The sequence below is a fragment of the Vombatus ursinus genome, unplaced genomic scaffold (genome assembly GCF_900497805.2).
Source record: "Vombatus ursinus unplaced genomic scaffold, bare-nosed wombat genome assembly UNPS02014784.1, whole genome shotgun sequence".
In the NCBI taxonomy this organism is placed as follows: domain Eukaryota; kingdom Metazoa; phylum Chordata; class Mammalia; order Diprotodontia; family Vombatidae; genus Vombatus; species Vombatus ursinus.
This window is the reverse complement of record NW_020954562.1, coordinates 17,398,857-17,466,273: the sequence shown is the minus strand read 5'-3', so window position 1 is coordinate 17,466,273 and position 67,417 is coordinate 17,398,857. Positions and strand designations below refer to the sequence as shown.

Here is a 67,417-nt window from a genome sequence, read left to right as displayed (position 1 = left end):
AAGAAAGAAAGAAAGAAAGGAAGGAAGGAAGGAAGGAAAGAAGGAAAAAGAAAAGAAAAAAAGAAAATGACCTATTTGTACAAAAATATTTATTGCAGTTTTTTGTGGTGGCTAAGAATTGGAAATCGAAGGGATGCCCATCAATTGGGGAATGGCTAAACAAGCTGTGGTATCTGATTGTAATGGAGTATTATTGTGCTATAAGAAATGACAAGCAAGATGATTTCAGGAAAGCCTGGAAAGACTTACATGAACTGATGCAAAGTGAAATGGAGAGAACCAGGAGACTGTTATATGTAGTAGCAACAATATTGTTCAATGAAGAATTGTAAATGACTTAGCTATTCTCAGCAATACAATTATCCAAGACAATTTCAAAAGACTAATGATAAAGCATACTATCCACCTCCAGAGAAAGAACTGATATTGTTTGAATACAGACTGAAGCATGCTATTTTTCACTTTCATTTTTTCTTTTGAGTCTTCTAGTACAAAATGACAAATATGGAAATGTTTTACATGATTGCACATGTATAACATCTGATTACTTATCTCAGGGAGGGGGAAGGAGATAGAATTTGGAACTCAAAACTGAAAAAAGTTGTTTTAACATGTAATTGAGGGGAAATAAAATATATGAGAGAGAGAAAAATTTAGGTTACACAGAAACATTCTGTTTGGTCCATGAAAATTCAAATAAATATGGTTCTATAAATTTGCTGCCACAAAACTTGAGAGAATTAAATAATGGGTGAAAAGGTTATTTTGGAGAAAGTTTTTTTTAAATACATTTAGACATTGCAAAGTGTAGTTATTGCCTAGATTTGTACAATACTAAACACAAAATTCAGTCTCAGGAGTAAAGCGTGCATTTTACCATTGTGAGATCAAAATTAATATATTTTGGTTGGGGGGCAGGGAAGGGTTTATTAGGCATCTTTACATATTTGAAGGGCTGTTACTTTGAAGAAGGATTAGATTATTCTGCTTGACCCTAGGATACAAAACTAAAAGTACTGGGTAGACACTGAAATTTTAAGTTTGACCAACAATTTGGGCTATCTAAAAGTGGAATGGGCTGCACTGAGTAGTGATGGGTTCTCCCTCAATAAAGTCCTTTAAGCAAAGACTAGACAATCATATTTTTGGGAACATTGTAGAAAGGGTTTTGGCTATGTATGGTTTTCACTAGAAGACCTCTGACGGCCTTTTCAACTATGAAATTTTTTGATCAGTAGATTTCAATTCAGTCAATCTGAGAATTCAAAGACAAGAATTCAACAACCTCTGACCGCAAGGAGCTTATATTCTTTTAGAAGAGATGACATGTTCACATAAGGAAATTGATCAGGACACCCCTGATGGATTGATTTCCCCCAAAACCAAGTGATGGAATTATAGAAGATAAGGGATATGTAACAGAGACAATGAGGTATCAAGGTAAAAAAAATGAAGTGTAAAGAAGTATCTACACTTTGTTACCTCTTTACCAGGTGTGAAGGGGCTCTTCAGTTAAGTATGATGGAATTAGAGGGCAATGAGCTCTGAGTGGCTCATTGGCTGAGTGAAGGACTAGTCATTTCCCTGGTGTCCCTTTACAAAGTAAGACAATCTTTGGGGATAGCTGAGGCAAGAGACAATGGAGAAATGTGAGCTCCAGCAACTGAGAAGAAAGGCAGCTGTGGAAGAACAACCAGCCCTAGAGTGGGAATCATTCCTTCCTTCAAAGAAGTAGTAGAGGATTTCTCTCCCCTCCCCCAACCCCCATAAGTCATGGCATCTTGTAACGGAACAACTAGCCCAGTGGGAGATGCTGCTCCCAATAGTCACTGTCAATGGAAGGAGATGAAAAACAGACTCAGGGAGAAAAGCTGTTACATGATCAGTAGATATTGCATCTAAGGGAAACAGTATGAGGACTCCACCAGGAAGGAATGGACATCAGAGTCCTGAAATGCCAAAGGTATGAGTTGCTTGGGTCACATGTGTTCCGTATATGTCTGTCTACTATGTGTATGCTGCCTCTTCTCTTCCCATTGATGCTATTTGTAGTTATGTGAGAATGCCAAGGTATAGGCGTGGAGGGGTGGTAGTGGAAGGTGGAGTATGGGGGTGAAGGGGTGGTAGTGGGAGGTGGAGTGTTATTAATATTGTTCTTTGGATGCCATCCAGTAAGTGCCTTTGTTTTGACCAATTTGTATAGCCTATTATTAAAGGCAAGCACAACAAAGGGGGTTCAGATGTTTATCTCAGTTGAACCTTGAACATAGGGGTAATCAGCCCCTTGAGGATAAAACCTGGAAGCTGGGGGGGGCGTGTAACCCTAGAAGGCATACTATATGTAACACTGCTTGCCCTTGTCCTCACTGCTTGAAGTCCAGATATTATATTGTACACCACCCCCAAGAGATTAGGGGGTGTCTAGGCTCTCTGCAAAATGGCTCCAGCCCTCACTGAAGATATTCCCCAAGTCCCCTGCACCCTAATTCCATTTAACCACCTAACAGCCAGATTAGCTTCTACAAAGAAATACAGAGGTAAAATCACAAACACATAAACTTACTGTCCTAAAGTGAAGCTTAATTCCCTCTTCTCCCTTGCGTCACCTCAGTCTCTGAGTAGGGGAAACAGGATTAGATTCATTAGATTCATTAGATTCAGCTCCTATAGAGCACAATCAATTTCAAGTCCAAAAACTGGTTCCTCAGGGCTTCTCCACCAGGCTAGCTGGCTTTAGTATCCCACCTGCAATCCTGGTTGTAAGGCTGCCCTGGCTCAAACTCCCAGGTCCACTAGAGATTACCACTGACACCTAAAACTGAGAAGGACAAATGAAAGAGAACAGAAATAAACATTCCCAGGCCCATATTTCAGAGCTGGGGTAAAAAAGAGGGGAGGAAGGTATCATATAGCCAGGTTCAGTTCAAGGTACTCATGCTATAAGTGAACTGTGATCTTCACCCTCTGGATGCAATAGGAAAGAGATTATAGGAAAGAGAAACTGTTCCAGTCTGCTAGTTTTGAAGATGCAGCCTCTTTGGCTGCACAACTAATCATAGGAAGTTTCTCCCACTCACACGGTAGGGGTGCTAGGGAATTAGGGTGTGTCCATGTTAGGCAATCTGGGCATGAGTCGAGATATATACCCAATGGGGGAGGGGGGAGTTGAGAGGAAAAAAAAGAAATTTACATGATAACTTTATTATATATTTTAAAGGAATATCAAGTTTGCAGTTTCATGTGCAATCATCTTTTCTTTATTATACTACATTATGGAAATGCTTGTTTTATTCCACAAATTAAAAATAAAATAAATTAATTTTTTAAAGTTGTATACAAAATAAATAAAGAATTGTTTAATTAGAAGAAGAAATTAGCAACTGAATAGAGTGACTAGGAAAAACTTCATGTAGATGATAGGTTTTGAGCTGAACTTTGAAAGACATTAGGCATTCGCAGAGGAAGAGGTAAAGAGAAGAATGTATCCTAGCAATAGGGATTGACTTGTCCAAAGGCTAGAAAATAGGGTGTTGTTTGTGAGGAATAATAGTCAAAAGTTCTGTTTCCAGGCTGTATGAAAAAAAGCAATGTATATTAAGTCTGGAAAGATGAGTGGGAGCTAATTGTGAAGTGCTTTAAATGCCAAGCAGAGGGGATTGTATTTGATCCTTGAGGTAATAGGAAACCTCTGAATTGTATAGAATAGCAGAGTGAAATGGTCTTACTGTTGAGGTCAGATTTGGGAGAGTGGTTCATGTGTGAAAGAATTCACTTAGATCTCTGTAGCCATTCATTGGGAGCTTTATTTAATGTGTAAGCAACATGGGTCTTCTTAGCAAGAAAGCTAAATAGGACCCTGATATTTGGGGGAGTTATATTTCAGAATGATGATGTAGTTTTAGAGGTTTTTATGGAGGTTAAAGATTAAAGACAGGACAGGTTGAGGGAGACAAAAGGAATTATGGTTTAAAGAAAGGGTAGAGGGACACAGGCTAAACATTAAAGACGGGGGAGCCCAGAATAAAGGAGCTTAGAAGATAAGGATAAGTTTTGCGGTATTTCAAGATAAAGGGAAGAGACTTCAGGATGCCCTCAAGTTACAGGATTTCCAAAGTACTAGAAAAGCAACCCTTAATATTCTTTTTAACCCTTAGGGCACCATTTGTATCCACATCAATACCTGTGCTTTAGTAATTATATGAAGGAAAGATTGGAGAGGGAACAGGTGGACCAGTTAGGAGGCTATTTTAATAGTCTAAGTGAGAGGGCCTAAATTGGGGTAGTTGGATTTGAGAGGTGTTTTCTGAAGTTAAAATCAACAAAATTTGGTAACTGTTTGAATATATGATGTGAGGGAGAGTGTGGATGACTCCATGGTTGCACTCATGAGTAACTGGAAAGATGGTTTTTACCTCCATTGTGTGATTTTTTTGAAAAAAAGATAGGTTTGTGAGTGGTCAGGAGTCACAAATAAATAATGGAATTTTATTATGTGCCCTTATATAGTGGTCTCCAATCTTTTCAAGTAAGAGGAACTCATAAATATCGTAGGCTCCCATGTGATAATAGTACTGTTTTTGTCTTTTGATGTAGAAAATATATGACAAAAAGCTACTGTGAGTTTGGTAGTGTTTTAAAATAAATTTATAGTTCATTATTCATAGCAGTATCAATATACATTTGAAAGATAGTGAATACACATATATGTGAGACATGCTATTTAATCATTCTACAGAAGATATGTTTGCTTGTCTATGAATTCATGTCTGAACATGAGGACCACTTATGATAACCCTATCCCTCCAAGTTTCCATAAGGACAGAGAGGCTGGAAACTGCTGTTCTAATGGATTTGTGTGTATATTAGAAAAATTAATAAATAAATAAATAAACTACAGAAGGAACTGCACATTTTGGAAAGATAGCATATTGATTAAGCATTAGCTGTTTGCCAGTATTTCCTTTCCCTTCTTCATCTCCCTCTGTCCACCTGGGGTTCCATGCCCTTACCAGTAGGGTGCTCTGCCCAAAAGAATGTAAATTTTGATGGCTGAAACCTCAAAAGATATCTTGGATATCTGGCTAGATTTCTTTCCCAATTTGCTCTGGCTCTCATTGATTGGCCAACAACAGGTCCCAGCCCAAGCACCACTTAGTGGTCACTATTTAGGCCCTGATGGCTCAGAATGAATGCAAATAGTAATTGTTTCTATTTTGCACAGAAACCTTGGGGGTCTTACCTCCCAGACTGATTTTTTTTTTAATTAGGTAAAAGGGGTCATTACTTGGCTCATTTCTTAATTAACCGTATTCACTGAATGTGGGTATTGCCTCAGTCAAAGTGAGAACTCAAAAAGACCTTAGCTTAAAAAGGCCAAGGCCTCCCACTGCGTTGGGGCCACCTCCAATCATCCTGATCTATATCTTGCCACTGGACCCAGGTGGCTCAGGAGGAGAGAGTGAGCCTGGTAACTTTGCACAGCCCCCCCTCACTTAAGTCCAATTCACTTGCAAGTCATGGCATCATCTTCCCGAAGTCCTCTAGGAGAACAAAGGACAAAGCAACACCTTCTAAACCTAAAGGTTATCACCACTGTCAGAGTTGCCATACACTGCCATAGTCCCTTGATGATGTGAGAGATGATCTCTCAGAAGTGAAGCCTCCTCAAAGGGTTAATAGTTCTTGTTAATAGTTCTCACAAAGGACAGCAATTAGGAGATCACTGGTCATTTGAAGAGAGATAAGGTCAGAAGCCAGATAGTGATTTAACTGTATTGTTGAAACACACTCCTTTCTGATCTTGTCAAAACCCCCCCACTCAGACCCTGTTCTTAAGCAAGTAGCAGAAAGAATAGAATAGCCCTACCCCCAACCCTTGCAAGACTTCCCACCTTTTCTTGTCTCCGGGCAAACTTGTCTTTGTTGCCTTTGTTCTCTGTTGCTGTGGAAGATTTCCGGGAATAGATTGTGCCCCCTGAAGCCTAGCCAGTGGGATAAATGGAAGGAGATTAGGGAGAAGGAACTCGAGTTAGGGTATAAATAAGTCTTGCCATTAGGGTGAAGAGGGGCGGTACCCTTTCTCATGAGAAAGCAATAAATTCCTTTCTGCTTTCAAGGTATCTAAGTCTTTGTTTTGAATTTGAGTAGTGGTCTCTGTCCCACACAATGATATTATATAACATTATTGGCTTTTTTACTGATCTAGGCTGATAACTGAGCAGCACTTGAAACAATAAAAGGATTTCTGTTTCTAGTTCAATACTCATAACTATCCCTTTTCATAAGTATTATTCTCCCAAAGAAGGCAGAGGAAAGGGTGAGAGGGTTTTTTTTTTTTTTAATACTTTTATTATGGTCAATTCTGGAACTTTGTATGTAGGCAGAATCAGATGTATTACACAGATCCAAAAATGATTTGAAATAGTACATGAAGTTTTCAAATCTACAAAAAGATTTAAGTAATGATAAAATATTTATACTATAATAAGCATTGTATACCATTTGATTTTTTCTTAACATTAAAAAATCCCTGTGTAGATATTTATTGAGTCATAGACTGGTTATAATCTCTATTGGTAGATGGAGTTTTCATATCATCAATGCCTTATGCTGATGAAATTGCAGATATTTCATACATTTGCTTGTATGCAATGCTATATTTTAGCTGACTTTGCTCTGATCTCGTAGTACAGTGGAAATCGTGCTGGCTTTGTAGCCTGTATCCAGATCTTGTCTCTACCTCTTAGTTGTGCGATCCCAAGCAGATCAGGACCTCAGTGTCCTAATGTTCAAGATAAGGATGATGGCCTGGCTGTTTTCTGAGGTCTGGTAGCTCTAAATTAGTAGTCATCTTCATTAATCATCACAAAACCAAAGTTAACTTAAATATTTCCCCAGTGTATTCACTTTGGTTTAGAGCTGGAAAGGACCTTAGAGATAAATCATGTAGTCCAATGCCCTCATTTTACAGATGAGGAAACTAATCACAAGGCTTTGAATATACATTGAAGTGCTTAAATACTTATATATGTACATGAGAACTGTTTGCACATTCCTGAGCATTCACACAATGTGGTATGACTACCGCCTCAAAGTTGACCTTAATCCTCTGAATCATCGCTGCTGAAGTAAGAGCTGTCACAGTATTCAGCCATGTAAAGGAATTTGTGAATAATCGGGTTCATCTTGGGTATCCAGTGTCTTGGTACCAGGTATGTTGAGAGGTTGAACAGATCTACAAATACTTTGTACCTGTCACTGGAAGCACATATACAGAGATTTTTGATATCAATATTAGAGGGTGTTACATCTCAAAACCTCTATGCTTATATGGAAGACCAATCAGTAAAGTAAGATTCTCCACCCAGGATGTCTAGTTTTAACCCAAGAATCTCCAATCTATGCACATAACATCCCATGATTGGCCAGATGCCTTCAGTTTATAGGCCTGCTAGAATGTTTGCTTGATCCTTTCCTGTTTTTTCTTAGTTCAGTGGTTAAGATAATGAGATAATGAGGTCTATTCAGGACATAAGGTTTCTCCAGGTCCCTTCCTCTAAGAGGTGGTAAAACAATTGATGAAATCATCCTTGAACAACATTGGTTAGAAATAGGGACTGAACCTATGATCTCATTGGTGTAGGGCAGGTTTCAAACTTACAGGTGCAAGCAGCCCACAAAAGATGAACCAGATTAAAACATAATTGGAAAATGTTTAACAAAATAAATAAAAATACAATATAGAATAGCTATATTAATTTGTAGTTTTCTAAATCAATATGCAGCTTGCAGGGTAGAGTTTAACACCACTGGTATAGGGAATTCCCTTTACCAAAACAGATCCATACCTTATTTGTGTTGGAGAATTGCCTAGTGCATTGTAAGGGTAAGTGACTTGCCCAGGGTCTCTTAACCAGTATCTCTCAAAGGCAAAATTCAAACCCTGGTCCTTCTGCCTCTTAGGCAAGTTCTCTATCCACTACCCCACAATGTCTCTTACTTGTTCCCTGGAAAATATTTCATAAAGCAGGACTGCAAAACATATGGCCCGTGAACTGCTTGCCACCAACCAAAAGGATTTCAGGTGGCTTGAAAAATGTAGGGTTGCCACTGCACACTCTCTCCTGTTTGTCACGTGACCCATGGCTACCAACCATCATCAGTCTATCCCTAGTCTAATCTATCTGTGGCCCAAAGAAGTTTACAAGTTGTGCAGGTCTATCATAAAGTATAATAATTTTGATGGTAGAGGTAAAATGCTATAAATACTGAAAAACAGCATGACTTTATCAGTACCTGGTATTTGAATAACAATTTCAACTTTGCAAAGAGTCTTCCCCACCCCACCCCCAACTTACCTGAGAACCCGTGTTTTTATAGGAGATGGCTTAAGTTCTACTCTGATTTATCCAGTCTACCCTTGAGGGGCCAGTTAGGCGGTCAAGCAAATAGAATGCTGAACTAAGTCAGGAAGACTAGTGTTTGAATACCACCTCATGCTTAACTAGGTGCAAATCACTTACCCTCCCTTAGACTCTGTTTTCTCATCTATAAAATGGAAATAATAGTACTCATAACCTTTAAATCATGGGATTCTGAGGATCAAATCAAAAATGTTTGCAAGGTCCTTTGCTAATTTTGAAGTGTTTTTTAAATGTCAACTCATGATTACTATATGTTTTGATTATCTAGTTCCCTTTGTCTTTGCAGTCTTTTAGAAATTTCACCACTTTTTTTTTTCCTTTTGGTCTGTTTCTTCTCTCACAACATGACTAATATGAAAATATCAGATTGCTTGACGTTTTGGGGGGAGGGGAGTGAGGGATGGAGAAAATTTGGAACTCAGTTTTTTTTAAATGTATGTTTAAAATTGTCTTTACATGTAGTTGGAAAAAATAAAATACTATAAAAAAGAAACTTTACCACTTGCAGCAGGGGCAAGGAAAACACATGAATCTTGATACAGTCCATTTAAGTACTTACTAGGAACTCTGATGAAAGACTGAGAAGGGATGTTTCAAAATGGCTAAGATGTCTTTAGGGGATTTTGTTTATTGTTCCATGAAAAAGTATTTATTAATCACCTCCTATGTGCTAGTTACTGTGCTAAGACTTGGAAATACATAGAGGCAGCTAGGAGGTGCAGTGGATAGAGCTCCAGCCTTGGAGTCAGGAGGACCTGCGTTCAAATACGACCTCAGACACATGATACTTACTAGCTGTGTGACCCTAGGCAAGTCACTTAACCCGATTGCCTCACCAAAAAAGGAAAAAAAAAAGACTTGGGGATACAAAGAAAGGCAAAAGACAAGAGTTCTAATAGGAGAAACATCATACAAACAACTACATACAAACATATAGATGGGATAAATTGGAGCTAATCAGTAGAGAGAAGGCATTAAGATTAAGGAGGATTGGGAAAGGCTTCTTGCCAAAGAGGGTAAAACTTTAAGTGAGACTTGAAGTAAGGTCAGGAAGCTAGGAGATGGAGGTGAGGAATCATTCTAGTATACTAGTCGTGCAAGATGGCTAGTGAAAATGGCTGGAATCAGAAGATGGATTGTCATGTGTCAGGAATAGCAAGGAGGCCAGTGTCACTGAATCACAGAGTTTGTTGGGAGTGGGGGGGTGGGTAAGGTGTAAGAAGTCTAAAAAGGTAGAAAGGTGACAGGTTATGGAGGGCTTTCAAAGCCAGAGAGGGGAATTTGTTTCTATCTTATCCATGAAGCAATAGGGAGCCGTTAGAGTTGACTGAATGGGCTTGGGGGAGAGTGACATGGTAAGCCATGTTTTAGGAAGACGAATTTGACTCCGAATCTCCATTGAACAGAATAATTAACATTTATGTTGCTCTTTAAGGTTTAATGAAGTACTTTCCTTACATTCAACCTGTGAGAGAGAGTACAGGTATCAGCATCTCCATTTTACAGATGAGGAAACTGAGGTTTTACATGAAACAGGATTTAAACCTAGGTCTTCTGACTCCAATTTCAACACTCTTTTCTCTACCACACATCACCTCTCAATGCCAACCTGTTCTCTAGTGCTTTGGAACAAACGAGAGGTGATTAACATGCTTTGTGTCAGTCTGGCATAGTAGATAGAGTGCTGACCTCAACCTAGAAGACTTTGGTCTGAATTTTTATTCTGATGAGTAATAGCTGCATTAATTCTGACCAAGTCATTTCATTTTAGGGTGCCAAGCAACCTCACAAAAATGTAAATTACAGTGCTAGTGCCCATCTGTAGTGGCAAAGCAATCTCTCTATAATAACAAGATCCCAGGTCTAACCTAAAAAGATGCATTTCTCCTTAAGACAATATTTTCCTTTTATAACTTTGCAGGCTATGTAATATGTATAAAAACAAGACAAAAGTCATTTCATTTTGTTGATTTTTCAGAACAAAAATACTATTTTTCAAAAGCATGAGAAAACATGTACTCTGCTCAGCCTGATGATTTTGGCCATCCCTTTCTAATTATATTAAGGGTCCCAGTAATGTAAGTGTTCAGCCAAGACGAGTAAAATACCTGGGAACAAACTCTTTCATATTCCCAGGGATAAAGAATGCTTTCTCCCCTACTACTACTTCTAGCCACAGTCCAGTGCCTGGCATATCACAAACATTTAATAAATGCTTATCAAATTGAATTGAATTGAATTAAAACCACCGTCACCCTCAGGATATCGAGGGAAGACCATTTATCAATTAGCAATCAATCCAAAAAAAAAAGTCCAAAACTAGAGGGAAAAGATATTTCATTTTCTTCCTGCATTTCTCCCTTTTCACTTCCAACTCAGTAACAGCCTCACAGCTTTCTATTTTTACCATTTTACCAATTTACCTCATCCAAGGCCCCAAATCATAAATATCCATTGCCTGGTTTTCTTGTCGTTATTTTGTTTTATTTCTGGCAAAAGTCTCTCTAGTGGCTTGTAATACTATGTTAACCAGGGGCCTGCATATAAAAGATCTTATGACCCATTTGCCCGTTATGATCCACTTGCCAGTGGAGAAGAACCAGGCTAAGTGCATTAGCATCAATCAATACTCAACATGAAGTGGCTTTTCTCACATACTTACCTCACTGTTGAGCGCAAATACTGGTAACCTGAGGATCCACCAGTACCAGCCTTACTTCCAAGCATTCTGTGCACCATACACACGTGATTATCTAGACAAACACACAATCTGAGGTCAGGGAGGACTTCCTCTACAGATAGTGGCAGTAGTTTGGCACATGTTTAATTGCCAGTCTACCCAATTCCGAAAGAGCCACAATGAAAAACACTATCCACCTCCAGAGAGAGAACTGATGAACTTGGGGTAAAAAGTGAAGTATAATTTTCTCACTTTCTTTACTTTTCTCAATTTTTTTGTGACATAGCTAATGTGGAAATATGTTTTGCATGATTTTACATGGATAATTGATATAATATTGCTTGCCTTCTCAGTGGGTGGAGGAAGGACTGTGGAAAGAGGGAGAGAATTTGAAATTCAATTTTTTTAATGTTTAAAATGAATAAATAAACATTTTTGATTTTTTTAAAAATTGCCAGTCTAGCAAAAGGTAACAAGTCATCACACAGCCTCATGTTTGTTAGGTGTCTATTTTAGGATAACCTGAAGGCACATCTTCCATTACACATACTTGCAAACCCACAGCTCCCTTGTTTTGTTTTGTTTTTTTTAGGTAATTGGGGTTAAGTGACTTGCCCAGGGTCACACAGCTAGTAAGTGTCAAAGTGTTTGGTCTGAGGCTGGATTTGAACTCAGGTACTCCTGATTTCAGGGCCAGTGCTCTATCCACTGCCCCACCCAGCTGCCCCAGCTCCCTTGTTTTGGCAAAATGCTTTTTTTCTCCCTCAGACATCTGGTGAGGTGTGAGTCAGTATGCCAATGCAACCAACAGGAGCAGGGTATTGTAAGATCCTGGAAGAAATGGCAACACAGGGGCAGCTAGGTGGCACAGTAGATAGAGAACCGGCATTGAATTCAGGAGGACCCGAGTTTAAATCCAGTCTCAGACCAAACACTTGACACTCACTAGCTGTGTGACCCTGGGCAAGTCACTTAACCCCAACTGCCTAAAAAGAAAAAGGAAAAGAAAAAGAAATGGCAACACAGCTACTTTAAGAAAAAAATAAACTTACATCTCCATTTGGTCATGAGGCTATCAATATCCATAAGAGAAGTTAGTAGTTGAAAGGGAACCTGGAATCTGGGCTCTTCCCTGCAGAAAAAGACAAGAAAAGACACACCATGCTCATAACTGAAGTGGACTCTATTTTCAAAGGATTTTAGAGTCTGCTATAAAGAATAGAGAGGTGACCTCAGACAGGTCCCACCATTGACGTGTATAAGCTATATGATCATGAGAAAGACATTTAACCTCTGTGTTCGAGGCAGCTCTTTAAATTTCAGAGAAGGTGCTGATCTGTATTGTTAGAGGGAGGTCCCTTCAGTAAAATCACTGGTCAGTCTCTTAACAGACATTACTCTATTATTGTAGTCTAAACCTGGCTGGAAAAAAAAAATTCCAAAACTGGAGGGAAAAGGTATTTGATTTTCTTCTACATTTTTCCCTTTTCACTTCCAACTCAATAACAGCCTCACCACATTCTACTTTTGCCCTATAATAACTTGTCTCATCCTACTCTGATGCTAACTTGGGCAGTTGCAGGGGAATGACAATATCTAGCATTTGGTGCCTTCTCTGGGAACAGAGTTGGGAGAATGAGACTATGAATAATTGTAACAATTCATATTTTTACGGTGCTTTGTAGTCTATATTGCATTTTCCACACAACAGGCCTGTGAGGTAGGTAAGTATTATCTCCAAGTAATAAGGGCAAGGAATTGCCTTTGTCCATAAGGCAATTAGGTGGCGAAGTGGATAGAGCAGTTAGCCTAGAGTCAGGAGTTCATATCTGGTCTCAGACTCTGGGTAAGTCACTCAACCTCAGTTTCCTCATCTGCAAAATAGGGATAATAATAACACCTACTTCCTAGGTTTGTTGTGGGGATCAAATAAGAGAATAATTGTAAAGTGTTTAGCACAGTGTCTGACACATAGTTGGTGTGATATAAATGTTAGTATTATTAATGAAGCTGTCTAGCGCAGCTTTGGTGCTTCTAACGCAGAGACAGAGGAATGAGTTTTTACTGAGGATTCCTCATTACATATGTGGAAGCATGTTAAAAACTTCATTTAATTGAATGAAAACTTTGTTCAACTGAAAAAATTAAGAAAAGATATTTATTCCAGCCCTTTCCATACTTTTCCCCTCAAGGTGGATAGAATGAATATTAAGGCCTTTCTTAAGGAAATGGATTAAAGCTGATAATCAAATTAAGTATTTTACTAGATAAAAATCATTGTCTCTCCACCCCCCCAAAGTGATTAGAGACAAGACCCGCCAGAGTCATTTTCTCCTTTTATGAAAGAAGGAAAGAAAGAAAGAAAGAAAGAAAGAAAGAAAGAAAGAAAGAAAGAAAGGAAGGAAGGAAGGAAGGAAGGAAGGAAGGAAGGAAGGAAGGAAGGAAGGAAGGAAGGAAGGAAGGAAGGAAGGAAAGAAGGAAGAAATTTGATTTACTAGTGTTTTTTACCCTCTCAGCTATAAAGTGTATCTTTTAATATGTGAGAGAACAAATACTAATGAAGCCTAGCTGAAAGTTACTCAATTTGTTAAACATTATTTAATAACAGTAAGCAATTTATAATTGATACCAGACCTACCACCTGCATTTTTTCAACTTTAGCTTTATGATCTAAGCTTTTTCCTTTTCTAAAGTCATCTTACCTATAAAAATATATCATCAATGCTCCCTGTAGAGCTTTGTATGACAGCCGTCTTTCACCTGCAAAATACATAGGAAGGTTTATATTGATGGCCTACCTTCCAAGATACTTATGTCAACCTTATGGCTGACTGTCCATCTTGTGCCTGTATTTAGCCTTAAACAGAGTTTATCATTATTCCCAAGCAACATCCTCCACCCTCCTAAAAAAAGACCAACGTGACTAGCATATGTCAGAGATATAACTTGAACTCAAGTCTACCTGAGTCTAAGCTTACACTTTACTCAACTTTTACTTGATGTCTCTCATAAATAAAAATAGTTGACATTTATAAAGTGCTTTACAAACAGCACTACTATCCCATTTTACAAAGGAGGACACTGAGTCTCAGAAACTTGACTAACTTCTCTATGATCTTAGTATGTGTTTGATTCAAACTCTTGCCTTTTTACTCTTAGCATTATACTTTGCTGCTTTCTGTAAGTAATTTACCCTTGTCTGTAGAGTTGAACCATCATTACTATGTTTCATAAGAGGACTGATCTCAGTAGTCTCCAGGAATGTTTACACTTGTCACAATACAGATTCTTTGTGATTTCCTTGGTTCAAAGAATTCCCTCTACCAATGGGTATTATCAAAAACTCTTCTGTAATTTGTGGTCTTAGAGAGTTGTCTGGGGCACTGAGAAGTTAGGTGACACAGAATTTGTCCAAGGTAGGACTCAGCTCAGCTCTCCACCAACTAAACCACAATGCCTCCCTGGGTACCTTTTTATAACCCGTATAATTTGACATATTTTTCAATTCCAAACTCAGGATCATCAGAGATTCCCTTTGCTTTATCTACTCATTTACTTAAAGCACATCGATAATGTCCCATTGGGCATAGGAGGCTCACCTTTCCTGAGAAGATGTTCATGCCGTTTCTCATCAAATAATGACATCAGTACCTCTTTTTGTTTTTGGAATTCAGCCAGCTGTTCATCTTTTTCCTCTGATTCTTCTTTAGCCTTAGAAGACAAGAAATAGTAGATGGTATAAGCAAGCAATCCAAAATGATTCTGACTTCTCCAGCATCCCTTTTTTTTGTTTATCCACTTTGTGCAAGGCAGCTAGGTGGCACAGTGGATAGAGCACTGGCCCTGAAGTCAGAAGGACCTGAGTTCAAATCTGGCCTCAGACCAAACACTTGACACTAGCCATGTGACCCTCGGCAAGTCACTTAATCCCAATTGCCTAAAAAAAAAAAATCCACTTTGTGAAATGGACTCTATCCTCTCTGTCTGTCTCCTTCAGCCAGCAAATGATTGGTGCTTTGGTTGTTGACTTTTTGCTTTCTTTTTGGGAGTTCACCTACTTGTTCTTTCTTTCCTCTATTTCCTCTCCTGCATTCCATACATGAAATGGCAAATAGGAACTTACTGTCTCTGAGAAGGGACCTATCATTGACATATTGATAATATATGAAAGTGATTTTTTTTGTATGAGCAGATAGCTCATTGTTGATAAGGATTCTTTGCTAAACATACCTACATAGTCCAGTGTAAGGATATTTTTAGTTATAAATGTTTATTAGCCCTGGCAAAGTGAAAAGAACACTGCCTATATAGAATTAGAATGTTTCAGATTTATTTTCAATTCTTCCACACACAAGATTTGTGACTATAAGCAAAATATTTCAGCTTTCTGGTTTTCTGAGTTTCTTACATCTCTAAAAAGAAAGGGCTGGTATAATAATGACTTCTAAGGTCCCTTCCAGCTCTAAAATGCTGTGATCTTCAAATGAATAAATGAAGGAAGGAAGGATGACAAAGGAATTCTAAGATAACTACCAAGATCAACAATGATCAAATTCATATTAATGAGTAGCTGGTAAAGAAAGTTCACTAATTGTACTTTGTAAAAACAAACTATACGATGATGCCTCACTGTACAGGTTAAAGAAAAAGATTTCATTCTAATTAACTGACTTCTCAATGGGACTGCATTGAGTGGTGGGAACCTTCATACATATATTGGTGTTAGATGGCTGGCAAAATTTTGTACTCCTACATCTAATTGTTCTGTGCACTTTCTACTTGCATATAATCAAATTTATAGTTAAATGTTAATAATGGGGGAAGCTACGTGGCACAGTGGATAGAGCATATGTCAGTGTGCTGGATATACAAAGTCAAAAACAAAGTAATCACTGCTGTCAAGGCACTTCCATGTTGTTGGGATGGGAGATGTGGTAGGGGTGAGCAAATGATATTTTAACTGTTCTTCAGACATCTAATCCTGCTTAAAAGCTTAGATGTATGAAGCACAGTTTAATAGGGTATTAAAGTATGCATATATTTTAATTGAATAGTTACTGAATATTTAATCATAATGGGACATTATTTTATTCATTACATTATTTATTTGAAGAAATTAGAACTTAACTTGTTTTTTTATTATTAACAAGTAAATTTTGTGTGAAAAATATCAATAATCTAAAGGGTAGAACAATTTTCAGCCCTATCTTCTTTGCTTTGGAAAAAAAAAAATTCTTTCCAACTAGATCCTGCTCCTTTGCATTTTCCATAAAGAAACAGAAGTGGAGTTTAAGGATTGGTGACCAATGGCAAGTCCTTTTAAAATTTTGATTTTTTTACCCCCTCCTTTATCCCTACCAACTGTAGCCACAGACTGAGTCATGGAAACAATGGTGGGGGGTGGGGCAGTGAGAGAGATGTTTAACTGATTTTTCCCTGACCTAGACAAAGCCATCCGAGTCTCCTGGGTAGGACAGATGGGGATTTCCAGAGGTTAGGAAGGAGAAGAGTCGGCAATGAGTCTGACCCCAACAGGAATTGAAATCTGACGAACAGAGATACCATCTAAGCAGACAAAGCAAGACCACAAAGACGGTCTAGAAGAACGTCCTGGAGGAGCCCCGGGAATTTGTTTTGATTGACTGTGCATATTTATTATGAGTGTTATTTTTCTTTTGTTTATTTGTTTGTTCAATGGGGAGGGAGTGCATAGAAAGGAGAGAAAATAAAAGCCTATTAATTCAAAAAAATTGGAAGTTTGGGAAAGTGAGTAGGGGAGAGAGAGAGAGAGAGAGAGAGAGAGAGAGAGAGAGAGAGAGAGAGCTGTGAAGTTTCTAAGTCATGGAAGCAGAGGATGAAATAAACATAGCTACAGAAGTGCTGATTGCAGCAATGGGGTTCCTCAGAGACTGGGAAAACCATCCCTGATGGAATCTAAATGCTGGGGAACTCCATCTTGGAGTACATGCTATTGACACATTAGGATGGGCCCAGCACACCCCATATTAAACACAGATACCTAAAAGAGATTCTTTACACAGGTTCAACTCCAAATGGAGTAAGATCAAATTAAACCAGGGATCATTAACCTGGTATTTGTGAACACACACACTCTCTCTCTCTCTCTCTCTCTCTCTCTCTCTCTCTCTCTCCCTCCCCATACACACACACACACACACACACACACACACACACACACACACACATTCACATCTCAGTAACACTAGTTTCCTTTGTAATTCTGTGTATTTTTATTTTATGTATTTAAAATTATTGTGAAAAGCATCCATTGACTTTACTAGACTGCCAAAAGGGTCCATGACATAAAAATAGTTAAGAACTCCTGAATTAAATTGCCTGTGTGAAGTACTAAAGTTTGAGGTCTTTGAGGAATGAGAGAATATAAAGGAAAAAAAAAACTATGAAAGATTCAAATGGAATGACCAGTTTTTCTTCTTATTCATGTCTTATGCTTTCAAAAAAACACAACAATACCTGAATCATTATGAATTCCTCTTCCAGGCCTTTTATGATATTCTTTTCCAATTTTCCCCAAAAATTAAATCCATCGGTTTCTAATCCTGGTGTTCTTTCTAGCCATGCCTCAAATAAAAGTGAATATCTTTGTAAGTACACAATAAAGATTATAAGTAACAACAATTTATTATCTAAAAACCTATAGTTGGATTTTTTTTTAATCTCTTTCACCTGACACCTACCTTGTCCACATTGAACCAGCCCTCCTTACAAATAATAACAACAGCAAAACCTGGTGAGACCGTAACTTTGTATGATAGTATATGTAATATTCTACATATATTACAGAGACCTGAAAAGTGTTTCATACTTTCTTCTTCTCCTGCCACTCCCATTCCCATTACTAACTTCATGCATTCTGCATTCCAGAAAAAAACAAAAACAAAAACAAAAAACAAGCTATCCTGAGTAATCCATATACTGTCTCTCACTGCTTTTCATTTGTTCCCCTGACTGTAATAAATGCCTGCCCCATCTCTATTTTTATAATCTTTTTCTTGCTTTTAAGTTCTGCTCATGCACACCATGAAATGTTTCCTGATTTCCCTCTGCTGAAACTGTGCACTCCCTCTTTCTATTTTTCTAAAACAGATTTCTCCTTTGTAACCTCTTTATAATACCCTCCACTGCATTATACTGTACTTGTTTGTGTTGAGGCAATAAATTCTGACCCTTCCTCAGTTTGTACAAATTCATTAAGTGTATGCACTTAATCATTTTAAAAATGCATATCCCTAGCACTTAACCTAGCACCTAGCCTTAAGGAGCTGGTTAATAATTACTTTTAATTAAACTCAATTTAAATAAATTTAATTCCAGAAAGAATATTACTTCATAATCCAGAATAAAAAACTTTGTTTTGTACCTTTATGAAATGTGCTGTCCTGAATAAATTAATTTGTGACCATTTACACATATTTAGTATGGTGTCCATCTCCACTATTTTTTCTAGTCATAATAATCAGTTTTTCATCTGGCACTGTTGTGAATCTAGACACACATCTGTGAGATGCTCATCTGGGCCTAAATCTGCACTTAGGATTATGGGATATTTTCTCTGTGCAGAACCAGAAGAATGGTTCCTACATGGATAAAACCTGCTAGGTCAGTGCCATTGCCCTCAAGCTCTGACAACTTGGCCAACCAACCAAAACCATGCCTTTTCTTTTCTTTTTTCTTTCTTTGTGTGTGAGTGTGTGTGTGTGTGTGTGTGTGTGTGGGTTTTTTTGCTAGATAATGGGGTTAAGTGACTTGACCAGGGTCACACAGCTATTAAGTGTCAAGTGTTTGAGGCTGGATTTGAACTCAGGTCCTCCTGACTCCAGGGCCAGTGCTCTATCCACTGCACCACCTAGCTGCCCCAGCTATGCCTTTTCTTATAGAAAAATTATGGATTGGGCCTGAAAGTTTTTAAGAGTCCATGATTCCAATTCTGAGTAAGAAGAGACTGTTCTACATGACCACTTCATCAATTATTACTTATAAGCTTTCCTAATTACACCTTAAAGAAAACATCTTGAGACAACTAGGTAGCACGGTGGAGAAAGCACCCTTGGAGTCAGGAGGACCTGAGTTTAAGTCTGTTCTCAGACTCATAACACTGGCTGTGTGACTCTAGGCAAGTCACTTACCCCCAACTGCCTTGCCAAAAAAAGACATCTTTATGTAGTCTTTCTTTTGAAGCTAAGAAAGCTGGTGATGGAGCTATCTCAGTCTCCCTAATCATTTTGTATCTTAACCAAGCTTATTTGTGGTGGTCTATATTTCTAATAACAAAATCTGTAATACTTTAATAATTAAACAGCTAAAAGGTAGGAGGGATTGTTGATCATCATCAACTATCCTGTTATCCAATGTAACTTTTATAGTTTTCACAGCAATTGAAGTTCATCAGCTGGCATAGGTCAGTTGGGTACATAGTTTCTGGCAATCTGTTGTCTCCTATGCTGTTACTGCTCTGAGGCCTCCCCTTGCATTCTGCTCTATGCTCCATAGCTCTCTAATCCCCAATCTGCCAAATGGGTTGACAGTCTTGGTCTTCTCTTGGAACACTGCTCTTGGATTCTCTTTTCTCCATTATGCATCAAATCGCAGCAAACGACCATGCCTTGGATTTTAAAATGACCCATCTTGCTTCCCCCTTGGCATCTCTACCTCTGCTATTTTTATTCAATTATTCTTATGGCCAACAACTTCTTGGCTTGCCTTGGGACTTTGTCTTAAATGACTCCACCCATCTCTCCAGACAAAGCATAGGTTCTCAAAGTGGGAGATACTGCCCCCTGAGGGGTGCTGGAATGATCAGGGGTGGGAGGGGTGGTAGTAGCTTTGGGTACAATTGTGGGGCATTGAATAAAAATAAGGGGGCCATGGAAGCATAAGGAAGGAAAAGAAAATTTTGAAAAACTGCTCATACATGTTTCATCTGTTGTATAACAGAGTTAAAGTTATAGTGATTACATTGTTTTCCAAATAAACACACAAAATGCAAATTAAAACTGATTAGTGGTCAAGTCCACCAACAGGTCTTAACAAGCAAATGTTGGCAGGTGAACATGTCGCGCATTGTTAGGAAGACCAGTATCCAGGAATATGTTTTGTAATGACTTGTTTACAACATGATACTATACGGTTACATGATGGAATATTGCAACTATCATAATTTCAATGCAGGAAAAAACCCTCAAATTTACAATAAATTATTAAATTTAAGATGCATCATTTTTTAAAAATATTTTATATTTTTTGAAATGATGCAAATTTCAAAAAATATATATATATTAAAAGGTTAAAGAAAGTAGATTTCTGGGGGAGGAGAGGGGACTTAGTAATTTTTTTAAAAGGGAGTGGTAGACCAAATAAGTTTGGGAACCTCTGATCCAAAGTATTGTCCAGGCTTGGGCCTGACTGTTGCCTTGTACTTGTAACTTGTAAGACTTGTAACACCATGAATTTCTGCTTGTTCTCATTTTAGCTTAGACTAGAGGTTCTTAACTGGGGTCTCTGGACTTGGGGTAAGTGTGTATGTATGTGCGTGTGTGTGTGTGTGTGTGTGTGTGTGTGTGTGTGTGTATGTCCAAGTCCAGCAACTGTGTCTATGTCTATACACACACACATACATAAATGTGTGTATATACACACATACCTATATTATGTGTATAAGTATATATAGTATGTGCATATAGGAATATATATATGTATGTGTATATATTTGTATACACATGCATAAATATATATATATAAAACTGTATTTTAATATAATTGGTTTCCTTGATAACTTTGTTATTTTATTTTATGCATTTAAAAACATTTAGAGAAGGGATTCATAAGCTTCACCAGACTGCCAAAAGGGTTCGTGACCCAAAAAGGCTTCTTCATCACTTCAAAGCTATGCCCCAAAGTATTGGTAAAGGTGTTTAATGCCAAAATGCCAGTGAGTAAAGGAGTGAATTCTCTTCAATGGAAACATGAATTCATATGAATCTGTCCCTTTTACAGACTGAATCCTCAAAAATGAGGCAGATCCTGACCAGGATTTAAATAATTTTTTAAAAAAGGTCTTTCCTCCCAAATTTATACCAAGAACAAGATGATTGAGGAAATCCTTAAGGAAACCTGGGAAAAGAGATAAAATTCCCAAGTAGCAAAATCTTACTAATTCAGATTAGTGTGGAGGAGTATTCAATTTAGTGAAAAGCTGAATTGTGGACTTACTTAAAGAAATATACTTTTGCTTATTTCTAAAACATGTTTAGTGGCAACAAAGTACTCCTCCACTGAGCTCCTTAAGGTCTTACTTTACCAAATACATAGGAACAATTTACAAAAGATTAATCAATTCTGTCCACACAGACACTTCTGAAATTATTGGAAAGTCTGTTCTCTTCAATATTTGTTTTAAATTCTCTTCTAATTCTGTTTTCTATTAATTTGGATTATGAAGAAGGATTACCAACAAAAGCTTTACCAGTTGACCTCCTGTTTGAATTTCACAAATAATGATTTTGTAATGGCTCTCAATTAATGACCCTAAACTGTTGGTTTCTGAATTCCAAAGGAAAATAAGTTTGAATATGTACCTCTACCAATTGTAGGAGGGTTTTCTCGTGTTCAGACTTCAGCAACAATTCATTGTCCTCTCCCTTGAAGTTATCCCGATAGTGTCTCCTGTTATAAGGAACTCTCAAACTCTGGAGAACACCAATCTTATTTTCTAATAGGCGGAACTGTAAGCTCTGGAAACCTGATGCTGGAGATAAGTATTCTCTTTGAGAACAAATTGGAAGGGAGAAAAAAAAAAGAGAAATAAATAAACTGACAGACTGACATTACAAATCACTGAAATAGTTTCCCATGAGCTGCTTTCAGATTTCCTCTCATAAGGAATGTTCATCAATGGCTCAACAAGTTATGGTATATGATTGTGATGGAATACAATTGTGCTATAAGAAATGACGAGCAGTATGATCTCAGAAAAACCTGTAAAGACTTATACAAACTGATACAAAGTGAAGTGAGCAGAACAGGAGAACATTGTACAGAGTAACAGTAAAATTGTACAATGATCAGCTGTGCATGACTTAGCTATTCTCAGTAATACAATGATCCAAGATAATTTCAAAGGACTCATGATGAAAAATGCTATCTGCCTCTAGAGAAAGAATTGATGGGGTCTGAATGCAAATCAACTCATACTATTTTTCACTTTATTTTTGCGTTTTTTTTTTCCTTTTTGGGGGGGGTCTGTGTCTTTTTTTACAAACATGAGTAATATGGAAATATGTTTTGCATGATTGTACATGTATAACCTATATCAAATTACTTGCCATTTTAGAGAGCACAGAGGGAAAAAAACGGAAATTTGGATTACAAAATTTTTAAAAATGAATGTTAAAAATTGTTTTTACATGTAACTGGGGAAAAAATAAAGCATTATTCAAAAAAAAAGATTTCCTCTCACAGAGATTTTCAAGCATTGGAGTCATTATCTGTCTGGGGCACTGTCTTTCTTTACTAGAAATAGGGAAATAAAATAGGTCATATGGTAAAGGGGACAAGATGCAGAACATAGAGTCAAAAGGGCCAGGTTCAAGTACTGGCTTTGCCGCTTAATAGTTTGGAGGTCCTCTCTCCCTCCCAGCTCCAAACTGAAAGGAAAATAAAAAAGCTTTGAGAAAATCTAATGAGGCTTAAAGTCCTAAATGGTTCTAAGACTAGATCCTAAAAACCCAGATACTCCAAAAGGAGTATCTATTCTGATTTTAAGCAAGCCAGAAATTATCTAGCCCTTGGTTTCCTTATTTATAAAATCAAGATTGTAACATTACACTAGTTTCTTTATAGAATGGTTTAGGAGACTCAGGGAGATGATATAAGTGAAACACTTTGGAAACCATGAAACACTATAAAAATCCTGCTATTAGTACTCCTTTCAGTCATACAAACACACACACACACACACAATATGTATGTGTAAATGTATCTATATATATATATATACATACATATAATGTGTATGTATGTATATGTGTGTGTATAAAAAGAAGGCACATAATAATCTTTGCAGGGAATTTGAAGATGCGTGAACTCAAGAATGACCTTCTCTGAACACTGCTTTAAAACACCTTATTCTAAAGAGAACTCAGTTAACAAATATACCTTATCTCATGCGTCAATGTGTATACAATCATGGCTCCTTCCTAATATAGGGCCTTACAGGTTAAGTACTTCATGAATGCTTAATTATACTGAATTTAATAAGACCCTGATTGTGGTTTGTTTGTTTTTTTTTTTGATTTTCAATGGATGCAGAAGGAGAAAAAGTAGATTATTGTTTATTGAAATATATATATATTCACATATGTATGTGTATATATACACACATACATACATACACACACACATACATACACATACTTGTATGAACGTTTATGAAAGAATATTACCCTTCTGGAATAGAAGTTTGGAATTCTGTGACCAAAGTTCCCTTGGCTTCCATAGCCCCCCCCGCAAAAAAAAGCTGAACAGTTATTCATTACTTTATATCTATACAAATAATATTATGTGGTATTACCAACTGACAAATTAGTGGCACGTATGGCTTGCTGTGCACCTTAAGCAGATAACCATTATCAAGCAGGAAATGCTTGATAAATGAATGAATGAATCCAAATTGACTTAGACATTGTCTAAAATTCCCCACAAATTAAGTAACCATCAGTTGATTTTGAGCATGTTGAACCACAGTATCCAGTCTTACACCAAACATGATGTCTGTGCACTTTACCCTTTGCCCTTATGAAATGTACTAAAACTTTATTTTTTTGGGGGGGGGGAGAATTGTTACACAATTTGATCTCCTCCCATCACTACTTCCTCCAGGCTTGGCAGCTAGATTACACTGTGGATATAGCTCTGGGCTGGGAGTCAGGAAGAGCTGAGTTCATATTTGGCAACTCATTTAACTTCTGTCTGCCTCAGTCTCCTTATCTGCAAAATGGGGTAATAACCTACCAGGGTTGTTGTGAGGATCAAACAAGAGATTTGTAAAAACACTTAGCCCAGTGCCTAGCACATAGGAGATACTTAATAAATGCTTGTTTCTCTCTTTTTCTTCCTTCCTAATAACTTGTTTATAAACATTATCATAGTCATGGATTTCAGAGAATAAAATGTGTAGAATTTTTCCACTAATTTTTAAATATTTGTCAAATATTCTCAAATTGCGTAGTGACAAAACATTCATCGGTATCACAGGAGTATTTTTTCATATTCATTTATAATATATACTTGATTAGTTGTTTCCCCAGAACAAAAATAATAATAGTTTAAATTAAGATATGAGATAAATGTAAACTCATTTTGAGGTCCAAAATATCAACTTCATAGGTACAAGATGGGAGAGTTAATTTAGGTTGCCTAAGAATAAAGATTTAATATAATATTAAATTATTAAATCAAATCACTAAATCAAATCATTAAATTAAATTATTAAATTAAATTAAAATATTTTAATATAAATAAAAATAAAGGGTTTTAGTATACTAAAGCTTTAGACAAGACAAGAACAAGTGATGTGGTAGTCGAAAATATTAATATTATCTTAGATAACATTTAAAGAGGATAGCACCCTGAATAAGGGAATTAATAGTGCACTGCCCTGGTCAGACTCTGAAGCATTGCATTCTTTTCTTGGTACTTTACTTTGAAAAGGAAATTGGAAAGCTAGAAAGCAACCAGAGGAGAGAAAGCAGGATGTTTAATGGTTATGAGTTCATACCAAATGGGAAATTATTGAAGGAAATGGAAATGTTTAACCTGGAAAAGCAATGAATTAGGGGGGGATGTGATAGCTATGTTTCCAAATTTGAAGGAAAGGCTGTTATGCGGAATTAGATGTTGCTGCTTCATGCCTGAGGGCAACAATGAGTGGACGTTGTGGAAACACACACCTAGGCTTCAAGTAAGAAGAATCTTCATAATAATTAGAGCTCTCCAAAAGTGGCATGGGTTGTTTTGAGAAATAATGGATTGTCCCTCACAAGAGGACAAGGAAAAGCTGGACAAGGAAAGGCAGATATGTTGTTAAGTGATTTTATTCAGCTGTAGCTTAAACTGGATGAAAACTGCATTCCCTTTGAACTCTGAGATGCCATGATACATCCAGCTTATAGAGTACTTCCTTTGGACCCTGTGAGGCCATAGTTCTTTGCTTATTTGATTTTTAACGGATAAGGAGGGAAGAATCTGAACCTGTGATATCACTCGTACAGAGAACCCTCAGTAAAGACACATTCACAACCACTGTACAACTCTCCTCTGCAATTAAAAAATGGCTTATGACCTTGAGAAGTTAAGTGACCTGTCCCGTGACAAGGGTAAAATTTGAATCTCGGTTTTCCTGACCTGAAGGAAGTCTCCCTATTCACTATGCCAAGACGACTATCAATGAAGCCAGGAACATTGTTTCCATTTCACAAATGACAAAATTGAGGATTAAAGAGATTTTATAGACACAGATGGTAAATACCACAGAAAATAGTGATAGAACTGGGCCTCAAAAATCAGATCTTTTCACTCTAAATCCAGTGCTTTCCAAAATACAACTATGCCACCTTCACACAAATGCTCTCTTCTTGCAGATTGGATTAGAAGGCAAATATCCAGAAAGTTTAAAAAAAAATTAAGAAACACATACCTGAAGTCATTGAAGTCCAATGCTGTCATAGTTTCCAAAATTGAAAATTGTTGTACAAGTAGCTTCAATATCACTGAAATTCGATGTATTCTTGTAACAACCTTAAGCATATTCCTTTCATCTCTTACCTGATAGTTAAGGAATAAAATCAGGATTAAACAAATGCAATTTCTGGAAAATAAATACTTAATTAAAATTAGCACATTTGTCATGAACTTACTCTCCATTCATAAGAAGGCTACTTAGAATTCTGGAGTTTTAAGATACAATCCAAGGTTCTTGTGCATGTGTGTAGGGAATGTGTATGAATGACAGACACACTATTAAGTTGTTAAAATAGACGTGCTCATTATGAGTTTAAAATTTAAAATATCAGAAAATTATACTGAGGCAAGTAATCTCTAAAGTAAATCTTAAGGGGCAGCTAAGTGCAATGGATAGAGCACTGGCCCTGGATTGAGGAGGATCTGAGTTCAAATCCGGCCTCAGATACATAACACTCACTAGCTGTGTGACTCTGGGCAAGTCACTTACCCCCAATTGCCTCACCAAAAAAATAAATAAATAAATAAATAAATGAAACTTAATATTGTGCCCCACCCAACTGAACAAAAAACCCACTTATCCATTATTGACACCATATCCTTTAGTGAACGTCAATGAGCAACCTGCCAAGACAGAAAGCCTTACATACCACTGTATTTTAAGTTTATGCTCATTCTTACCCATCCTCACCCTGGGATATATCTGTGAGAGAGAATGACTATGGTGTTGAAGATGATTTGTAACTACTTTTCTTTGCTGTGTGACCTTGGGCAAGTCACTTAGTTTCTTCAACTATAAAATGGGGGTAGTAATAGCACTTACTGGGGGCAGCTAGGTAGCGCAGTGGATAGAGCATCGGCCCTGGATTCAGGAGGACCTGAGTTCAAATCTGGCCTCAGACACATAACACTTACTAGCTGTGTGACCCTCGGTAACCACTTACCCCCATTGCCTAGCAAAAAACAAAAACAAACAAACAAAGCACCTACCTCTCAGGGTTGTTGTGAGGATTAAATGAGATAGTATTTGTTAAAGTGCTTGGCACAGTGCCTGGCACATAGTAGTAATTGTATAAAAGTTAGCTATTATTAATAATATATTACTATGGCATTTTAGTAAATGCCAGGAAAGAAAGAAGGCTAGAAGGATGGAAGGAAGGAAGAAAGGAAAGAAAGAAGGAAAGCAGGAAGGAAGGAAGGAAGGAAAGAAGGAAGGAAGGAAGGAAGGAAGGAAGGAAGGAAGGAAGGAAGGAAACCTCCTCCATAAAAAGTAAGCTCACTGATAGCAGGAACTGTTTCCTTTCTGTCTTTGATTCTTGTCCCCTTAATTCAATGACCTGTGTTGCTTAATAAATGGTTGGTGAATGAGTAGGAAAGCAGAGCTTCCACTGACTTCAAAGAGTATTTCCCTTGGAGTTTAACCTCAAAGAATAGGTAGCAAAGTAAGATCATAAATAGTAACATTGATGCTGAAATGATGATGATGATAAGTGGTTGCATGTTGCTGGTTACAGAACTTGGAGTCCAGTGATTTGCGTTTGAAGCCTGGTTTAGATCCTTCACTAGGTGATCATGATACCCCTCAAGTTTCACCACCATCATCTGAAAAGTGGAAAGCATAATGCTAGCCCTGCCTTCTACAGGGTTAATATTACAAAGAAAGACCTCTACAAACCTTAATGTGGTATAAACAGGTAAGGGACTATAATCATTTTAGCTTAGGGAAATGTAAAATGTGGTTTCTGGGTAAAGAATAAAGAAAAACTCGATTGTTTTTTTTTTCAATCATTTCGATATCTGTTAGAGCCAATATTTCTGATAATTAATGAAATAAGGATCCTGTCATCATTTTAGTTATCCCAGTAGAAAGTTTTTGGAATGGGTTCCCTAGCCTATCTCATTTTTCCTTTTTCACATTTATTTATAGCCCAAAAGAGATTCAGATTCAATGTATACCATGTGGATAAACTGCCATTGACTCACAATAACTACATGACTCTTGGCAAGTCACCTCATTTTCAGTATCTCCAGGTTCTCTAGCCTGTCCCTTAAGATAATAAATTAGAGACAGGCTATAGTTCTGCATTAGTGGAAGGAATTTCCATATAAGAATTTCCTTCCATCAATGACAGGTTAAGATGCCTCTGACCTTCCTCAGCTAAGTCAGAATTTGAGGTGTCTGGGTGACCTTGATGTAAGAAAAATAGGCATGGTAAATCTCTGGATGATAGAATAACAAAGACAAACTAGTATAGTAGCTGGTTGTTTTGGGGTTTTTTTGGGTGGGGGAGAGGAGTGGCATTTAAAATAGAACCCGCTACACTCAGCTTGCTATGCTTTAAAATGAAATATGCTTTTTGAGACCAATAAACTCAAATGTCACATTCATTGAAATCAAGAAAAATAACCATAAAAACAACAATAACAAAAATATGCTTAAAAGTCAAACAGGCCTGTGTTTGACTTAGCTAAATCAAACAGGGTCAAGTTCATTTATATAACCCCCACATTTCAAAGTGCACAGATAGCCAACATGCATGCTCTTGTTGGAGGGGATCCAAGCCTAAGCAAATTCCTAGGAGTAAAGTAATCATGCATATGCTATTCCTGGAAGCTATCCTTCATTCTGGAATTTCTATTTTCAAGGCAATTTGTCACTAAAATTTGTGTGTCCGGATAATTACCTAACGAATGAATATTTGAGAGAGTCCAAGAGTGCAAAGAACTATGTCACTGGCAGCTTGTGTAGGAATACCACTCACCTTGCCTGACTCCCTCCATTCTCGTTGGACAGGTCTGTACTACACTGACAACTTCCTTTTCCTTTTTTTGAAATGACATGTTTGGCTCCTCTACCATTGAATTATCACATAAACTCCATTTTGAATATGTCCTTACACTTTTTATGCCAAACACAAGCTTCTCAAAGAATCTCAGAGCAAACAGGGATCTTGGAGGTTATCTAACCCAACTCATAACTGAGCCGGCATCTCCTTTGCCGTATCCCCAGCAAGTGGTCATCCAGTTTCTACTCAAAGACCTTTAGTGATGGGGGTCCCTACAGCCTCCCAAAGCAGCCATTTCTACCTTGGAATAGAGTGATAGACCTGAGTATTAGAAAAATATTTCCTTAAATGGAAATGCATAAGGAGACACTTGGTGGATATCTCAGTGGTTAGAAAGCAAGCTGGCCTGGAGTCAGGAAGACGCTGGTTCAAGTTCCAACTCTGAGATATACTGATGGTGTAATACTAGGCAAGTTACTTCATCTCTCTGTGTCCTCAGGAAGCTCTCTAAAATTGCAAATCACAGGACATTGGCCAGTCTCCACTGATAAATTATCATAAAGTATTCCCTACACCAAGGGTGATGAACCTGTGGCCTCCAGGCTACATGTGGCCCTCTAGGTCCTCAAGTGCGGCCCTTTGACTGAATTCAAATTTCACAGAACAGAGAGTCACACTTGAGGACTTAGAGAACTTCATGTGGCCTTGAGGCCACAAGTTTCCCACCCCTGCCCTACATCAATGAAATTACAGGTCTAGCCCCACCCCCCAAAAAAAAAGTAAAAGAAAAAAGAAAAAATCTTTGGTAGAGATCAACAGCATCGAGGGAATACGAGTTTTGTTTGAGAGAAACAGAAAGGGGGGCAGCTAGGTGGCACAGTGGACAGAGCACCAGCCCTGAAGTCAGGAGTACCTGAGTTCAAATCCAGACTCAAACCAAAACACTTGACACTTACTAGCTGTGTAACCCTGGGCAAGTCACTTAACCCCAACTGCCTCAAAAAACAAACAAACAAGCAAACAAAAGAGAGAGAGAAGCAGAAAGATCTAGGAAAGGGGATATGAAAAGTTAAGTAATTTTAGAGCAGAGAGAAAAATTTAGGGACGTGACTGGTAGACAGATGCTGCCATAGTTTGAAAAGGGAAGAGAGAAGGGTACAAGGAGAAGGCAGGGAGGCACCAGAGGCAAACCTGCTACTTAAGAATATATCCTAGAGCTATCTCTTAGATAGGGGTTCATTTCCTCCCCTTGCTTTCCCTTTCTCAACTTTCTCCTTCTCTAAGTCCCATATTCTTCCTTTTTGCTTTTCTTCTTTCTCCTTCTTCAGTTCTGCATTATTCCCTGTTCCTAGGACCTAGACCCCAGGATTAGTCCTGTTTGTCCTAGTTCAACTATTAGTACCTGGCTCAAGCATTTGATTCAATGAATGTTTATTCAACACTTATTATTCACAAGTTATTGAGCTTTTATGGGTCAACCTGGAAGCTTAAAGATCATTTCTGGCATTGTTCTATGGGAAAACGTATTCCAAATAAGTCTCAAGCCAAGAACAAAGGTCTAACGGGTTTAGGAGTTGATCCACAGTGCCGCTTCAGGCCACTGAGGCATTTATTTCCCTGAAATTCCATTATGCCCAAGCAAAGCTATTAGGGTCCCTAGAAGGAAACTGAAGCAACTTTTAGGGCTAGACAGTAGAATGGTCACTAGAAAAGCCTAACACAACAATCAGACTTGTTTATTTGTTAAGAAGGACAGATGATCCTTTTAACTAATCCCAAACAGTTTTATGTTAAGTAGTGGAATATAAGCTCCTTGAAGTCAGTCATAGTTTTGTCTTCGGCCTTTGAATGCCCTAGCTTCTCTTGCCAGTGCTTTACATATAGTAAGTACTTAATAAATATTTGTTGGATTAGATTGGTTAAATTTTGCATCCTACTAAATATTTCATAGCCATTCCAAACAAAATAAAATAAAGCACTATACTGAAATAATAGCATAGCATCAATTGGACTTACATGGCCATGTTGAAAAATCTCCCGGACAGAATCTAATTCCCACAGGATTTGCTTAAACCACAGTTCATATGCTGTAATAAGAAAATCATAGTTACTGCCAAGTTATTTGTTTTATTCTTTGACTACATATATACGTATAAAAAAGAGAGAGAGACAGAGAGAGAGAAATAGTATCATTCTATGGCTTTTACATATGCATGAGGTGGGTTTGGGTATAGGGGGGTACAAAGAAAAAAATATCGCACTTAGTGTCCTTATGGGGAAGATGGGAAGAAATCTGCCTTAATGTGGAGTTATCTACCTAACAGATATATAGGGATCAGTGGAGGGCTTTGGAATGTTTAAATGCAAATTATTTAAAAGATACTGTTGGTATTGGAAACAATGCCTCAAAAATCATCAAATTGTGCATACCTTTTGACCCATTGATACTACTACTAGGCCTATATCCCAAAGAGATAAGAAAAAAAAGGAAAGGGTTCTATATGTTTAAAACAACAACAACAACCAAAACCTTTATCAGCTCATTTGGTAGGGCAAAGAACTGGAAACCATCAATTGAGCAAATCAACTGTATGAATATAATTGCATACCATTAAGCCATAAGAAAGGATGAAAAGGATGGTTTCAAAAAACCTGGGAAGACTTATATGAATTGATAGGAGTAAAGTGGGCAGAACCAGGAGAACAATTTTTATAATAGCAACATTTAAGGCAAGCAATTTTCTAAGTCTTTAGAACTCTAATCAATGTAATAGCAACAACTAATTATGATTCCAAAAGACAAATGATGAAGCATGCTACCAACTTCCTGACAGATAGACTCAAGAAGCAGAATGAGATATATGTTTTTAGACATGGCCAATATGAGAATATATGTTGCTTGACTGTACATACTTATTACAACGGTTTTGTTTCTTTTTCTTTCCAGTGGGGGAGGGGTGGGTGAGAGAGAGAAAACAATCCTTGTCAATTTAAAAATAAAATAAAAGTTACAAAAAAGTATTAATGGTTAGTTCTTATCTAGAATTCTGCAGACAGCAAGCAAAAGGAACATAATGCTAGGTATTTCCTTAGAAGTGAAGTCTTATTAATTCTTTGCTTGTCTCTGATAACGTTATTCATACTGATCCAGTATGAGATCTGTCTTCATATGGGAAGTATGTTTAATTTTAAAGTTTCCACCTTAACTCTGATTCTTGCCAAAGCAATACTAATTAAGAAGGAAAACAATAACAACTAAAAAAGTCAAACAACTAAAAAATAGTTTTTACCTGATTCATAATTCTATGAATCAAGAATTTATTAGAAAAATCTAGTTATAATTTTCATTGCAAAATTAAAAGGAATTATTTCTTTGAAATGAGGAAATATTTGAATGCAAATGGAATACACACAAGTAAGTACCTGCAGCCTTTGTATTCAAATATTAACTTTGTATAGAAGCTGGATATTTGGGGGCAGCTAGGTGGTGCAGTAGATAGAGCACCAGTCCTGGAGTCAGGAGGACCTGAGTTCAAATCTGACCTCAGACACTTAGTAGCTGTGTGACCCTGGACAAGTGACTTAATCCTCATTGCCTCCTTAAAAAAAAGAAGAAGCTATGTATTTGTTGTGAGGTGAACAAGCTTCCGTGATGCTGATCAAGAAAGGTTTCCAGCCCCAGCCCTCAACATTTCTTGTATTAGCTCTGAAATGGTGAAAGTCTTGTTATTTAGACAAGGATGGCATGTTAATCATTAATATATAATATATCAATCATTAACATATTAGTAAACTTTGGTCTGGTAGATTTTAAACAGTCAGTCATCTAAAGTGACCCTTGAGGGAATGAGACAAGGGACTGGTAGATTTCTATGGAGGGAAAATAGATAAATAAATCTGAAGTGAAAGTGAAGTGTCATAGGGGATAGAGAACTATCTTTCAAGTCAGGAAGAGCTGTACCGAAGCGTCGCTTCTCTTACATACTAACTGAGGAAGCCTGGACAAATGATGGTCTCCCTCGGTATCCCAAGCAATTTCCTAAAATTATAACTTTCAGAGAAGGCGCCAACCTCTATCTGTAGAGGGAAATTCCTATATGGATGAAATAATAAATGAGGTCTGAAATCTGTAATGTGGACTCCATATGGAACATCTCGGCATAATTTCTGGAGCTGGGGTAGGGAATGAGAGTGGGGAGGTGGAAGTGGACTGAATGAGAGCACAGAGCCCCTTTAAGTGGTGAAAGGCACTGGAAGGAAAGAGGATGCTAAAGTTAACCTTTATATCTTTCGCAATTTTGCCTAGAGCCAGGCTTGCATATGACTCCATAGTATTTTCCTAAATAAATTTGAAGCCATCTATCACCATTTCCTTAGAACGTAGTTTCACAAATAACCAAACTGGAAAATTAAAAAATCTCATTTCTTTATGAATATTGGAGTTGGGGTCTTACCACTAAGTTAAGGGGTAAAATAAATAGTCATTCATAAGCAGACCTTCAGGTGTCCTGTAGCATACATGGATCGCTATTGTAAACCTACAGAGAGAGACTCTTGGGGGATTTACATGGCAGTGAAATTCACATCCAGACATTTAAAATGGGAGAGATTCAAGTCTGTAGAGCCTCCCAACGTTCTTCTCTCTTCCACCAATGAAACTATATTTGTACTCCTCACTGATGTAATTGGAGTGATGGGAAGGACCATGTACCATGAAAGTTTTGGTTCACACTTCCTTCTGCAGCTTACCTTGATGGGTAATAATGAAAAGATGTTCATCATGGATCTTATTTCCTCTCTTTTCACTCTGAAGTTCTTGGGCATCCAAAACTTTTTCCAGCTTTGACAAAAAGATCATGAGAATCATTTTGCTATCCCACAACACACTCATGGTCAAATTTGAAAAGACACAACAATGAAAAGCATGTAAGTATTTTCAAAATCCAACTGGTCTTTAGGAATTGAACCTACTTTTCTCTGCATTGACCATGCTCGAACAATGGTCTCTTCATCAAATGGAATTGAACTATATTTTGTTTTTAAATGTAAATAGCACAAATATGTCTTTGCCATTTTTTTTTCATTCTTCCTAACAATGCTCATTATGGTGGAACACCATTAGGAAACCCATTAATTGACCTGTTCAGATATATCACATGATAAAAGCTTGAGAATTTGATGTACTTTATTCCTGTCCCCTGATTCCAGCTTAATAAAGGAGTTTCACAGTTATTCTAACTGAGCCTGGGAATACTGCAAGTAAGCTTATAAAATAATCAACCTGCTCTTCCAAGGAAAATAATGGAGAAAATCATTTACAGAAATGTTTCTTTATCTGTCAAGTCACAATTAAGCACCCACTTTGGTCCAGGTGCTGTGCTAGGTGCTAAGGAGACAAGGACAAAAATAAGAAGTCCCTGTCTCTATCCTGAAGGGAATAGGAAAGGAGAATGATGGATGTTAGAGCATCCATAGGTGAGGAAACAGAAACCCAAGCTCACTTACTCCTCATCTATTACTTTCGTACTGTGGCAGAATCTAACATGTAAGATCATGAGAGTGAGAGTTGGAAAGCACCTCACAGAGACTATTTAATCTAATCCCTCACTCTAGATTTGAAGAGATAGAGGTGCAGACAGGTGATGGAATTTGTCATGGTCACACTGGTAGTTAGTCATAGCTAGTTAGTAGTTACACTGGCAGAGTCAGAATTTTTACCAGGGTCTCCTGACCAAATCCAGTATTCTTATCATTTGCTACCCTACCTGCTTCTTATTTTCCCAATGCTTACCAGATGCTTAATCTCATTACTTGAAAACCAAAGAGTTTTGAGAAGATTGAATCTTCAAGGTTAGTGAATAGTTTCACTATCCTTGCCTTTAGGCAGAAAATCTCAAAGAAGAACTGGTTTCTGTGAACTGGACAGGGATTTATTGACAAAACCATGTTTGCATAAATTGGGCAATACTTACTCCCTTTTACTTTAGCAATCTGTCTATTTATAATTTTAAACATTTCTGTGATGTATCAATACAGTGAGCTTTGCTGTTGCATGACTGTAATTTTCCATTTCTATGGCATCCCAGACTTGTATAAGGTGGGTGTATGTACATCTCTGCCTGAAAGATGCCTAGTTCTCACTGACTACCAATAGGTCAATTACTTCATGCTATTAGATTGCTGCCTTGTATTTCCATTTGCTTGTCTTGGTCAAGATGCCTCTTAGATGAAGTTTGGGAGTAGATTTCCAAGCTTTGTGTGTGTCTATATGTTTCTGTGGGTGCATGTGTAACTAACACCTGGAGTATAAGAAAGCACACATTTGAAGAAAAGGGGTCTTTCTTGTTGACTTAGCTCTAGAGGCTATTTTATGTCTAGCTGTTTGGTGGCTAAGATAGGAAAGCAAGCAAAAAGCCGTAGCCATGTAGAACACCTAAACTTGGCACTTACATGTAGGTAGTTTCCATAGACAAGTCCTCCTTTACTGGCTTTATTCATTCCAGCCTGTGATTTGTCTTCTTCGTTGTCTTCCAGGTGTAGTTTGTTCCAAGCATATCTAGGAAGTCAATAAATAAGGAAGAAAGAAAAGGAAAGTGGGAGAGAGGGAAGAGAGAAAGTAGAGGACAGGATAGGAAAGAGAAGAGAAATAGAGAGAGATAGAGAAAGATGGAAGAGGAGGAGGAGGAGGAGGAAGAGGAGGAGGAGGAGGAGGAGGAGGAGAAGGAGAAGGAGGAGAAGACCTTTACTAATTTAGCTAGTTAAAGCTCTTAAGATTCATCCCATGACTTTTAAGATTGTAAAGCCAATGCACTCATTAAATGAGAAAATTAAGCCAGAGTTTATTTATTTAGCAGTCTAAGCTTTCCCACTTCATCTTCCTTAACCATTCAAAGTGGTCACAGAGTTGGTGTCACTCTTTACTCACCCAATACCATTTGCTAAAAAGGGACACCCACTCATGGTGACAATTTGGTCTCTTAAAAGCAATTGACTGTTTCAGTTCTGGAATGATATCCTCATTGACCCAGGTGTATCACAGCTATCTTTTATGTACCTTGCTCACCCAGCAGCAGCCAATCACCTCTGTGCCAGTTACTTGTCCACTCCTATCACTTAGAACTGCAGTAGCTGAGCAAGAATCATATGGTTTTAAAGCTGCAACATCCCAATAGCTGATATGAAGTGGATTTGTAGTGTTACTTATTTTTTTAATAGTGAAAAAAATGTTGCATTTAGATTGTATCATTTTACAATGGGCATCAGAAAAGTTCTTTACTTGGATCCAAAGTGTCTTAAGTAAGAGTACACTGAATCTATCAGTGGGAAAACATTATAGTTACTGACTTAAAATGATTGTTCAGGACTAAGAATATATTTAGCATAATGTTAGATATAGATACAGATATAGATAAAGAGAAGTTCATGAAGCTTGTTCTCTCTTGGTTGTCATCTTTAGAATTCTTAGAACTGGTTATTAAGGTAAATACTTAATTCATACCTCCTGTGTAGCCCTCTGTATTCTTTTGGACCCCAGTGAATGTAGCTGCTAACCTTATCTGATCCTAGAAATCAGTTTAAAAAAAATATTGAATGCGGACATCAGAAGGGCCACCCGACTTTGATCCCAAATGACCCCATGATTGGAGCAGGACCAAACAGGTTTCCTGTTGCAGCTCCTGGAGCCTGAGCCTGCTGGTCTGACCAGATGTCATCCCTTCCTCCCAGCATCTCTCTATGGACTTTCAGTTATTACTGTAAAACAACTTACTTAACAGCTCGAGGCTGTGCCTCCCATAAGCCTCCCTCCCAGTAAAAATGTGTTTAAACCTACCCCTCCTCTGCCACTTCTGGGTACTCCCAGTACTTCGGTGCTACTTGGTAGCCCTGGATTGCAATTCCCTTGCCTCAGTTAAACGACCATTGTTTTTTATGTTTTGGCAGTCTTCTTTATTTTAGGTTAACAGCCCCTTCCAGCTAGAAGTTGAAGTTCAACTCCAAACAAATTTTAATCCCACCTTTGGGGTTAAAATGCAGTTTTACTTATTGATAGGACAACATCATACAGGTGGAATTCTTGAGACAATTCAGCTCCCAAAGGTGGTTTGGTTGAATTTCCCAGGTAATAGAAGTCAAGGAACCTGAGTGACAATTACTGAGGTCAGTTTCCTCTTCTGTTAAAAAAAAAAAAAGGCGTGGGGTGGGGTGGTGATGATTTGTAATTAAGGTTCTATGATTCTATTTTTGTTGTTGTTCCGTCTTTTCCAACTCTTCGTGACCCCATATGGGGTTTTCTTGGCCAAAATACTGGAGTGGTTTGCCATTTCTTCTCCAGCTCATTTTACAGATGAAGAAATGAGGCAGACAGGGTTAAATGACTAGCCCAGGGTCACACAACTAATAAGTGTCTGAGACCAGATTTGAACTCCCATCTTCCTGACTGTAGGCCTGGCACTCTATATACACTGTGCCCCCTAGTTGTACACTATATTGCAGTGGTATTTTTAATGGGCTGGTAATAATGGCTGACATTTTTACAGTGCTTTAAGCGCATAAACATTTGCATGGATTTGTTACTTCCTCATCATTGCTGTGTATTATCATTTCCATTTTTCATATGAGGAAATTTAGGCTTAGTATGTTGTTCCTAGTCAGTCACTTAATGTCAGAATAGGTTTCAAATCTGAATCTCTCCTAACTCCAAAGTCTAGCACTTTTTCTACCATGTAATGCTTTGTAGGCATGGGAATATGTATATTCTGTCTGCGTAGGTGTATATAACCAGGAATATGGTAATCTTATGCTGCAATGGAGGTGACAGCCATGACCAAAGATCTTTTCCTTTGTTTTAGTTTTGTTTTACTAGGTATTCTCCTATACAACATAACACATCCAGTTATCCTGGGAGAGGGCACTCTCCAGTTTAAAAGCTGAGAATGATTAATAGGATCTTTTCTTTCTATTTGGTTGGTCCACTAGGTATGTGTTGACAAAGAATGATGCTAAGTAATTTAATTTAGTCTTTTTTTAAGAGCCTGTGCTTTGAGAAGAGGAGGCAGCTATGTGATTTGTTGGGTAGAGTGCTAGGGCTGCCATCAGGAAGACCGGAGATCAAATATGGCCTCAGGCATTTACAAGCTCTGTAACCTTGGGAAAGTGATTTAACCTCTGTTTGCCTTAAACCAGGAGTGGGGAACCTGTGGCCTTAAAGCCACATGTGGTCTTCCAGATCTGTAAGTGTGGCTTTTTGTCTGAATCCAAATTTTATAGAACAAATCCTTTTATTTTTATTATATATTTTATTAATATATTTTTGTTTATCTTTTAAATTTTTATTTTTATTTTATTTTTAAAATGAACATATTTAAAATACCAGAGGAGACAGCTAGGTGGAACAGTAAATAGAGCACCAGTCCTGAAGTCAGGAGGATCTGAGTTCAAATCTGGCCTCAGACACTTGACACTTACTAGCTGTGTGACCCTGGGCAAGTTACTCAACCCTATTGCCTAGCAATAAATAAATAAATAGATAGATAGATAGATAGATAGATAGATAGATAGATAAATAAAATACCAGAGAATAAAATAAGTTTAAATGAAATAATCCTCCCAGATTGACCAGCACAGTTAGAACATTAGTAAGCCATAAGGGCTAAATTGATGGCTGCTGTACTCATTATTTAGTTCTAACTTCCCCCACCTGATTGGCACCACTACCTCACAAGGTTGATTGGCAAGAGTTTATGGGGGTTGAGTACACCAGTCTGTCATCAGCTTTTGACAATGGTGCACTGTGTTTCTGTTTGAAGTGGAATTTGTAAATAGTTGCACAGTTCTACAGTATTTTTTAATTCTGTCTGCTTAACAATCCATCATGTCAAAGAAAACCAACAGAACACTGAAAAAAGAAAACAGACTTATTAATGAGGATTGGGAATTGCAATATTGTTTTCTTTCTGCTAAAGATAAGATGATTTGCTTGCTTTGCGATACTGCAATAGCAACATTAAAGAAATTCAATACTCATCAGCATTATAACACTCATAAGGACCACAAACATTTTAAATTAGAGGGAGAGGCGCTGAAGATTGTATTGCAGAAATTAAAAGATGAAAAACAAAAACAAAGACAATTCTTTCAAGCACTCATAAGACCTGGAAATAATGTCACTGAAGCAACTTATAAAGTAGCTTACATACTCAGGAAAAAAAGAGAAGCTATTCAATGATGTAGAAATTGTGAAAAAAAAATGCATTGTCAAAGTTGTGGGATTCTTAGACATTGATAACTTTTCAAAGTACAAACAACTGCCTCTTTCAAGGAGAACCATAACTGATCGGCAGCATGAACTAGCCTTCAACTTAACAGAATAACTTCAAAAGGAAAACATGTATATTATTCAATTGCTTTCGATGAATCAACTGATACTACTGACTTGGCTCAGGTTTTATACTTCATTTGGGTCATAACAGAAGATTTTCTTTGCTACAGAGAGTTACTTGCTTTGGGCACTATTGTGAACAGAACATGGGGAATAGATATCTTCAACAACTTTCAAAATAAATGTTGTAAAGTTGGACTGAATTTGGTGAATTTAGTGAGTGGATATACAGACGGTGCACCTTCCATGACAGGAAAACTTGAAGAGTTTATCACACAGATTAAAAAAAAAAAGCATTAACAGATCCAGATGCTCCCATTTCTTTTCAGTGTGTCTTACATCAGCAAAATCTCTATGCTAAAGCTACTATTTTAAGTGACACTTTTCAACAAGTTTAAGTATTGTTAATTATATCTGTGCAAATGCTATATGGCATTGTCAGTTTCGTAACATACTAAAGTTGAACAATGAGGTATTCAGTGTGGATTTGCCGTATCATTCTAAAGTGCATTGGCTGTCACTGGGACAAGTGTTAGCCAAAATTTTTCTCTCTGTGAGAACAGATAGTTAAATTTTATGAAGAACAGAATCAACAATGTGAATTATTGAAAGAAGATTTCTATAGGAATGTTATATTTCTGTGTGATATCATGTCAAATCAAAATGACTTGAATATTTCTTTGCAAGGTAAAACTAAGTCTATATATGATATGTGACAAAAAAAAAATCCAAGCATTTCGAAAACAGCTATCTTGTTTCAAAACACTTCTTCAAAAGGAAATTTCAGATGAACATTTTCCCCAGTTGGCAAAGGTCATTGATGAGCAGAATGATATATAAGAATCATTTGAAGAATACATAACTGCTATAGACCAGTTAATTGGAGAATACAATGAAAGGTGCACTGACTTTGAGAATCATGACATCACACTCAAATTAGCATTTCAGCCTCCCTGGTTGATATCACCAAGGCACCTAGAAAAATTAACTGAGCTCTCAGTAGATGACATTTTGAAGTGATTGTTTGATGCTAAGAAAGATTCAATCGAAATATAGAAAAATGTAGTAGAACAGCCATGCCTTCGGTAACGTGTGAAAAATGCTTTCTCATTTTCCAAACACTTATTGCTCTGAAGCTACATTCTCCTACCTGACCCAAATCAATACTCCCTTAAGGTCACAAATGACTGATACCCATCTAGAGGATCAACCAAAACTGTGGACCTCCATGCTGCAACCAAATATTCAAATGCTTTCCAACAAAAAGCAGACACAAAAAGTCATTAAAAAGTTAGCTAACTTTAAAATTAACAAATAGTTTTCATTTTTTGAAGTTATTAAGTACACAGCAGCTAGATTTTTACAAAATAATGTACATTTTAAAATATATCTAATTAAAGTTTCTTGAATGTGACCTTATTCGATTACAGCTAAATATTAATGTGGACTTCCACCATGAAAAGGTTCCCCACCCCTGCCTTAATCCACTGGAGAAGGAAATGGCAAACCACTCCAGTCTCTTTGCCAAGAAAATCCTATGGTTATGGAGAACAGAAGAATTCATGACCAAACAGGAGATAGAGAACATTACGAAAAGCAAAATGGATAATTTTGATTACATTAAATTGAAAAGTTTTTGCACAAAGTCAATGCAACCAAGATTAGAAGGAAAGTAGAAAATTGGGAAAGAATTTTTACAAACAGTTTATCTGATAAGGACCTCATTTCTAAAATATATAGAGAATCAAATCAAATTTATAAGAATATAAGTCATTCCCCAATTGATAAATGGTCAAAGGATATGAACAGACGGTTTTCAGATGAAGAAACTAAAGTCATCTATGATCATATGAAAAAAATGCTCTAGATCACTGTTGATTAGAGAAATGCAAATCAAAACAACTCTGAGGTACCACATCACACCTATCAGATTGGCCAACATGACACAACAGGAAAATAATAAATGTTAGAGAAGATGTGGGAAAATTGGAACACTAAGGCATTGTTGGTGGAGTTGTGAAATGATCCAACCATTTTGGAGAGCAATTTGAAATTATGCCCAAAGGGCAATAAAAATGTGCTTACCCTTTGACCCAGCAATAGCACTTCTAGGGCTATATCCCAAAGGGATCATACAAATGGTAAAAGGACCCTTACATGTACAAAAATACTTATAGCAGCTCTTTTTATGGTGGCAAAGAATTGGAACTTGAGAGGATGCCCATCGATAGGGGAATGGCTGAACAAGTTGTGGTATATGGAAAACTATTGTGCTATAAGAAATGATGAACAGGCTGACTTCAGAAAAACCTGGAAAGACTTGTATGGTCTGATGCTAAGTGAAGTGAGCAGAACCAGGAGAACATTGTACACATTAACAGCCATGTTGTGCGATAACTAATATTGATAGACTTAACCCTTCTCAGCAAAATGAGGATCTAAGACATCTCCAAAAGCCTCATGATGGAAAAATGCTATCCACATCCAGAGAAAGAACTATGGAGTTTGAATACAGATCAAAGCATACTATTTGCTATTTTTTTTCTTCTGTTGAGTTTTGTTTCCTCTTTCTGGTGGTTCCTCCTATTGGTTCAAATTCTTACTTACAATATCACTAATGTGAAAATATGTTTACTAGGAATGTATATGTATAGCTTATATCAGATTGCACACCACCTTGGGGAGGGAGGGAGGGAGGAAGGGGGAGAAAAATTTAAAACTCAAAAGCTTAAGGAATTGATTGTTGGTAATTCAAAATAAATTAAAAAAAAAAGAAAAGAAAAGAAAACCCTATGGGCAGCATGATCCATAGCATCATGAAGAGTTGGACGCAACCAAACAACAACAAATTTTGAGAAGGCTATTCTGCTCCATCAGCATGATGGTAGGAAATTTTTTTCTGTAATGTGGTAAAGAATTTTTAGAAAAATGGGATATTTTGCTGAATTCTGCCAAATTTTTAACCCAGTTGGTCCTCCTTGTATCATAAAATTCCATGCAGCATCATGTCTATTTATGTTTGGTGTTTGCCTAAATACTCTTCCATTAATTAGCCAGACAACCATCAACTATCATTCAAATCATTTTCAGGTGGACAGAGGTATGCTGGTAAATATTTAACAACTGACTGAAAAAAGTATGTGTTGCCAACACACTTTTCAGCTTAATTTGAATTATTAGCATTTTCTCTATCATTTTCTTAAGTCTAGACAATCAACAAAACAATCATTCAGGCCCTGATTTATAGCATTTTCTGATTTCCAAAATGTAAACGCTCACACTAAAAATGTAGCAGTCAACTCTAGCAAGCCAATTTGGTTCCAATACACCGCTACCTGTAGGGGACTACATTAGATATAATGGGACATTAAAATGAGTATGTGGTTCCAACGTTTCAATATACCAAGGTTCTGTAATTTTGTTGGTGTGGTGGCCCCCTCTACCACGCCACTTAAAGAACTGCCCCAAATTTGAAGAGGTTAAATGACTTTCCCATGGTTATATAGCTAATATGTGTCAGAGGTTGGATCTGAACCCATGTTTTCATGATTCTAGATCCAGCAGTGTAGTCACTATGCCATGCTATTGTCATGATCTCAACACAAAACACATCTATACCATCATCTCCAATTAAATATGCTTATTAACTATTTAATTGCTCATCATACCTTATGTTTAGAACAGAAGCAACCTCAGAGATCACATATTATAGTCTTTTTCTGAAGCACAAATCCCTTTTATAATATTTCATTTTGTACCTGATGTGGTGGAAAGAGCTCTCTGGTTCTAGGATTAGAGAACCTGGGTTCAAAACGAGTCTCTGACCCTTACTACCAGTGTGACCCTGGACAAATCAGCCTCCCTGATTCTCAGATTTTTTTTTAATTTGTAAAATGAGCGAGTTGGCCTAGATGGGCTACGATAGGTGTACATATGTATAGGTCCTACGATATGTGTGTCCTATGATATGTATGTGAGTGTTTGTATGTGCATGTGTGTGTGATGTGTGTATACTCCTAGACTCCCGTGTAGTTTGTTACAAAATTTCAGAATTGGAACTTTTAACCTTTTTTCTCATTACAATTTCTTCCTTTGTCATTCTGTTTTCATTCTAAATGTGTGTAACTCTTTAAAATTATGGGAATGGTTGCAATTACCATATATTTAGCAAAAGAACTCACAGCAGAATGCCCCATCATATATTTGTTGATACTTTATAAATTTTGCAAACGTGAAAATCTGGGGGAACATTATTGACCCAAATGATCAGATTTGGCTTTTCAAGTGGTTATAAAAGTTTCTAAAGAAGATTCCCAAATTTCAAGGCAAAAGTGCTTTAAAGGAACTTAGAGACGGGAGTGGAGCCAAGATGGCGGAGTAAAAGCAGTGACTTGCTTGAGCTCTCCCCCAAACCCCTCCAAATACCTGTAAAAAATGACTCTAAACAAATTTTAGAGCAGCAAAACCCACAAAAAGACAGAGTGAAACAAATTTCCAGCCCAAGACAACCTGGATGGTTGATGAGAAAGGTTTGTTGCACCCGTTTGGGAGAGGAACGCAGTTCAGCGTGGGCCCCACAGGAAAAGACCAGGCCTCAGTGAGCCTAAAGCAGTCCTCAGGGGACTAAATAATGGGCGGCTGTGGCGGTTTCCAGACTTGTCAACCCACAAACATGAAAGACAATAGGAAAGGTCTATTGGACTGTGGTGAGAGAGGAGTTAGGTCTGACCCCAGGCCCGGCACAGCCCTGGGGAAGCAACTGTTTCTTCGAACTCTTGGCCCACAGATGGAGGGGAGATCAAGCAGCTGATCAGAGGTGGACTGCTGGGATCTCTTTGCTGGTGCTGAGGCAGGATTCTTTTGCTTTGCCTGTGCTTGGATCTGAGCCACAGTTCTGGGTGGTGGTCTTGGGCTGAAAAGGAGGGTTGGAGTGGTGGAGCTGGTAGTGGTGGTGGAGAGGGAATTCTTCTCACAGTTCCAAGGCAGAAAAGAGTGTTTGTGGTCACTCATAGACCAGAGCATAGGCCAGGAGAGCAGTAAACACCTTGCCTTTGATCATACCACCCTGGAAGAACTGAAAATTTACAGATGCCTAAAAGTATCTCTGAAAATATCTGCACAAAACCCCTAAAGCTTCGGACAGTACATTCTCCACACTGAAAATAGACTGTTACCTTAACAAAGAGTTTGAAAGTCAAATAATTGAGGGGCAGCTAGGTGGTACAGTGCATAGAGCTCCAGCCTGGGAATCAGGAGGACCTGAGTTCAAATCTGACTTCAGACACATGACATTTACTAGCTGTATGACCCTGGGCCAGTCATTTAACCCCATTGCCTCACCAAAAAAAAGCAAAAATAAAAATAAAAGTCAAATAATTGGCTGGGACCATGAGCAAACAGGGTAAAAAAAAGTCAGACCATAGAATCTTACTTTGGTGACAAATATCAAAACATACAACCAGAAGAAGACAACAAAGTCAAAGATCCTCCATCCAAAGCCTCCAAGAAAAATATGAATCAGTTCCAGGCCATGGAAGAGCTCAAAAAGGACTTTGAGAGGCAAGTAAGAGAAGTAGAGGAAAAACTGGGAAGAGAAATGAGAGTGATGCAAGAAAATCATTAAAAATGGGTTAACAGCTTGCCAAAGGATACTGAAGAAATCTGAAGAAAATGACACCTTAAAAAAATAGACTAACCCAAATAGCAAAAGAGGTCCAAAAAGCCAATGAGGAGAAGAATGCCTTAAAAAGCAGAATTGGCCAAATGGAAAAGGAAGTTCAAAGGCTTACTGAAGAAAATACTTCCTTAATCTAAGACATCGTCAAAAGTCTCAAGATGGAAAATGGTATCCACATCCAAAGAAAAAACTATGAAGTTTGAATGCATGTCGAAGCATACTATTTGCTCTTTTTTTTTTCCTGTTTTGCTTTGTTTCCTCTTTCTTGTGGTTCTTTCTATTGGGTCTAATTCTTCCTTACAACATGACTAATGTGAAAATATGTTTAATAGGAATGTATATGTATAACCTATATCAGATTGTGTGCTGTCTTAGGGAAAGAGATGGGGAGGGAGGGGGAGAAAAATTTAAAACTCAAAAGCTTATGGAAGTGATTGTTGACAAATCAAAAGAAATTAATGAAAAAAAAATACCTCCTTAAAAATTAGAATGGAGCAAGTGGAAGCTAATAACTTTGTGAGAAATCAAGAAATTGTAAAACAAAACCAAAAGAATGAAAAAATAGAAGACAATGTGAAATATCTCATTGGAAAAACAACTGACCTGGAAAATTGATCCAAGTGAGATAATTTTAAAATTACTGGATTACCTAAAAGCCATTATAAAAAAAAAAGAGCCTTTCAAGAAATTGTCAAGGAAAACTGCCCTGATATCCTAGAACCAGAGGGTAAAATAGAAATTGAAAGAATCCACCAATCACCTCCTGAAAGATATCTCCAAAGGAAAACTCCTAGGAATATTGTAGCCAAATTTCAGAGTTCCCAGGTCAAGGAGAAAATATTACAAGCAGCCAGAAAGAAACAATTCAAATATTGTGGAAACACAACCAGGATAACACAGGATTTAGCAGCTTCTACATTGAGGGACTGCATGACTTGGAATATGATATTCCAGAGGGCAAAGGAAATAGGATTACAACCAAGAATCACCTACCCAGCAAAACTGAGGCTGGACATTCAGTGAAATAGAGGACTTTCAAGCATTCTTGATGAAAAGACCAGAGCTGAATAGAAAATTCAACTTTCAAATATAAGACTCAAGAGAAGCATGAAGAGGTAAACAGGAAAGAGAAATCATAAGGGACTTATTAAGGTTGAACTGTTTACATTCCTGCATGGAAAGATTATATTTGTAACTCATAAGACTTTTGTCAGTATTAGGGTAGTTGGAGGGGAAAAAAAATATGTATAGATAGATTGATAGATGGAGGGCACAGGGTGAGTTGAAGATGAAAGGGTAATATCTGGAGAATAAAATTAAGGGGTAAGAGAGGACTACACTGGGAGAAGGAAAAAGGGACAGGTAGAATGGAGTAAATTATCTTACATAAAACAGACAAGAAAAAGATTTTAAAAAGTAAAAAAAAGGCTTTTTTTGAGGGGAAGAGGGGAAAGGTGAGAGGGAATAAGTGAATCTTATTCTTATCAGATTTGGCTTAAGGAGGAAATAAAATACACACTCAATTGGGTATGAAAAGCTATTTTACCCTACAGGAAAATAAGGGGGAAGGGGATAAGAAAGGGGGTAGGGATGATAGAATGGAGGACAGATTGGGGGAGGGGGTAATCAGAAGCAAATACTTCTGAGGAGGGACAGGGTCAAAAGAGAGAATGGAATAAATGGGAGGTGGGATAGGATGAAGGGAAACATAGTTAGCTTTTCACAACATGACTACTATGGGAGTGTTTTGCATGACTACACATGTATCAAGTTGCTTGCCATCTCAATGAGAGTGGGTGGGGAGAGAGAAAGGGAGAAAATTTGGAACCCAAAGCATTAAAAACAAATGTTAAAAAATTGTTTTTACATGCAAATGGGAAATAAGATATATAGGCAATGGGGTATAGAAATCTATCTTGCCCTACAGGAAAACTGAAGGGGAAGGAGAGAAGGGGGGGTGATAGAAGGGAGGGCAAATTAGGGGAAGGGGTATTCAGAATGCAGGCCATCTTGGGGTGGGGGTAGGGCCTAGATGGGGAGAAAATTGGGAACTCAAGATCTTGTGGAAATGAATGTTGAAAACTAAAAATTAATTAATTTTTTAAAAAAGGAACTTGAGTGGAGAGCATCATCATCCATTTTAATAAATTTCTGTGAAATTTCACAAACTTATGGCAGCTAGGCAGCATAGTGGATAGACTACTCAGGTTGGAATCAGGAAGACTCAAGGTCCTCTCAGACACTAGCTGTATGACCTTAGACAAGATGCTTATTCTCTGTTTTCCTCAATTTCCTCAACTATAAAATGGAGATATTAACACCTATCTCACAAGGATGTCATGAGAACTGAATGAGATAATATTTGTAAAGCACTTAGCATAGTACCTGGAACATAGTAATCATTCTATAAATTTTAGCTATTATCAAATATATATGTGTAATATTTATTTTTTATAAATATTATACCTACCCATCCCAATCTGGAAAAATTACATCTTCCAAATGTTGCTTTGAACATATCATTTCCTTTTTTCAGTGTTTATTAATTACTTAAAAACTCAGTTGTGAACTATAAAACTTACTGTCTTCTCCTTTAGAAATGAAGCCTTAACACAATAATGGTAAGAATAGTAAGTCTAATATTAATACTAAGAGTGGGAAGAAGTTAAAAGCAGGGAAGCTAAAAATATTGTTATTTTAATCATTTTGGCAGAAGGTCACTAGAACATGGACTATAGTGATACAGTGGCAAGAGAGAAAGGGAGAAAAGTACATGGAAAGGAAAATTAGGAAAGGTTGACGGTGAGCTGGATATAAGAAAAATATAAGATTACAGGCAGCATGGCACAGTAGATAGGACACTGGACTTGGAATCAAGAAGATCTGGGTTCAGATTCAGCTTTAGATACTTAACTAGCTCCATAACCCTGTGTAAATCACTTAAGCTCTATTTCTCTATTTTTTTTTTCATCTCCAAAATGAAAGGACTGAACTCCCAACACTAAATCTATGATCTTGTGAAGTTATAATAAAATAACCCATTTAACTCAGTCCCTGAAGATGGCCCTATGTCTGTCCTTTTTTTTTTCTTTTTAATCATGAAGGATGTTTGTCATTTTATTGTTTTTCGTATTTCTATATTAGTCATGCTGTGAAAGAAGAAACAGAACAAAAGGAAAAAAAACTACAAAAAAAAAAAATCCCAACATGAAAATAGTATGCTTTGATCTGCATTCAGACTTCATCAGTTTTTTTCTCTGGAGGTGAATAGCATTTTCTGTCGTGAGTCTTTTGGAATTGTCTCAGATCATTGTATTGCTGAGAATAGCTAAACCATTCATAGTTAATCATTGTACAATATTGTTGCTACTGTGTACAATGTTCTCATGGTTCTGCTTACTTCACTCAGCATCAGTTCATGTAAGTCTTTCCAAGTTTTCTGAAATCTGCCTGTTCATAATTTTTTTATACCACAATAGTATTCCATTACATTCATATACCACAACTTGTTCTGCCTGTGACTGTCCTCTTGAACATGCCTCCAAGGACAGAAATGTTCTCTCAAATGTCCTTGCTTCCTATAATAACCAGGTGTGGATTTAGCATACTTGGATTTATCTAACTCTTTTAGAAACTATTTAATTTTCAGTCTCTATCAATTATTTGTAATGAAATACATATATAGAGAGAATAAATAATCAATAAATACTCGATAATTATCCATATTTTGAGGGAAGTAATTTTTCCCTTTTTTGTCCTGAATCTTTTGGCCTTTTAAAAATCAAGGTATATCCCCTCTCCTTCTAATATACCAGAATTTGGTGTTCACATTTGTTCATTATCCCATCTTTAATCCATCCTTCTCCAGATGTTTTCAATATAACTTCATAATTATAAATTTGAAAGGCTAAGAATGGTGGCATCAGTAATGATAAAATGTTAATTACCCACCTTTGTCATTCTGTCTTCATTCTATGTGCTTGACTCTATAAAATTATAGACATAGTTGTAATACCATGTATTTTAAAATAGCATTTACAGGGGGAGAAAAATTTTAAACTCAAAAGCATATGGAAGTGATCATTGATAAATCAAAATAAGTTAATAAAAAAGAAAAAAAATAAAATTGGGAAAAAATAAAAAACATTTACAACAGAGTGCTTCATCATAATTTTGCTGATATTTTATAATTTTTGTGAACCTGTGGTAAGTTGGAAAATGTTGCTGGCCAAGATGAACAGATTTGGTTTTCCAAATAGTTATAAACATTTTTGTTATTGTTGTTCAGTCATTTCAGTCACATATGAATCTTTGTGACCCCCATTTGGGGTTTTCTTGGCAAAGATCCTGGAGTGGTTTGCCATTTCCTTCTCCAGCTCATTTTACAGATGAGGAAACAGATGCAAAAGGGGTTAAGTGACTTGTCCAGGGTCACACAGCTAGTAAGTGTGTGAGACCAGATTTGAACTCCGGAAGAGGAGTTTTCCTGACTCCAGGCCTGGCATTCTATATACTCCACCACCTAGCTTCCCATTATAAACATATTTGGTATTAAACATTTCCAATGTTAGATTAGGTTGCAATATGTGCATTACTGCTCACTGGTCAAGCAACCAAGTAACACTGAAAAAATACATGCTCTTACATGCAGAGTTGTTTACATGCTGTTTCCCCATTAGAATGTGTGAGCTCCTTGAGAGCAGAGACTGTTTTTGCCTTTCTTTGTATCCCCAGCATTTAGTACAGTGTTCAGCACATAGTAAATACTTAATAAACACTTCTTGGTCAACAGCAGGAGGAAGAAGAAAGAAGACAGAAAAATCTCCCCCCTCCTCCCAAAAAACCCAACAAAACACATGCTCTTTTCAAAGCACTAGCAAATGCTATCAGAGAGAAATCTGAGAGCTGCAAATAAACAAACAAACGAATGAATGAATGAATGAATGAATGAATGAATGAATGAATGAATGAATGAATGAATGGATAGATAGATAAACAAGTAATGAAAGAATAATGATCATAATAATAATAACTAGGATCTATGTAGTGCTTTAAGATTTGCTAAGCAGCTTTTTAAGCTAATCTGCGTGGGAATTCTTTCTCTGACAACTGTGATTGATAGGTCATCTGGCCCACCCTTAAAAACCTGAGACAGACCGTTCCATACTGGGAAAATTCTATTTGTTAGTAGGAAGTTTTTAATTATATCCAAATAGGACTCCTGCAACTTCCCCCCTTGTCCCCCTTTATTTCATGTTACACTTCTTCAAATATTTGAAGACAGATGATTTTCCCCCAAAATCTTTTCTTCAATACACTAACTTCTCCCAGTTCTCTTACTCAATATTCATATATCATGGTTTCCAGCCCTGTCAAGTCGCCTGTACATATTCTCAACTTTTGGCTGATTAAATTAGGGTTTGCATCCATGCACGTGCATCAGTTAGGCCCCATGAGAGTGAATATATGGGATTTATTTTATAAAATGAATGAATCATGGGGGAAATTCAGTTACTTTCAAAATTCTGACAACTTTAAATCTATAGGATATATCCTGACCCAGTCCCTATAATGCGAAGTTTGAAGCAGTATACTTTAGATTGGTGTGCATCTGGGGGAATTTTAAACTATCTCCACATGTTGTCACATGCAATTAAGAAGGAAGAGGATAAGCTAAGTTAGTGTGACTATAATTGAAACTTTTATTGTTATGGCTTGGGCAAAATTTGTAATATAGAGATTCTTGGAAGTATTTGAAGGCTTTAATAATGCTTGAAGGAAATACTGGAATTGTGAAATGGGAAGTTTAAAGCTAACTTTATTATTCCTTGAAGGCATCATCTCATCAAATTGTGGACATTTAGGGAGAAGCAGCCAAAACTAATAGAGAATATCTATGATTTGCACGTCAGAATATATGCAAAAATATAACGGAAAATATAAATCACTCCAAACATGCTTAGCATTTTGCCAGGTGTGCAAATATGCATAGAAAATTGATCATGTTTGATTACAATATCCTGATTGTCTATTTCCTGCATGCCCTCATGCCACCTTAGTTATGAGTGTTAGCCAAGAAAGCTATGAAAAAACAAAACAAAACAAAACAATAACTAGGGACAGAGGAACCAGCCTAAAACAAATATAAGCTGTATTTCTTTTTTGGGGGTTTTTTTTGGCTAGGCACTGGGGTTAAGTGACTTGCCTAGGGTCACACAGCTAGTAAGTGTTGTGTGTCTGAGGTCAGATTTGAACTCTGATCCTCCTGAATCCAGGGCCGATGCTCTATCCACCGTGCCTCCTAGCTGTCCCTATAAGCTATATTTCTAACAGTGGCCTCTGACACAGCACAGGTTAAGGCTTGAGTCTCTTCCTAAATCATAATCTCCACAATTCATTTTACCTCTTTCCAGGGATGACCTGGTAAGTCAGTATCTGGCTTGTGTGTGTCTTTCTCAAATTGCTCTGAGCTCCTTCACAAGGATCAGGCTAATAAGGAAATTTAAGACAAAGCAGGTTCATTTAAAGCAAACACAAAAGGTCTCCTATCTGAGTCCTTAGCAAGCCAACAGAAGTGCTCCTCGTACTGATCTTCCCGTCTCTCCCAAAATGTACCTGCAACTTACTATGTCAAATACCTCCAATGTGCATAGTTATCACAGTTTAATGTTTTTTTGTTTTTTTTAAATTTTCAAATTAAATTTTATTTTTTCAAATGAAGATTCATATTCTCTTGTTACTACCACCTCTCCCCCTGCCCAACTGAAAAAGCAAGAAAAACAAAATTCCTGGTACAAACGTGTATGATAATAATAGCTAACACGGACAAAGGTCTTTAAGGTTTGCAAAACACTTCACATATATTATCTCATTTTATCATCAAAACAACCCTAATAGGCGGGTGTTATTATTATCTCCACTTTATAGATGAGAAAACAGAGGTAGGCAGAGACTGTCACACAAGTAGTAAGTGTCTAGGGCATGATTTGAACTCAGATCTTCCTTACTCCACAATCAACCCTTTATCCACTTGCACTATGTAAATATAGTAGAATTCCCCTCTAACGTTCATGTTATATTAGAAAATGAAATAAGCGCTACTTGAATATAGAATAGAAGAGCTGTTTTAATTAGGAAACAAAAATGAAAGAGACTATAAAGAGGCAGAGGGGACCCCTAACCTGTGTCAGGAAGTTCTTGCTTAGAAAATGTGACCTGAAGAAGAAAGCCAAGAAGTACCCTTAAACATTAGGCACTAAGTAAAAGGTATGAATCTCTTCCCATGGAAGGAACACAGGAAGCTCCTTAATCTGAGAAAGGAGTGTCTTGCACTCCAAGGAACGATAATATGGACTGATAAAAGTGATCAAATGAGTGATTATCCAATCTTTATCATAGAAGAAGTGAAGAGTGATGACTGGTGAATCCTTGCTGAAGAGTTCTGAGGTCCACCTGAAATTTGTCCAGCTGAGAAAACCAATGGAGAATAATTCCATATTCCTGGGATGTATTTCTGGAATGTGACAGAAAGAAGTTTCCCATTACCTGCCATACCTGTCATTTGTCTCACCACACACTACACATTTCTGTTGATTCATGGGGAGAAAATGATGTGACCAGAAAGCATTGCTAAAGGTTAGAAAGACCCAGGTAGGAAGGGAATTGGGCAGGCAAGAAGGGAGGAGGAGTAAATAAAAACCTTAGGAGTACAGGTGGTGTTTTCATTGATACTGACAATTAAAGACATAGAATTTAGATAAATAAGCTTCATTAGGTAAATAAACAACTGATCAGGACAATGGTGCCAGAGAATGGGACTTGGATTCAGAGAATACAACTCAAAACAAATAAATGATATATTCTTGGTCAGGTATAGTATATACGTATGTAAGTATATAGAAATATGTATCGTGCATATATAAATATGTACCCTACACATACATGTAAGCTCTTATGCATTTGATAAGGCCTTAAAATAATAGACGAAGAAAATGACTCATATGAATCAGTGTTCCAAGCATGATAGCAGGAGAATAGCAGAAGAGAATAATATAATTTCTAAGAAAAGAGCCAGGAACAAAATTCATGGTATCAGATATCTACATGAAAATGCACAAAGTCCAGGAAATAAACAGCTTGAACTAGAGATCCAAATGTAAGGAAGCAAATTTTACTTCAAAGTTATCATTGATGAGATCGAATTTATAATTGGAAAATTATTCTGGTTGGAGTCAAGGTCTCTGGCTCCAGAGTCAATGCCCTTTCCACTATGTCCTTCTCTATTTCTTGCTAAGAAGGGGTAAGGGGGAAGAGTGGCATTGTATATTAAGATAATATATACAGATATTACATTCTAATGAAGAGTAAGAGGAGAAACTGCCTAAAATAGTAGAGTGATTGCATATTATTTTGTGACCAATTATTATTATATACAGAAATATATATGTACATATACATATACATATATACACACATATATATCAAATTGATGAGGATCTGATATCTAATATAGAAACAATAAATTGATGCAGGTAAGGCATATGTGATTTGTATTAAAAACAATATCTCCCTTCAAAGAACTGTTATTCTGGACCTGATTCTGACCACCAGGGAGGAACTGGCCATTAAAGTAGAAATTATCAGAACCATAGAGGGAAAGGATGAAAGAAAGAAAGAAAGAAAGAAAGAAAGAAAGAAAGAAAGAAAGAAAGAAAGAAAGAAAGAAAGAAAGAAAAATAAGCAAAAGAACAGGAAAGAAGTAAGAGAGACAGAAAAAGAAAAGGGAAAGAAGGAAAAAAGAGAAAGAGACAAAAAGGAGAAAGAAAAAAGAGGGAGGGAAGGAGGAAGGAAGGAAGAAAGGGAAGAAATAAAATACTAAGCATCTACACATATGTATATATGCTTACATTCTAATGAAGAGTAAGAGGAGAAACTGCCTAAAATAGTAGAGTGATTGCGTATTATTTTGTGACCAATTATTATTATATCACAATTATTACATCACAATTATTTTGTGACTAACATTTTTTAATGGCCCACATACAAGCTGTAAGGGCAAATGATTGAGAATAAATCCATAAAAGTAGCAGAGTTCTAGAAAAATAGTGTCAATAATGTTAATGTTCATAATTATCTTCCATAATGGAGATGAGTGCTAAAGATGACTAAAATGTTTTGTTTTGTTTTGTTGTAATCTAATTTTTTTAAAGTTATGTTGGGCACAGCACGAGCATCCAAAAAAGAACAGGGCCACTGCTTGAGGATAATAACGATGGAGAATTCTATAAAGAATAAAAAGCTTAACAATTGAATTTATATCTTTTTTTAATTTCTCCTTTCAAGAAGAATGGTTATTGGAGGAACAGAGCAGATAAGCAACACACAGAAGTAACTGAACATTGTTGTTGTTGTTCAGTCATGAGGGACTCTTCATGACCCCATTTGGGGTTTTGTTGGCAAAGATACTGGAGTGGTTTGCCATTTCCTTCTCCAGATCAATTTACAGATGAAGAACTGAAGCAAATAGAGTTAAGTGACTTACCCAGAGCCACACAGCTAGTAAGTATCTGAGGCCAGATTTGAAGTCAGGTCTTCCTGATTCCAAGCCCTGCAGTCTATCTACCACCTAGCTGCCCAATTGAACATAGCAGCCCTGTATTCAATAACTCTAATCATAGGGAATCCTTATTCAACAAACAATTTTGAAACCTGAAACAGTTTGAAAAATAGCAATTTTAGAAAAGTATGTTGCACCTAATACCACAATATGTTCCAAATGAATAGGTGGGCTAAATAAGAGGTCATCACTTTAAAAAAAATGAAATATATAGGCAGTATTTTCTGGATCTGTGATTAAGGGAAAGATTTTTTTAACGCAACAAGAATTATAGATTTTGAGCTGAAATGGATCCAAGAGACCACCCACTCCAACCTCCTCACTTTATATATAAGGAAAAGCAAGGAGATTAAATGACTTGCCCGAGTTTATAAATATCACAACTGAGAGTCAGATCCCCTGGCTTCGGAGTCCATCCTCCATCCACTGTATCTTCCTCTGTGGCCTTTCCCCTTCTACTTCCTGGGGATAAAGGTGATATGAAAAAGAGAAAATAGACTATTTTGACTATGTGAAGCTTAAAAGTTTTACAGAAACAAAGTCAATAAAATGAAGATGAGAAAAGAAACTGTTAAATAGAAAAATATTGCTTCTTACATTTCTGATAGAGTCTTAATTATAAGATATAAGGAGAATTTTTTGTTGTTTCAGTTGTGTCTGACTCATTGTGACCCCATTTGGGGTTTTCTTGGCAAAGATACTACAGCGGTTTGGCATTTCCTTCTCCAGCTCATTTTACAAATGAGGAAACAGAGGCAAACAGAGTTAAGTGATTTGTTCAGGGTCACTAGGAAATGTCTGAGGCTAGATTTGAACTCTGGAAGATGTTCAGGCCCAGCACTGTATCCACTGCACCACTTAGCTGCCAAAGAGAATTTACATAAGTATATAAGAAGAGCCTACCAGATTTCAAAGAAACCTGGAATGACATATATGAACTGATGCAAAGTAAAATTAATAGAACCAGGAGAACACTGTACACAGTAACAGCAACATTGTGTGATGATCAACTAAGAATGACTTAACTCTTCTCAGCAGTACAAAGATCTAAGACAATTACAAAAGACTCATGATGGAACATTCTGTCCACATCCAATGAAAGAACTAATGGAATCTGAATGCAGATCAAAGCATACTATTTTCACTTTACTTTTTCATGGGTTTTTTTTTTTTGCCTTTTGTTTTGTTTCTTCTTTCACAACATGACTAACATGGAAATATGATTGCATATATATTTATATATATATAACCTATATCAAATTGCTTATCATTTTAGGAAGAAAGGAAGGGAGGGAGAAAATTTTGGAACTCCAAATTTTGTAAAAATTAATGTTAATAATTGCCTTTACATTTAATTGGAAAAAATAAGATACTATTAAAAAAAAGAAGAGCTTACTAGATAAGTGATCGTAAGAAGGTAAAAAAATGTCTTCAAGAGAAGATGTGCAAACTACCCTCAACCATGTGAAAAATGCTTTTCCTATGTTGAGCTCAACCCAACATATCATAATCCTTCCTTATTTTCTTCTGACATTAGGAGTGCCCCAGTAGATCATTTGCTTACTAAGAGTTCAATAAATTGAACTCATAAGAGAATAGTTCTATCATTTGCAAGTCATGGTTTAAAATGTTAAAAGAGTAAAAGCAAGAATGAAATATTTTTAAGAGACTTGAAAGAACTATTGGGCTGGCTTCAAAGGATCTAGGTTTATAGTCTGCCTCTGCTTACTATCTATGTGATGTTGTGCAAGTCCCTTCACATTTTTTCCACCCACTCTCCATAAACTAGAGATGTACTGTTCCATACCTTAGACCTATGTCTAAGTCCTAACCTTCACACATATTTGCTGGATGACCCTGAGAAAGTCTATACCTCTCAGGGCCTTTTCTAACACTACAAATCGAAGTAGTTGCCAATCTGTATTGGCAGAGGGAACTTCCTCTTCCCAGGCTCGTTATATTAATAAAATCACAGAGCCAGTAAGGGATAAGAGGAGAAGAAGAGATTCTCTCTTTTCCCCCCTCTCCCATAAGCATGGTACCTTCTAGTAGACTTGAATTTAGGTCTTGTAGTCAAGAAGACATTTACTAGCACACTGCCAACAGCACCAGTCATGCAAAGTTTATCAAAACAAAGAATTGACACCATAAGCCAAAATACAGACTTTACACTCAATGGCATGAAAAGAACTTCTGTTCTCACATTGACCATTCAAGCACAGCTATAAACATCAATAACTTTTTTTTTCCTTCCATAGCAGCCTCCAAAGTGAACACACATTCACCTCAGTATTGTATTTTACAAAATGTTTTTCCTGATTAAGTTCGGTATAACACATTTCTCAGTGGTCACTCAATAAATATTATTGACTGGCTAGAATAGCTTGTATGGTATTACCTTTCTAGCTATTTAGAACTTAAGAAAACAAACCCAGTTAATGAGTAATTCTAAAATCTAGCCTTTTATTCCAGAGTAAAGCTCAAACATCTTCACAGAAATAGCTTGTGAAAAATCCCTTTTCAAAACAATTAAGTTGGTGGAGATACATTCATGTACATGCTGTAGTGCATAAAGTGCTGGATTTGAAGTCAGGAAGATTTGGGTTTAATTACCTACTCTGACATTTACTTGTAGTATGGCCCTGGGTAAGTCATCAAACTTCTCTTTCCCTCAGGCAACCCCTTGCTAAGTCATAGGCAAGTAGATCTCTTTAGTAGAGGAAATCACAGATCCTTATGTACACACACAAACACACACACACACACACACACACACATCCTAGGATATAGAGCTGGAGGAGTCTTAGAAATAATTTAATCCAACCATTTTTCAAATATGGAAATTGAGACCCAGAGGGGTAAAGTAACTGGCAGAGAAAAGATTCAAAAGTTGCCTTCACATTTAATTCCAGAGCACTTTTGATAATTTATGTAACTTTAGGGGTTAATTGCTGTTGTCATTTTTAACAAAGGAATTTCAATGATGTTTTGTTAAATGCTTATTTATTAATATCATTTTTATTATTTATTAATAATAGTTAATATAATGTATTAATAATTTAATATTATAGTTGTTTACAATGCTATTGTCATTTATTTATTTGATTACTTATAATGACTAAATAACTTTTGCCCCCAAAAACTCATGATGGTTTTGAATTGCTGTATAAACAAAGCTATAATGCTTTAGACATTCACTTATCATAATCATTTCTGAATATAATCCATCCTCCCACCCCATACACACATTCACACATAGGCACACATGCATGTACACATGCACACTCAACCTCTACTGGCCCATTGAATGGAACCTTCCTTGTTACAAAGAAAAATAATTAAATAATTACTGATACGGTGATCTCATCTGCCATTGTATTCAACAGCAAGGGGCAGTATGGGATAGTAGAGGGAATACTACATTTAGAGTCAGAAAACCCGAATTCAAATCCTAGCTCTGCCATCTGTATGATCTTGGACAAATTACTCCCCTTCTCTGGGTCTCACTTTTCTCATTTAAAGAAGAGATGGAGGGTTGGACCAGCTGGGACTCTTCAGGTTCTAAATCTATGTTTCTGCTCTGATCTCATAATCATCCATCCTAGGTAAGGGAATGGAAGTATGCTTCATTATCTGTTCTCCAGGAAAGAGATGAGTTATGATAGTTACTAAGGGTTTGACTTTCATGATGTGTTCATTATATATTCTTTATGCATGTGATAAATATATTTCTTCTCATTCTGCATACATTCATCTAAATCTTCCTATGTTTCTCTAAGTTTTTCACATTAATCATTTCTCACTACACAATAATATTCTGTTATACTTATATGGCACAATTGGTTCCACCATTCCGTAATCAACAGGTGATCACATTATTTCCTATTCTTTTCTATAATAAAAAGTGCTATTGTGAATATTTTAGTACATATGGCACTTTACTTTTCTGGGTTATGCTCAATAGAAGGATCGCTGAGACAAAATGAACTAAGTTCAGTCACTATTTTTTTTTCAATACTTTTGATTTGTTTTCTAGCATGGATGGGCCAATGGACAATCTGTCTTTCCTAGGCACCTCCAGTATTGGCTTATTCTGAGTTTTGTTGTTTTTGTGAGTGGTTTTTTGGGTCATCTTTGCCAGTTTGTTGGATAGGAAGTTAAACCTCAGAGTTATTTTAATTTTCATTTACCTAATTAGTGATTTGAAGCATATTTACACATGGTATTGGACAGAGATATGTTGTATTTTTTAAAATTTCCTTTTTTATTCTGGCACAAGTAAGCTATAGACTTACTCAACTGATGCAATAATAGAGGAAAATTAATAGCCAAACTTTAGAAACCTACTCAAGGCTATAGAAATCATGGCAAATCAATACTTTTGTATCAAGAAATGGTTACATGGGTTAAAATCCAACAATGTACATAAAGAAGTCAACATTCAGTAAACAAACAAGAACAAAATGTCACTGAGAGCATGTTCAGGGTTTTGAACCAAGTCAAATAATGTTGATTTAGGGCTCAAGTGCAAACTATTGCACAGACTCAGAGTCTAGATTGGGAGATGGAAGGAAATTTTTACATCATCTAGCCCTACCCCCTTATTTTCCAGACTGATACCAGAGAGTTCAAACAACTCACACAGATTCTCAAAGGTCACAATTTGAAAAGTTCGGAATTGAACCTAGGTCTTCTGGTTCCAAACCCAGCACTCTTTCTAACAAACCACGTTGTTTCTCAGAATTAGGTAACATAGTTACCCTATCAGTATGGCATTTGCAAAGTCCTTCCTGTCTCTTGTTCGATGGATCGTAGATCAACACTGAGACATAAACAAAACCTGTCCTCATGACGTGGCGCTAAACTGCAAAAGGGAACCTCCCAGGGACTGAGCCAATGGAACATCACCTCAAAGAGCCCAAGTTGGAAATCCTTTTAACTGATGCTCTTAAGAAGCTCTTAACCTTTTTATTTATTTGTATGTCATGAGACCTTGCGGCAATCTGGTGAAAACTCTGGATGTCTCCTCAAAATAATGGTGTCAATGCATAAAATAGACTAAAACAGAGAATTGCAAAGGAAACTAAAGGTTAATGGAAATAAAGATGTAATTTTTTTTGCAAGTTCACAGTCCCCCTGAAGACTATCTATACACCCCAGGTAGGAAAAAACACTGAATTTGGAGTTGGAAGACCTTTAAATACTTTATATTTAAATGCTTTAAATATTCTCTTTGCTGCTTCCTACCTGTGCAACCTCAAACTGAGACATTTCACTTCTTTCTTCACTTCTTGGGTCTTCCCCAAACCCCCATAATGCTAATGTTTTCCTTCTCCTTATCTCCAATTCATTCTGCCTACATCTTGTTTGTGCAATTTTTTGCATGGTTCCTCCCCCATTAGAATGAGCTTCTTGAGAGCAGAAACTGTCTTTTGCCTTTATTTGTATCCTTAATGTTTAGGATGGTGCCTGGCACATAGTAGGTGCTTAATAAATACTTGTTGACTTGACTTGCCTTTCCTCATTTGTAAAACAGGGTGGTGGTGGATTCAATGATCTCACTGGCTCCTTCTAGCTCTAAATCCTAAACCATCATGAACAGACATATGCAATTTGTAATGGGGTGTGCTTTGGTGTGCTGACGGATGACTGATCATAGGGATTATCAAGAGAATACTTGCTTTCTACACATTGACCTCCCATTGGAAGCACTCAACATTCAGAAGGTTCCGGCCAATGGAAAGGAAACAGTAATAAACTTGAAATAAAGAGATCTGGGCTCAAGATTAATCCCTAAATGTTATTAAAGTGGCCCCTGACAAGTCACTTGATCTGTTTCCTCCTCATTCAAATGTAATCAGAACTCTTACCTCAAGTGTTGTTATGTGAAATACACTTCCTCTGCCCTCCCCCCCCCAACCCAACCCCACCCCTGGCAATTGGGGTTAAGTGACTTGCCCAGCATCACATAGCTAGTTAAGTATCAAGTATCTGAGTCTGAATTTAAACTCAGGTCCCTCTATCCATTGTTCTGGGAAATACACTTTGCTTTTTAAATCTCAAAGCACTCCAAAACTGTGAGCTATAATTATCATGTGACATGTTGGTCCCCTCTGCAGTCAGGACTTTGCAGTTGCTGTCATCCATCCTGCATTTGGCCCCTATTGTTATTAACAGTTTATTTGTCTCTCCAGTACCCGTCAATCATAAGCTGTCATTTATTAACTCTGGCCCCATCTACTGCTCACTCCATTCCTCCATCACACGCACACACACACACCACATGCACATCCTTCTTTCTTCCTTATGCAGGGTTGTTTCAGTCCGTTGTATTTTAAACAACACTTTAATTAAATTGATGAAAGTATAATTATGTAAAATCATTAGCCAGTTGTGCCATCACATGCAACCAGGGATATGCTGGTAAATGTCTCTCTGAAACCCTCTAATTCTCTGGGGAAAAAAGCGGGGGGAGGGAAGGCGGGGCAGTACAGCCAGAAGAAGGGAAACAAGCATTTATTAAAAGTCTACTCTGTGCCAAGCACTGTGCTAAGCACTTTATTAACATTATCTGATTTGATCCTCACAACTTTGGCAGTTAGGTGCTATTATGATCCCCATTTTACAATTGAGGAAACTGAGGGACGGGTTAAGTGACTTGCCCAGAGTCACCCAACTAATAAGTGTCTAAGGCCAGATTTGAATTCAGGTGCTCCTGACCTCTGAACCACCTCACTGACACTTTTAAGTTAAATCTGCATTAACATTTTCTCCATCATTTTTTTAATTTAGGCAATCAACAAAACAACAAATCAAGCCCTCATTTGTAATATTTGCATATTTCCAAACTGTAATCACTCACACTAAAATTTTAACAATAATGAGCTGTTTAGAACTAACTCCAATAAGCTCTTACATGTAACCCTCCACACCCTTCCCAGCTACAACCCCAAGGCAAAAAATTATGCCTTCAAAGTGAGAAGGTAATTGTCACCCACAAGATTTGCTAGAGGCAAAGTACATGGCCCATAAAAGAGGTGATGACAGAATCTCTAGCAATGAATCAATACCAATGCATATCCTGGACTTCTGCACTGTGACCATTGCAGCCTTCCTGGACCTCAGGAGTCTTGGGTCAACTAGATGAAGTGAGTTACATGAGGTTATACTGATGCACCGATAGGGGCACCCAAAATTGAGTGGATTTATTCCCCCAGAGTTGTCAACATCTTCCTTTGCCCTAATTGCCCCTCATGCCTGGAATAAAACCCATTTTCAACTGAGTCTCTCAGAGAACCTAGTTTCCCTCAAGGTCCAGCTCAAGAATCATTCTTCATGCCTCCAGATGCCAGTGCCTCCCCACAAATTACATTGTATGTATTTTCTATGTCTGTCTGTCTGTGTTTATCTATCTAGCTATTTTTCTATCAATCTGTCACCTATGTAGCCATGCATTATCTATCTCTCCATCTATCATCTGTCCAACCATGCATCAATGTATCTATCATCTACCTGTCTCTTTATTTGTCTATCTAAAATCAACTGCCTTCTGTCATTATGCTGTACATTCTTTAAAGAAGATCTGTTTTCTCTTTTGTTTGTGCATTGCCAGAGCCTAGCATAGTGTCCGGCACATAGTAAGTATTCAATAAATGTTTGGTGATTGATAGATAGATAGATAGATTGATAGATTGATTCTGATTATTGAACTTTTACAGTTGATAGTGCGGAGGAGTGCTTAGCATATGGGTTGGTGTTCTTCTCTGGGCCGAGCATGTCTTTTTATAAATTTTCTGGTAGCATGACGGAGGGACGTAGTGGAGGACAACCTCAGTTTCCTCATCAGAAAAATGAAGGCATAGGACTAAATGACCTTCCAGCTCTGGGGCTACGTAGCTTTGATCTGACTAGGAGATTTGAGTTCTAATACTAGATTGGCTATAAATAAACTGGGTGGTTCAGGGGAATTTGCCTAGAAAGGCTATCAGATGACGCAAGCTTTGAATTCCATTTCTAAAATAAGGAACTCTAAAATGAGGTAGGGCAGCTAGGTAGCTCCACGGTGCACAGGGGGCTGGCCCCAAAATCAGGAAGAATCATTTTCCTGAGTTCAAATCTGACTTCAGGCACTTCCTAGTTATGTGACCCTGGACAAGTCACTTAACCCTGTTTGCTTCCGTTTCATCATCTGTAAAATGAGCTAGAGAAGAAAATGGCAAACGCCTCTATTATCTTTGCCAAGAAAACCCAAAATGGATTCAGAAAGAGTCAGATAATACTGAAAAACAACAACAACAATAACATAATGAAGTCATCTCTAACTCCCCTCCTAACTTTAGAATGCTATCAGTGTTTGCTGTATATTTTCCCTCCACCAGACATAAAGCTTTACAATACTACTTCTCTTTTCCACCACCCCTATTCCCTTCTAGAACAGATACCATCATATAGCTAACGTATTCCCTTTGATGTTTTACATTAGGAGGAGGGATATGTTGAAGAAAAAATAGATATCTGCATGCTGGTCTCCTAAGGCATAGGATTGTTTTGCAATATGCCCAAGTGGGGGCAGTGCCCATACTGAAAAAATCAGCTCCTGGAAGGATTAGAGTCTCAGCCCCAAAGCAGGATGTCGGCTTTGTCACTCATTACTCATTAGCGGGCATCCCTCAGGACAAGCTAAATGAGGGGAATCTGTTGGCTTTCCTTTCTAAGCTTATTAAGTCCATCTAAAAGAAATGGAGAAGTGAAATATTTTGGAATAATCTGCTTTTATCGGGCCCAGAGCTCCTATTACATTTCTCTTTCTCTATAGGGAAAATTCTCATCAATTTTTAATGGAACTTTAATACCCTGAAAGAATAATAAAAGAGTTAAGCACACAGAGAAAATTTCTGCTCCAAAGAACCTGTTGGAGGTGTGAGTGCATGTGAGTGCTATATGAATCGCTGCATTTGTGTCAAATCCTGCTATTCAGACTGCTAACCAAGAGGAAACGGAACAATAAACATGATATGTAGTAATAATAAAAATAAATGGTAGAAACATGGATTACACTTATGTGGAAGATAGGGAGACCTTGGGGTTTCTTTCAGCCTTTTGTGAACCTTTGTGGGCCTTTTTGCATACTTATCTAAATAAATAAACTGACACTTGATTTTGATAACACAATAAAGACGGATTTCAGTTATATGAAATGGTTTTAGGTTTTCCAGGATTTTATGTTTAACATTGAAGTTATACTCTATTGGATCCAAAGGGGCTGGGGCACTTGCCTCTCTGTGCTATACACAGGTTTGGACTGGGTTCAGACCTAGGAAGCCTGGCTTTGGGCAAGAGGGCCTCTGTTTTTAGCCAATTAGTCAGTCAATAAGTATTTATTAAGGGGCAGGTAGGTGGCACAGTAGATAGAGCACTGGCCCTAGAGTCAGGAGGACCTGAGTTCAAATCTGGCCTCAGACACATGATACTCACTAGCTACGTGACCCTGGGCAAGTCACTTAACCCCGACTGCCTTGCCAAAAAAACCCAACAAACAAAAAAACAAGCATTTATTAAATGTCTACAATGTGCCAGGCACTGTGCTAAATGTTGGGGATACAAAGAAAGGTGGGAAAAAAAATAGCCCTGCTCTCAAGAAGTTCACAGTCTAAGGGTGAGATGACATGTATTTAACTATGTACGAACAAGATATATAGGATAAATTGAGAATAATCTCAGAGGGAAAGCACTAAGACTGGGAAAGATTTCTTACAGGTGGCACTTTATCTGAGATTTGAAGGAGAGATAAAGTCATAATCACTGGTTCGTAAACCCCCCTCCCCTGCCCTTCATATCACCCTAGGGACTACAGAATTATTTTAATTACAGTAAGTTGAATTATGTCTGATGTCTAGAGACTCCCAAAAATCAGAGAATTAAAAAAAGGTACTTAATATATATTATGAATCAGGTATAGGCTAGGTAATTTATTCCTACATCCTGTCAACCCCCAAAATAGAGTTTGTTCTAAGAAAAACAAACAAAAGAGTTTGTGTGTCCATGTTTTAATTTCTCTCAAGCTGGCTTGACATGCGTTGCCTGGGAGTTACAGTCCAGAACTGGCTCAGTTTGGAGTTTGGGGGTACAGAGTTATATGCTCTTCAAAGAGTAGGTGTTCCCAAAGGGTACCAATCAACTCTGTTTGGTCAACACACTGCGAGGTGGGCTAAATTAAAATAGGGTCTGGAGTGCCTTAGGTCACTGAATACTGGATAAAAGAGCATAATATCTTTCCAACAGGGGCTACCACCCCTTCTCCCTAACAGAGGAAATCTCTGTTCTATCAGAACACTCCCCAACCATACCAGACCACTACCAACTTTGAGTTATCTGTTATTTTCTTTTTTTTTTTTTTGGCTAGGCAATGGGGTTAAGTGACTTGCCCAGAGTCACACAGCTAGTAAGTGTTATGTGTCTGAGGTCGCATTTGAACTCAGTCCTCCTGAGTTCAGGGCCGGTGCTCTATCCACAGCATCACCCCCAACCTTGGGTTATCTAGGCAGAAGAATCTGTCTCCACCCAAGCCTGAGCAGCTTCCAATGCAACCTCATTATCAGTAACGTTCTTCTGAAAAACTTTAGAGGGGAAGGGGCTGGAGAGGGAAGCTCTGAGAATAATTTTTCACAATACCTAAGGAAAGAAAGAGAAAAAAAAAGGAAAGTAAGAGAGAGATTGCCCCAGTCTGATAGTTTTAAAGATGCAGCTTGTTCAGACTACGCCGCATGTGGAAAGGGGCTGGTCTCACTCACAAGCTTATGAAATAAAGAATATCTTCTTTTTTTTTTTCAAAAGCAGATCCCTGCAACATCTCATATAGGTGATCTGAGCAAGTGCCAAAGCTGGATTATACTGGGAATAGTTCTTATACTTTGAGGATCCACAATTTCATCAATGGAGATACCACCATCAGCATCACAGACCAGAGCTCCTTAGCCGATAATCTTTTTGAGTTGCTATGACAGGAAAAAAAATCATCACCCAATAGCCAACATTTTGGTAATAAATTTAGCTAACCTTATCCTCAGGCAAAAGACATGCATTCCAATGATTCACCAATACTTGAAGCCTTTCAGAACAGTAGACCCTGACAATGTGAGTACCCTGATAGCATAGCTTTTGTGAGTTTAGGATTAAATCTCCTCTACCATAAGAGAGAATGTAGTACAAGGAAAAGAGCAGCAACTCTGGAGTCAGAGATCCCGGTTTCATATCCTTCCTTTGTGACCTTAGACAATTCACTTTACTTTCCTGGACCTTAGTTGTTGTTGTTCTTGTTTTTCAGTGATATCTGACTCTTCGTGACCCCATTTGGGGTTTTCTTGGCAGAGATACTGGAATGGTTTGCCATGTTCTTCTCCAGCTCCTTTTACAGATGAGTAAACTAAGGCAAATGGAGTTAAGTGACCTACCCAGGGTCACACAGCGAAGAAGTATCTGAAGCCAGCTTTGAGCTCATGAAGATGAGCCTTCCTGACTCCAGGCCTGACATTCAAGATACCAAGCAACTTCATCTCTGCAATGAAGGGGTTGGACTAAATAGTTATCAGTGAGGTTCTTTTCAGCTCTAAATCTGTGAGCCTGTGATGATCCCAAAGCTCCTTAGTGCTTTAGTGAAGGATACTGCTTGCTATAGGAATCTGACTGGGTGAGATCAGGAAGATATCTCACTGTCTATCTTATCTTTAAATGAGGAAGAATTTGAAATGCAGATTCTTTTTTTAATTTGGTGAGAAAGGAGGCAAGCAATCAAAGTCACAGGTCCAGGTGAAGACAATAAAATTGTTTGATGGAAATTCATTAATAAGAATCTTCACAAAGTCATGAAATTAAAGTAAGATATGGAAGTAAAAGGAGAGGAATGGTGGAAAGAGGACAGACCCTGGAGTCAGAAGGTCCTGAGTACAAATCCAGCCTCATACACTTGACACTTACTAGCTATGTGACCCTGGGCAAGTCACTTAACTCCGATTGCCACACACACACACACACACACACACACACACACACACACACACAAGGAGAGAAATGGAAATAACCAAAGGTCTGAAAAATAGTACTTTAAGTAAAAGTTGGGCACTGTATCCACTCATAACTAGTCTGTTCTACTTGAGCTTTTCCCAGAGTGTCAAATTTAGAAGGCACTGAAAATGAGTCAGGGTAAATTCCCCCTGCCTATCATGGCAGCAATAGTGGATGCTGTCCTGGTCTCTCACACACGTGGGATCTTGGCTCATGAGGTGCTCTACTGGAGGGGGAGGAGATGCAATACCTCACATAGCCCTCCCACATGTTCTCATCCCCTCTCTCCCTGCTCCATCCTCAGCTCTTCCTCTTCAAACTGATGCAATTCCTAACATAGGTCAGAAGGTGGCGCCAGTTACATAATAATAATTTCCCACATTCTATATGGCTCCTGAGATAGTAAAGTGTTAGAAATGATAATGTACTTCCAGGCTTATTACATGATCCCCTAATTCTTTTTTTAAATAATATTTTATTTTTCCCAATTATATCTAAATAAATTGTTAACATTCATTTTTTTAAATGATCCCCTAATTCTTAATGTTAAATTCTACAGTTTTTCCCCCCCATAAGCCTAGGGTTCCTCAAGTTTTACTTTGCTATTTTCATTGGATATTGTTCTAGTGGAAGGAATATTGAATTTTCAGCTAAAAGATAGGAATATAGGGTAGGCAAGAGAGAAAGCGCGAAAGAAAGGGAGCAGTCATTAAGCACTTACTATGTACCTTGAACAGTGAATAGAAATACAGTCAAGTAAGCCAGCCCCCATTAGATTCTGAGCTCCTGGAGAGCACAAGCTTTCACCTTCCTTTGTGCTAACTCCAGTGGTTCGCACAGTTTACTGGGATATATTGTTATTGTTGTTCAGCAGTTTCGGTCACGTCCAACTCTTTGTTGACCCTATGTGGGGTTTTCTTGGCAAACATACTGGAGTGCTTTACCATTTCTTTCTCCAACCCATTTTACAGATGAGAAAACTGAGACAAACAGGATGAAGTGGCTTGCCCAGGGTCACA

At 37.4% G+C, this 67,417-nt stretch overlaps 1 protein-coding gene across 1 annotated transcript; it reads right to left on the bottom strand.

Moving 5' to 3' along the window:
* Positions 1-6,729: 6,729 nt before the first annotated feature.
* TDO2 (tryptophan 2,3-dioxygenase) lies at positions 6,730-35,680 on the bottom strand. The gene is made up of 12 exons (XM_027866857.1): positions 35,593-35,680; positions 35,118-35,223; positions 33,417-33,507; positions 30,684-30,754; positions 25,838-25,965; positions 21,720-21,906; positions 17,599-17,706; positions 14,703-14,814; positions 13,806-13,863; positions 12,156-12,235; positions 11,086-11,176; positions 6,730-7,257 (listed from the first exon to the last, which is right to left on the bottom strand). The coding sequence occupies exons 1-12, from the start codon at positions 35,625-35,627 to the stop codon at positions 7,101-7,103; spliced, it is 1,224 nt and encodes a 407-aa protein (XP_027722658.1). The 5' UTR covers positions 35,628-35,680; the 3' UTR covers positions 6,730-7,100.
* Between the last annotated feature and the right edge of the window lie 31,737 nt (positions 35,681-67,417).

Bases quoted from the DNA above. Each gene is read 5' to 3' on its own strand.
- TDO2 (XM_027866857.1), bottom strand. From the start codon at position 35,627: ATGAGTGGGTGTCCCTTTTTAGCAAATGGTATTGG. The intron at 33,508-35,117 runs GTAAGTGCCAAG...TTTTTGTCAAAG, and splicing joins TCTATGGAAACTACCTACAT to CTGGAAAAAGTTTTGGATGC. The intron at 12,236-13,805 runs GTAAGATGACTT...CTTTTTCTGCAG, and splicing joins TTGATGATATATTTTTATAG to GGAAGAGCCCAGATTCCAGG.